This window comes from Schistocerca serialis, chromosome 2, assembly GCF_023864345.2.
Source record: "Schistocerca serialis cubense isolate TAMUIC-IGC-003099 chromosome 2, iqSchSeri2.2, whole genome shotgun sequence".
In the NCBI taxonomy this organism is placed as follows: domain Eukaryota; kingdom Metazoa; phylum Arthropoda; class Insecta; order Orthoptera; family Acrididae; genus Schistocerca; species Schistocerca serialis.
The window spans coordinates 883,277,101-883,349,189 of NC_064639.1; positions in this window are offsets into that span (position 1 = coordinate 883,277,101).

Below are 72,089 nucleotides of genomic sequence, written 5' to 3' on the forward strand. Positions count from 1 at the left end.
ACACTAATGGTCTCCTTTGACCGATACTGTAGATTGACATAGACAAAGGGCAAAAACCTTCAGTAACCTGGTAAAGATTTTTATACCAAATCGTTTCAATTAGCGGAACGCCCAAAAATATTCTCCATTATATGAAACTGTCCTTACACTTGACTTAACACTCGGATATCTCTAAGTCCACGCTCCCACTGGGAAGCGTAAGTCGGAGCAGAATGAAACTTAAGGTTCCGACAAGACCTTTGTAATTTAAAAGTCCCATGAATCTCCCCAGAAGAGTCTGACTCCCGCGAAACACTTCGCCACCGGAGCCGAAGGCTGTGTGCAGTCGGAATCGGTGTTGGATCCGTAGCAGAAGGCTTCAATAGATTGGCTGCGACGGAACTGCCAGGATCGGGACGGGCGTGGCCATAAAAACTCACATTGCAGAGCTATACTTGTATTCGATTAGATGCACGTGACACATCGGATGCAACAAAAGGTTCACGAAGGAAAGACTCCTGTCGCGGTTGAGTGCGTCTCCTGTTTTCGTGTCTGCTGTACGTGAAGGCCATCTGCGGACCGAACTACAAATTGCTAGTCTTGCTGGACTCTGCAGTCGTCGAGTCCCAGGCGCTGTGCGTGCTGCAGCCCGCTTGCCTGAGGTGTGTTGCAGGGTAGCGTCGGCGCCTGACTTCTTCCGCGGAACAGCCGTTTTCTATTGATAACGGAAGTTTTAGTTACGTTTATTCATTGTGTTTGTATCAGTCGGTTGTTATTGGTTTTTGCATCATAAGCGTAATTTTCCCTCAGACTGTCTGTAATATTTTACGGTTACTGTGCATATTTGTGAAGGGTTTCTTTGTTTAGAATTATTTGTGCTACTTACATAAGCAATAAATTGTATATTTTGATAAGAACTGTACACGCTCTCAAAACCCCCAGTCAGTTGCAGTCGCTACGATATGCTGCTGCTAATCCTACCGTAACTAATAGTCACATTTGCTTTGGTACTGGAAATCTGTGTTAAGTTCCTATAGGACCAAACTGCTGAGGTCATAGGTCCCTAGGCTTACACACTACTTAATCTAACTTACGCTAAGGACAACACACACACCCATGTCCGAGGGAGGACTCGAACCTCCGAAGGGGGGCTACGCACGAACCGTGGCAATGTGCCTAAGACCACGCGGCTATGGAATTGGCTTGGGCTGATATAGGGGACAGGTGACCTCGGTATCTGAGTGTTAGTCAAATGGGGAACATATGTGTGCAACACTGTTGTCATCGTGTAAGATGACACTGTGTAGAATACCTGTCACGAATTCCTCTCCTGTGCTGACTGTTCATTCCAATTAACAGATCATGTAATTCTTCTCCACTTTCACTCAGGATCGCAATGTCATCAGCGAATTGTATCATTGATAACTTTTCACCATGAATTTTAATTCCACTTCTGAACCTTTCTTTTATATGCATCATTGCCTCTCCAATGAACAGTTTGCACAATAGAGGCGATAGACTACATCCTTGTCTTACACACTTTTCTTGGTCGTCTACTCTTATTATTCCCGCTTGGCTGTTGTACATATTGTATATGACCCGTCTCTCCCTATAGCTTACCCCTATTTTTCCCAGAATTTCGAACATCTTGCACCATTTTACATTGTCGAACGCTTTTTACAGGTCGACAAATCCTATGAGCGTGTCTTGATTTTTCTTGAGCTTGTGATGCCCTTCCAATCATTCTACCCAAGCACTGCATATGCCAAAAGAAGGGAAGAGCTAAAGACATTAATTACAGTGAACACCACGACAGGCAGCAGAACCGAAGTGATGGCGCTCCTGTTTCGATAAACTAAAGCCTTTGGAAGCTGAATCAGATAGATGTGTTTCACATTAAAATTATTCTTCTCTTTATGAAACTGCTTGTAATTGTTTCCTGCGAATCAGATAAATCAATTTCTGTCTTGACCATTGCAACTGCTACTGTTTAAATTCAGTTACTATTTACCTACGCCCATTTACTGCAGACTGTATTCTAAATTCTAAACGTACACGCCACTGTGTGTGTAATTATTAATGCACGAGGCTCATTACACTACCAAGTCTGATCACAGTTGGAGATCGCTTCGTTGCAGCTACCATAACGATTATTTATGTCTTATATGGTTCATATATGGGTGTAGTACAAAACTAATTACTGACACGAATGAGTTAATACTTTTCAGCTGTTCTCCTTTATTTCGAAGTCCGTTGTCCGAAATTATCGTTGCTATCTCCTTTGCCCCTTGTTATTGTGTTTCAACGTGTAAGTTCAGCTGAGAGTGAAGTGCTATTCACAATGTTTACTGCTGTTTACAATCGCCTCAAACAATTTAAAAGTTCATTTCGAAAGATTCTGTTATTCGCGATGTCGTGAACTATTCTCCGCCGTTAAGAGCAGGCGATCGGACTGGGAGACTACACACTTTTTATCCGGAGAGGAAACAGAGCCCCTCAATGCACGCACTTGCTTAGAGACCAAGGCAAATAGTTCTACTGTCACCCTCGTGAGAAAGGCTTAGTATGCTAATCGAGCAGTCACAGGTTGCGGGTCTGTGATGTATGTACGTCTGGGTACGAACATCCACTAATACGGCCCCGTCGAAGAGATAACAGATAGAAAAGTGATTGGAGGGTAGCGGTTTTGAGGGAGAGAGGAGGAAGTACAACTGCAAGTGCCTCGGAAAAAAAACCTTTTTGCCATAATCTGGGAGGACAGTAGGGCTCCTGACGGATTTGTGCCAGTCGCGACAGGCTATGAGTGGATTGAGGAAATGTTACAAGAGGAGTTGGCGCACCGACGATATCTTCTGCGCCAGCTGGAACGTCACCGTACCTTTAACATGCAAAGTTGTCATCAGAGAGACCAATTTGATTATAGAGTCGTGAGGGCTTTGTTTGTGTTTCGTGTGTTCGGCCTCCCTGTGTTTGCCGGTTAGTAGACTGTATGAGCGCAGTGGCGGTGCCAGCGAATTTGCTGTGCTACAGGAGTTTTCCGACATTTCGTAGTTTGTGTGTTTACAAGGGAAAAGCCTCAGACACGGCCAACCGATTCAGCTCATGGCAGGTCGCTTGTGTACAACCAAACAAAGGACTCTCAACATATTTCGGCTCCACATCCCCCCTCCCCCCCCCCCCCCCCCCGCGCACCGTTTTTGTGAAAATCACCCTAAATGTTATGATGAATAATCGACACAAAACTGGCGCGATCGACAGTTAAATTGTAAATAGAACATTTTTCATCATTAGGTATGGGGTCCGCAGAAATCGAGAAAAGAAACTTTTACAACTGCCGCTTGTATGGTAAACGTTTTTGGATGAGAGCGCTGACAGAGCCGGCACGGTAGCTCAGCTTGTTCGGTCAGAGGGTTAACTACCCTTTGTAATGAAAAAAACTGATTTAATGGATCAACTATGATCTTGAACAACCGTCATTGGACGTACGCCCCGAACAAATAAAACGAACAAAATGTGATAAGAAAAGAAAAACCAGCACAACGGCCAAGGTAACTGGCTGCGAAGCGGAGAACACGGGTTCGAATACCGGTGAAACTGTGCGATTTTCATCTTTTAATTGTAATTTTTCGTACCAGAATTCGTAGGGATAGGGGGATTAATATGCAGCTCAACTCGGAATAATAATAGTGATAAGACAGGCAAACTAATTTCCCAAGCGAATTTAACTTTTAAACCTTGTCAGGTGAAAAAATCTTCGAGTGAGGGTGCTGCCAATTCCTCACGAGGAACCACAGACAGCCATTCGCGCGACGCTTGTTTGCAGCGAGGCACGGGACAGAATACACGTGGGGAGAGTTAACGTTGTCCCAGTTGCATGTTCGTCATATCATAGTTGTGAACGTAGAAGAGTGAGCTGTCCAAATGTTCAAATGTCTGTGAAATCTTATGGGACTTAACTTCTAAGGTCATCAGTCCCTAAGCTTACACACTACTTAACCTAAATTATCCTAAGAACAAACACACACACCCACGCCCGAGGGAGGCCTCGACCGGGACCGGGACCAGCCGGAGGGTGTCCAGCGCGACCATTATGGAAGTCAATCGAAAAGAGTTGTTTTTCCGTCATTAGGCTGCCGCGATTGTCGAGGATACATGTAATGATTTTTCATCGTTAATCCGCCGAATAAAATACGATTTGTGAAAGAATACATTGATCTTCTGGCGTGAGGTCAGTCGTTTGACGGCGCGTTTCGGCGCGGGCCCGCCCGTTGACGGCGCGCCGTAAGGCACGGAAGCTCGCACTGGGGCGTATCGCTTTCAGTCGAGCGTGCCCCGGCTGTCCTCACTCGGGGAAGTGATGCGTCTCTTATAGCCTCTCCTTCCCAAGTGGCTCTTTCCGCCTTCCCGTGGTGCCAGACGTTAAGCTCGGCATTCTGCCTTGCGACAAAAGGGAGAGCTGCGACCCAACCCGATGCGAAAGCGAAGGGTGAGTGGCACAAGAGGAGCTGTGTCAAGGGACCGAACACCAGTCCCTCTCTGTTCGCAGTGCACAGACCATCACGTGTTCTGCATGCCGGAGACCTCGTTCGTCGGCGTGGGATCGAGGCGCGATTCGGCAAGGGTGCTTCGCCGCGCCCCTGGGTAACCGGGGCGTGTTCTGCCAAACCCAGGAGGTGGTGACATCGCCTGGGCTAGGTTAGATGGGTCCAGACCGCTGAACGACTGGGTGACCGACCCACCACCTGAGTAGGAGTGGGTCCTTGGCCGAGAGGTGGAAGCTCGGGCTAGTAAGCAGCGAAGGGCGAGAGGTGCATCCGCCTCTCCGGAGTGCGGGGTGCACTTGCCGAGGAGCGTCGAGTGAAATCGACGATGACGGAGCCACCGATCAGTGCGCTGGCAACTGCGCGCTGAACCCTGCAGTTCGAAGAGTGCCCTTGGCCTTGGGGCGAGGCCGGTGGGCGAGCTGCCTCATGTCCCCCCCCCCCCCCCCCCCATGCCAGAGGAGCCGGTCCGGGGCAAGAGACGGGCTCCCATCTCTTATCAATCGTTACTCATCATGGCGGCAACTGAAACGAGTGATTTTTGTGCGTCCAAACGCGCTTCTATTGCGCCTGATCCCTCTCCCAAGGACGAGCTGGGACAGGCAGAAGGTGAATCCGTAACACAAAGACACGGTAGAATTTCACTGGTCCTAGAGCAGAACGTCAAAAACGACAAAATAAGCCAAGCGGCCTCAACAATCATAAAAAATGAACTCACCGCATGGGCCATCGCCCATGCAAAACTTGAAGGCTGGGTGGAGGAATTAGAAAAAGAAAACAGTAGACTGAGAAACCAACCGATCAAGACCTGGGCGGCGGTGGCTGCGCAAGCGTCAACTAAGCCGCACACAACAAAAGAAACCATAGACAAAGCAGCCAAAAGATCAGACACTGCGGTCTTTCTCAGGACACTGCCTGGGCAAGACACCAGTGTGAAGAAAATCTAGGAGCTGTTCACAAAAACCGTAAACCCAGCTAAAGACAAAATTAAAATAAAGAGAATTAAACCCAGCAAAAATTCAGTAATTGTGGAAGTAGCCTCAGAGGAAGACAAAGATAAAATATTAAACAATCAGAAACTAAACTCACTGGTCAAATGTGAACCACCAAAGAAAAGAAATCCCTTAGCAATCCTTTATGACGTGCCAACTATAATGACTGATGACGAACTGACGAACACAATAAGAGAGCAAAATTTTGATGATGTAAATGAGAAGGAATTTCGAAAGAGCTTCAAATTGAGATTCAAGACGGGGCCTCGGGGGCGTGATGTGGTTGATCACGTTGCTGAGGTCACGGCACCAATGTGGAGTAAAATCACAGCAATGGGCAGACTATATGTAGGATTTCATTCTGTTAACGTCAGAGACTACATCGTGGTACCTCGCTGCCACAATTGTGGTGACCTGGATCACTTCCTAAGGCTTTGTACCAGGGAGTCGGCTTGCACGAAGTGTGGTACAAGTGGACACAACCGCAAAGACTGCAAAGCAGCAGCGGTCTGCATTCCCTGCAAAAACCGCGGGAAAAAGTCATGCGGAGCCTCGGGACGCAATTGCCCAACATACAGAATGTTGGAACAACGATTAATCTCCAAAATCGATTATGGCTGATCACAGCCCACCAAACAGGATGCCAAAGCGTAAATCCCCAAGCAAGAGGAGGCGGGACGCTATGAGGGCAACCAGGTTTAAGAACTTCCTGGTGGCGCTTTCGGGTGCCACTAAGACAGAAATAATAGACAAGGCCATACAAACAGAGCCTTATATGATTGATATAAGCATACAAACAGATTTTCCCGTACTGAACACAGATCCCGCCCCTCAACGCCGGGAAACAAAGCCGACAATCCATCTGAAGCGGTAAAGGCATCCTATGACTGCAATATCCCAGACAAAACTCAAAGAAAACCGACCCATCCAAGATAGTGCTGTCACAAGTACAAGCCTGAAGTCCACAACGCAGAACACTCCAGTGGTCAGATTGCCACCCGTGGACCCGGTAAGGGTGTACCCCAACATCGAGTACACGATGCAACTGGCCAGGCTGGAAGAGCCGATTACACTGGGCACTGCCTTACGGCATGTGGTCCGTGTAGGACACGAAGAGGGTAAAGAGGTAACCTTCTCGGTAATGGAGGCTGTAGACAGAATTCAGCTCAAGTCAGTGAATCTCCCCACTGATTTCGGAGCCCTGCGGGACTTACTGAAAAAAGTTTTTGGGGGACGTGGTGAAAAGTTTGACCTTCAGGACATTTACGAACAGGCCGTACTGGCAAACGGACGAATTGCTTTCCACTGGAATAAGACCTGGCCGGACGACCACATACACAAATACTTTCCATGACGACTGAGATAACAATTGGACAATTAAATACGCATAACAGTCGACTTGTTATGCAGGAGCTCCGCAAAGAGGTGGAGGAGAGGAGACTGGACGTGCTCTGCCTACAGGAGCCGTACTCCCAAGCTGGGAAAATAGCTTTTGCTGCCACAACTTGGCAAATTGTCAGCAGAGGAGAGGACCCTAGAGCAGCAATAGTAGTAACAAACAAACTCTTGAGGGTAACTACACTCTCACAATTTACAACTCGTCACTGCAACGTCGTGGAGCTTCAGTCCCCGATGGGAGTAATTATTCTCATAAATATGTATTTTCAATACGGAGATGAGGTAGAACAACGCCTAGAACATCTGGCAAGAGTTACCGCGGCGTTGCGGGGACGAAAGATAATCATAACAGCTGACATCAATGCAAAATCCCCCCTGTGGTACAGCGGCACCAGAGCCGCAAACGGTGATAAAGTGGAAGATTTTCTTGTGGCTTCGCAGCTCGTGGTGGCCAACAGGCCGGGCAATCCTCCTACCTATACAGCAGGAGGAGGACAAGGCACGAATATAGATGTAACCCTTACATCACACAATGCAGCTAACCTAATAAAGAATTGGATAGTCGTAAGCAATGCCACCACGAGTGACCACAACTTAATAACCTTCACTCTAAGTGAAAGAGAGTGCCGCTGGACCATGGGGTGGGAGGTGCAATTTAACTATAACAAAGCAAATTGGGAACTTTTAGCAAGGGAGTGCGACATTCCTGCCTTACCAGAAGGTGACGCACATCAAGACCTAGACGTAGACGAAAGAGCTGAGGAACTGGTGGGTGCAGTACATAGAGCGGTGAGGGCCGCTGTACCAACCAGGAGGAAGGCCGTGGCGGCCTCGCCGTCACCATGGTCGCCCGAATTAGAGGATTTACGTCAATCTGTCAGAAGGCTAAGGAGAAACTACCAGCGCAGTGTCGTCTGGCTGGAAAGACAAAGATGGCAGTTGTGATACAGGGAGGCCAAGCAGAGATTCCAGAAGGAGTTACGCGAAGTGAGAATGCGTAGCTGGGAAAGCTACGTGCTAAACCAGGTGGCCTTAGATCCGTGGGGTCTCCCTTATAAATTAGTAAGGGAAAAAATCCGCTCTCCCCTGGAGTTATGTCAGGCGAGGGGATGGGATGACGGAGTCTTGGCGGGAAACTGCTGAGGTCCTTCTCCAATCCCTGCTGCCTGACGACAATGCTGATTGAGAAACTGAAATCCAGAAGCAACTGCGTGACGCATATCTAGTGGATTATAACAACAACACGGCAGTCTACCCATTCTCGGAAGAGGAGGTGGCTGCACAAATAAGATCCCTAAAAAGAGGGAAAGCTCCAGGACCAGACGGCATTGTGGCTGAGGTGGTGCAATTTCTGGCACCCCAGTTAGTCGCGCCGCTGACCCACCTATTCAACGAGTGTCTTAGACAAAGAAGGTTTCCCAAGATGTGGAAAACCGCGAACGTGATAATAATTAAAAAAGGACCGGAGAAAGATCCAACCGAAGTTAAATCTTACAGGCCAATCTGCCTATTGGACCTATTCGGGAAGCTCCTGGAGAAACTGCTGGCTGACAGATTGACGGCTCACCGGGTACTGTGGGGGATGAGCAGCAGGCAGTTCGGCTTCAGGCCGGGGCGGTCGGCACCTGATGCCATCGCTCTGGCGGCTGAGGTCTGTGGCTCGACCCCGCATAAGTACGTCGACGGCATCATGGTGGATATCAGTGGCGCCTTTGACAACCTGTGGTGGCCTTCGCTCTTCTCCTGTTTACGGGAGAAAGAGTGTCCAGGGCCGCTTTATGGGTGTCTGAGGAGCAATTGTAAGGACAGGGAGGTTTGGCTATCATCCCCTAGCGGGAGAATTGGAAAAGTAATCACAAAGGGGTGTCCCCAAGGCTCTGTTCTGGGGCCCCTGTTCTGGGATATCCACATGGAACCGTTGCTAGACGAACTGCAACAAAGTGAGGAAATGCTAGAGGTGATAGCCTACGCAGATGACCTCCTCCTGCTGGTCGGCGGTCGTAGCCGAGAGGACATCGAGCCAAAGATCGAAAGGGCCATTTAAAAACTGCACCAATGACGCCTTAACACGAAGATGAAAATATCTCCTTCTAAATCCACATATTTACTGCTAAAAGGTCAGCTCATCAGGAATCCCACTGTCAGAATTGATGGCTCACCAGTTCTTCGGCGACGAGAGGCGCGATACCTGGGAGTCATAATTGACGAGAGATGGAACTTTGGAAAACACATAGAAACCGTAACTCAGAGAGCCCTCCAGTTACTAAATAATCTCATTTCCATTGGACATAAACGATTTCATCTCCCCCCTCATCTCATCAAACTCTATCACAATAGCATCTTGACTTCAGTAGTGGGTTACGGCTCGGGAGCCTGGGCGCACAGGCTCACGCGGGTCGTGCCCGCCATGATAGTGAGAAGAGTCCAAAGAAATATGATTCTAAGATCAGTAGTGGCCTACAGGACATCACCAGGGGGAGCTCTGTTAGTCATAATGGGGCTCTGTCCGTTAGACATTAAAATACGTGAACAAGCGGCATGGTATTGGGCCAAAAAAGGGAATGGGGAAAAAATAACAGATATCATGGGTGTGAGAGTAGAGGATAAGAGGGAAATAAGAAACAGAGGGGAGGAACTGTGGCAGAGGAATTGGGAGGTGGTGGTGGCTCTGAGCACTATGCGACTCAACTGCTGAGGTCATCAGTCGCCTAGAACTTAGAACTAATTAAACCTAACTAACCTAAGGACAGCACACAACACCCAGCCATCACGAGGCAGAGAAAATCCCTGACCCCGCCGGGAATCGAACCCGGGAACCCGGGCGTGGGAAGCGAGAACGCTACCGCACGACCACGAGATGCGGGCAATTGGGAGGAAGATGAAACGGGGAGAAGAACATTTTTTACCTGATGTTAAAGAACGCGGGACCATGAAATATTTTGAACCTACACGAGGACTCATCCACTTTCTCACTGGTCATGGACCCTATCCGATACTTATGTCGGTTTGGGAAAAGGGCAACCTCCGAGTGTGACTGTGGCGCGGCGGAAGGAACTCCTGATCATGTGGTTTTCGAGTGCCCTCTCTTCAACGACGTGGCGACAACACTCAGAGACAGACTTCCAAACAACGAGACATACAATCTCCTAAGACAAGAAGACACTTTCCATACCCTGAATGCTCTGGCAGAAGAGGTATCGCGAAAAGTCTTAATAGAATACTTGAGGGATCAAGAATAGACACCGAACTCTTTAACCAACCGATTAAGACCTGATTCCAATCCCATACCGCCTGTGCGTGGAATGGCCGACTTCCATCAGTTGGAAACCGCCACGTATGGGATTAGGGGGGTGGGATCAATCACACCGATCACGACAAGCACCAACTATGACGTAGGTTAAGCTAGTAGTAGTAGGACTTAGTTTAGAGTACTAACATAGGAAACTGCAGCGATTACTAACCTTGGCCGGCCCAGTGCCAGGGGCATGCTCCCCGGGGTTAGCTCGAGGAGCCTAGCCACTCCAAGTAGGTTTGTATTTACTGGCACACCCGTGACGCTGCAGTTAGTAGTCATTTCTAGGTTAGAAGTAGGTAAAACTAAACTGCCTATTGTTGCTGTAGGAATCTAACACTACTTTAGGAACTTAAATAGTAGCTCACTAACAAAAAATTGTAATCTAAGCTGCAAAAAACTTAATCTTATGTAACAATTAATGATCCACTAATCATGTTAGGAGGTGGGCCAAATATGTAGAATTATTATTGTTATGTCAATAAAGAATTTAAAAAAGAAAAGTAACGTATGGCTTGTACTTAAGAAGTTTGTAATGTTTAGCTTTTCTGTTTATGCCGTAGTAGCTGCTTATTGTTTGTTACATCATATTTAGGATGTACATCCTTCGACTAGCGCTGAAAGCCGGCTGAAGCGGCCGAGCGGTTCTAGGCGCTACAGTCTGGAACCGCGCGATTGCTACGGTCGCAATTTCGAATCCTGCCTCGGGCATGGATGTGTGTGATGTCTTTAGGTTAGTTAGGTTTAAGTAGTTCTAAGTTCTTGGGGCCTGATGACCTCAGAAGTTAAGTCCCATAGTGCTAAGAGCCATTTGAACCATTTAGCGCTCAAATACACTCCTGGAAATTGAAATAAGAACACCGTGAATTCATTGTCCCAGGAAGGGGAAACTTTATTGACACATTCCTGGGGTCAGATACATCACATGATCACACTGACAGAACCACAGGCACATAGACACAGGCAACAGAGCATGCACAATGTCGGCACTAGTACAGTGTATATCCACCTTTCGCAGCAATGCAGGCTGCTTTTCTCCCATGGAGACGATCGTAGAGATGCTGGATGTAGTCCTGTGGAACGGCTTGCCATGCCATTTCCACCTGGCGCCTCAGGTGGACCAGCGTTCGTGCTGGACGTGCAGACCGCGTGAGACGACGCTTCATCCAGTCCCAAACATGCTCAATGGGGGACAGATCCGGAGATCTTGCTGGCCAAGGTAGTTGACTTACACCTTCTAGAGCACGTTGGGTGGCACGGGATACATGCGGACGTGCATTGTCCTGTTGGAACAGCAAGTTCCCTTGCCGGTCTAGGAATGGTAGAACGATGGGTTCGATGACGGTTTGGATGTACCGTGCACTATTCAGTGTCCCCTCGACGATCACCAGTGGTGTACGGCCAGTGTAGGAGATCGCTCCCCACACCATGATGCCGAGTGTTGGCCCTGTGTACCTCAGTCGCATGCAGTCCTGATTGTGGCGCTCACCTGCACGGCGCCAAACACGCATACGACCATCATTGGCACCAAGGCAGAAGCGACTCTCATCGCTGAAGACGACACGTCTCCATTCGTCCCTCCATTCACGCCTGTCGCGACACCACTGGAGGCGGGCTGCACGATGTTGGGGCGTGAGCGGAAGACGGCCTAACGGTGTGCGGGACCGTAGCCCAGCTTCATGGAGAGGGTTGCGAATGGTCCTCGCCGATACCCCAGGAGCAACAGTGTCCCTAATTTGCTGGGAAGTGGCGGTGCGGTCCCCTACGGCACTGCGTAGGATCCTATGGTCTTGGCGTGCATCCGTGCGTCGCTGCGGTCCGGTCCCAAGGTCGACGGGCACGTGCACCTTCCGCCGACCACTGGCGACAACATCGATGTACTGTGGAGACCTCACGCCCCACGTGTTGAGCAATTCGGCGGTACGTCCACCCGGCCTCACGCATACCCACTATACGCCCTCGCTTAAAGTCCGTCAACAGCACATACGGTTCACGTCCACGCTGTCGCGGCATGCTACCAGTGTTAAAGACTGCGATGAAGCTCCGTATGCCACGGCAAACTGGCTGACACTGACGGCGGCGGTACACAAATGCTGCGCAGCTAGCGCCATTCGACGGCCCACACCGCGGTTCCTGGTGTGTCCGCTGTGCCGTGCGTGTGATCATTGCCTGTACAGCCCTCTCGCAGTGTCCGGAGCAAGTATGGTGGGTCTGACACACCGGTGTCAATGTGTTCTTTTTTCCATTTCCAGGAGTGTATATAGTTGGGATCCTGTCCCACACGATGCTGTGGTTTAGTTTGTAAAAGTGTTCAATAACAGATCAGTGCACTACCGGAAGCAGTCAGTTCTGTTTCTCGGCGTTCCAGATTGATAGGAGCCCTATCTTCGAGCAATTTTTGGAGCTGAAGGACGAACTGAATTTTGTTGATACTGAAGAACTATACCGTGTAGGTGAAGCAGAAGGTGGTTCAGTGGAAGATATCACGACTAGTGAATTGCAAAATTATCATAACACTTCCGAAATGTCCACTTCGCAGGCAATCTGTGGTTCATCCGTTCCCGATGTGCATTACGAACCGGATACTAGACGGTTGAACTACGGCGCTATACCCCTTGATGTAAAAATAAAGGCGGTAGCGCTAGCCAGGAATAATCCGAATTGGAACCTACAAACACTGCAAAAAAATGGAGCAACAACAGCCTGAAAAGAAAGAAAGACCTGAAATTGTGGGGAAATGTTATCGTGAAAGAAGGGACAAGATACGAAAAATACCATACAAATACCAGACGATAAATAAGTGGACATACGGCCGATTTGTCGAATCTCGTCGTCGTAACGATAATGTAACAACGAGAAGGAGTGAGCTGCAGATGCAGCGCTTCAGTATACGACTAAGAAGGATTTTGTGTTTGCTGCATCATTACCTTGGGCAAGGAATTTCAAATCGGAATTTAAAATTTGTCAACGTCACGTCACTAAATACTTCTCGCACAAAGAGGTAGACAGTATAGAAGATATACAGAAAGTGGCGGCTCTTTTCAGCAAGCAAACGGCGTCACTTATGACCGGTTTTAATTGTGATTACGTGACCAACACCGATCAAACAGGATGCGAATATCGGGTAAACATTCGACGCACGTTATCGCATAAGTGGGAAACACGAACGCTTTTCGCAATTGGCAGTAAAAAAAACTAACACTTTCGTACATGTCGCAAGATGCCATCACAGCCTCTGGAAAAGTGTTGCCTAAGGTTGTCCTGTGTTTACAAGAAATGAATGTTACATTTGGTCCTCGGGTGATAGAAGAGGTCAGTCGCTTAACCGACTCGTTGAAAAATGTTTACATTACATGCTCCAAATCCGGGAAATTGAGAAACGAGATTTACAGAACATTTCTCGAGAATGTTTTAAAATCGTACGTTTCAGATAACAAGAGCTGTATAATACTGGATTTCTGAGGTGGACAAACTAATACTCTGATGTATGACACCATGTTTATAGATGACGAGGGTCAACCGATGAGCACGGTAAAAGTAATACCGCCTAACTTCACACCTGTACGCCTGCCGTGTGATGTTTATTTCTATCGCCAGGTTAAAACCTTTATTTCGAGGCTTCAGAATTGTAGTGTGCTTTGGAAACCCAGTGGGAATTGCACAACCGCATGGATGCAATAACTATTCACAGCATAATTCATAACCAAATTTCAGCACAGATTTTTCAGGCAATGATATCGCCTGCGTGGTACGCATCAAAATTAATTCGCTAAAAAGACATATTTTTAAATGTAAACCAAGTTTGTTTTTCGGAACGGACAGTGAAGCTGTCGATAGATTGCATTCATTATATGTTCTTGGTGCCGTGAGTATATTTGTTTCGAATGTTCATATGACAAGTACCATCTATCTAGTTGTTTGAGGAAAAGTGAAGATTATTTACCTACCTTTTTTTCATTCCTTGTTGATTCACTTACCTTACTAACCCTCCTATCCCCATCAATTCATATACGCAAAAATACAAACGAGAAAAATAACATCCGCTAGGTTCCTTCGAGGTTCGGGTCCATGATGCTCCGCTTCCGAGACAGTTCCCTTGGCCCTTGCGCCATCGGCACTCTCGGCAAAAAGCATTTACCACTTGGGTACCTAAGCGGCAGTTATGAGAGTTTCTTTACTCGACTTTTGGAAAAGCATGCGTTTGCCGACCGCATACCTTATGTTGAAAAATGCTCTATTTACTACTATCTATCGATCCCGCCAATTTTTAGTCGATTGTTCATCGTAACCTTTGGGAGTGACTTTCTCAAAAACTGGAGGATGTCGAGCCAAAATATCTCAGCGTCCTTCGTTTTAGGTTGTACACAAGCAACCTGCGAAATTTGTGCCTAATCGGTTGACCATATCTGAGGGCTTACCCTTGTTTGTCTACCATAGATTTATATTTGTCCCTAAGGAAATGTGTGCTTCTGGGTGGTTATGCTCCCTCTTGTGGTTACAGTAGTAGTTCCGCCGCAGATTCAAGATGAAGGGACTGTTATATCGCGTTCCTCTACCGTGGTGTGACGTGTTTTTTAAATACCTCCACTTGTCCACATTTATCCTGACGCGCCATTTCTCTGACCGAGGTTCAACAATTCTGTGTGCTGTCCGAAGTCGTGAGTTAATGTTGGATGGTTTGCCATCTTGCGCTAGAACAGCGGTGTTATCTGCGTAGGCGGTAAACATAGTGTTATGGGTAGTCATTACACACTTCGCCCGTTCAGCCCGATATTTTTTCATAACAGGACTGAGACCTGCTGTTATCGGCCAAGTTGTGCTAGAGAGTAGTACCACTTTGCGTAATCTTTCACGTAGTATGGGGATAGGCCACCAAAGACGCCAGACTGTTGATAGCAGATCGCCGTCCGGATATGCCTGGCGTTTTATGACAATGATGTAATGAAACAACACGAGGTATATTTATTCCTGACACTATGGGTTTCGGAAGATACCTTGTACCTTCAAATCTCACAGGGCATGAAGATCCGTGAAATATGCTCGTGTAAACGGCCTGTCACACAGTAGCTAACAAAGGGCCTGTTTTTTCCATCACGTTGTAACAGGCCGTTCACATGAGCATGTTTCACGCAGTCTCGTAGCACCTGACACCCGAAGCATGATGATACCTTTCGAAACATGATGCGTGAGGAATAAATAAACTCACAATCAAGAGCTGAAAATTTTGTTACTGCTCGTTTATGTTTTCGCAACATCACCGTTCCATCTATAGAGGTGGACAAGTGTTTTGTGACGATGAACTGGGTCACGAAGTCAAGAATGATTTATAATTTATTTATCGCCCATTGTAGACCAGTTATCTAGCCGTTGAAGGAGACTAATTTTCTTTTTCTCAGGTTCGTCATTATATGATTTTGTAACAAGCTATTGGAATCTATTCTGGGGGAATTGTACTGGGAATTCTTCACCTGTCACTGGCGGAATTGCTGCGGTGAATGGAAGGTTGCAGACGTTGAGGCCCTTAACCCCTGCCGCGGCCTGAGGGTCGCGGGACAGTTGAAGGTGTTTGCTGAGACCGGCGCCGAGTGGCGAGCAAACACCGCAGCCCTTCCCTTCCCTTCCCGGCCCTGAGCGCTGCCCTTTACTCTGCGACGGGACGAAAAGTCCGCGGCAGGGCGGTCTCCACCGCTATTCTCACCACACGTGATGTCACTTCACGTGTCTCCCAAGAACGTTGGCCGTTCTCTGAAGGATGGGAAATTGTCTCTCTTTAGTCGCTTACTCTCTGAAAGGTTTCACTTGTGCGATCAGAGGTATGCCGATAAGCTTTTGTACGTCTTCGTAGGCTCTTGGCGGACTCTGTTGTAAACAGCTGCCACGCTGGTCACACGTTTCTCTATCCACACCATCTGAAACGGAATTCATTTAAGCTTGTTGGTGCCAATAAACAGTAGGGAAGAGAACAGCAATCTATTAACGAAGCGAGTACTCACTTTGAGCTGCAGTGCTGCCATGGACATCAACCGACTGACGCTCCGCCTCACCCAGCTGTTCTGCTGTCAGTAGTGGCCTGCACTCGACGAGCGCTGCCTTTTTTCATACAACAGTCAAAAAATTGCAGGGGGCAGGAAACAGATGGTGGGGTTTAGCCCTTAAAATTGCTCCGACACTTTCTACGGAGCTCATATTTTTACGTTTCTTTACTGTTAGTTTACATCACAGCTAGGAAACCATAGCAGTTAACAATGAGACCTGAGCAGCAATCCCTTTTTGATACACTCCATGGAATATAGAGTGAGTTTGACTTCAGCAAATTCAGCGAATGTAAAGGATGTAGAGGTGTACGTTTGATGGATAGAAGTACAGGAAGCGATACGAATCATGAAAGGGGGAAAGGCAGTCAGACAGATCGTGAGAGCAGCTAGCTCTGTTGCAGTGGAATCGTTCTATTTGGTCATGAGAACAGGATGTACGCACCTAAAGACTGGAAAGGACAACTATAGTGCCAATTTTTAAGATGGGTTGCAGCAGACTGTCTCAAAATTATAGGGAAGTTCTTCTGACATGTCACGCTGCCGAGGAATTTGAGAAGATTGTGGAAAAGAGAATTCAGAGGATAGTACGGGGTGTTCAAACAGTCTCTCCGCAGTGCCGTAAAATTGTTAGCCGCGCTTGCCGTATGCCGCAGTGAATGTACCGAAATGGAACTCAGTGAAATACAAAAAAATGGTTCAAATGGCTCTGAGCACTATGCGACTCAACTTCTGAGGTCATCAGTCGCCTAGAACTTAGAACTAATTAAACCTAACTAACCTAAGGACATCACACACATCCATGCCCGAGGCAGGATTCGAACCTGCGACCGTAGCGGTCACGCGGTTCCAGACTGAAGCACCTTCAACCGCACGGCCACAACGGCCGGCAGTCAAATACAAGTTATTAATTTATTGAATATTCATTTTTACTTACAAAATTTTCATATGAATGTTGAAAGTGTCCAACCTGTAGTTGAATGCACAATGCAATTCGTCTAATCATGTTTCCAAACACAAGCTGTAACATTTCTCTTGCAACAGAAGCAGTGAAAGTGGATACTGCAGTTTTCAATTCATCGTTGGATTTTGGGCGGTTTTTATAGACAGTTGCGTTCGCTCCACCCCAGAAGAAAAATTCAGGTGGTGTTAGGTCAGGCGATCTATGAGGTCAAAGTCCCTCAGAAATTATGCGATCACCAAAAACATCAGCAAGCAGTGACATGGAAACGCGAGCTGTATGCGCGGTTGCACCATCTTGTTGAAAATAACCGTTCAATATTTCACTTAACGCAAGTTCTCCTATGAATGGGTACAGAATATCACTGCAGTATCGTTGTGCGTTTATTGTTTCGTTGAAAAATTTGCAGTATCGTTGGCAGGCGAACAATCATACGGCATGCGCAGAAGAAAGGCTGAGACAGGAACTATATGGTTGTTGAAGAAAGTCAACAGTAAATATAATTTTTAGGTTTTTCTTCCAACAGACGCAAGGTTAACAGCAAATTGTATTACTTGACTTGTCTTTCTTAGATTGATTGAACATAATCAAAATGAGGCAAATAAAACAAACTGCAGCTAACCTTCAACCAGCTGAAAGAAAACTTCGTACCTTGAGCTTACGTACGCTGCGGGCCCAATAGAGAAGTGATTTTTAGTGAAAGACCGCCCCATACGATACTCTACGAATACGGTAACGATTTAGTGATGCTGTTTCAGGACTTTGAGGAGACTAGTAACTGTGAAAAGAAGCTAGATCTGAGAAACTCTTTAGAAAATGGGAATTGGAAAGCTGCCTGTGAGAAGAAGAATAGAGATGTTTCAAGGACGTGTGATTTGCATGAAAGTAGGAGGAGAGACAACAGACTGGTTCATACCGAAAAATGAGCAGAAGGAGTGCAATGTCTCTTCTACCTTTATTACCGTTCTCTTTCTTTGTTCTCTCTCAAATTTTTTCTGTTTTATCATCAGTCTCGTGACTGCTTTGTTGCGACCCGCCACGAATTCCTCTACTGTGCCAACCTCTTCATCTCAGAGTAGCACTTTCAGCCTACGTCCTCAGTTACTTGCTCAATGCATTCAAATCTCTGTCTTCCTCTACAGTTTTTACCTTCTGCAGCTCCCTCTAGTACCATGGAAGTTATCACCTGATGTCTTAACGCATGTCCTGTCGTCCTGCACCTTCTTATTGTTTGTGCTTTCCATATTTTCCTGTCTTTGCCGTTCTGCGGATAACCTCATCAGTCCTTAATTTTCAACGTTCTTCTGTAGCACCACATCTCAAATGCTTCGATTCTCTTCCGTCCGGTTTTCCCACAGTCTATGTTTCACTACCATACAATCCTGTGCTCCAGACGTATATTCTCCGAAATTTATTCCTCAAATTAAGGCGTAATTTGATGCCTTCACCTGATACCCCTTTTGCCAGTGCTAATCGGCTTGTTGTATCCTCTTTGCTTGGTCCGTCATAGGTTGTTTTGGTTCCAAGGTAACATAATTCGTTAACTTAGTCTGCTTCGTGATCACCAGTGCTGATGTTAAGCTTCTCGCTGTTCTCATTTCTTCGGTTTCTCATAATTTTTTCTTCGGTTTGCTCTCAATCCATATTCTGTACCCATAAGACAATTCATTTCATTCAACAAATCCTGGAAGTCTTCTTCACCCTCAGTAAAAATGTTAATGTCATTAGCAAATCTTGCCATTGATATCCTTTAATCCTACTCTTGAATTTTTCCTTCATTTCCGTCACTGTTTCTTCGATATACAGGGTTAGTCACGTAAGTCACAACATCCCTTTTACTTCGAGAACGGTTACATATATCGAAACGCAGTTTTCGGTAAATGTTATAGCGTTGAGGGGCTCGAATTTATTTTTTTGGTTAATGTCTTTTGAACTGGTATCAACTTTTTTTAAACGGAACCTTTTAGAACTGCATTCGATAGCACTTGAGAAGACTGTTACAGTGCTGAAACGTTTGTTAATATTGACGTTGAAACCTGTCGTAAAAAATTCGAGAGATGTCCTAGAAATTGAGAGTACGGTGGCCGGAATCGGAATTATCGGCTCAAACACCTTCCAGGCAGAGCTCTCGTGCTACGCTGCTTCAGAATGTCAGCACATTTGCCTGTTTACTTGTCTGCACTGCAGGCCCCTCATATCTGCTGAACATTCGTTGCGGTGAGACATGTACACCAATGAGGAGAAGTTGGATACACTATTTTTATATGGTGAATGTAGAAGAAGTAGTCGTGCCGCGGTATAGGGATATATTTGCGGGTCGCCGATGTCCGACGCGCCAGGCAGTTGCACGAATTATTAAGATGCTAGTGCTGACAGGCTGCTTGAACGTCAAAAAGAGGACAAGAAACAAGACTGAAGCTGACACAGAAAACGAGGAAGCTGTTCAGGCTGCGACGCTAATGAATTAGCTTAGTGGTACTACGCATATTGCCGCGTGTAGAATGAACCAGACGAGTGTCATTGGCATCCTGCATCGACAGAATTTCCATCCCTATTATCTGTCACTACAGCGTTCTTTTATGTATGTGACATTATTCTTTTATGTCAGATACATAAAACCTGAAGTCGTACTCCATCGTAACATATTCCACGTGCTGCAGCTTTAGAATATGTTACGATGGAGCGTAATAAGCTCTAATACGCACATATGCGTCGAAAACGTGGGTTATGAAGAAAAGGCGGGCTTTCGACATGCATTTTCAAAGAAGCAGAACAGAACTTACTTGGATGGATACGATAAGGAATGAGAACGGGAGAGAGAGAGCGAAAGAATTCTATGCAAAAGATTGTAAAAAGACAAGATTATGATGGCGTGAGGCAAGCGTCACCACTGAGGAGAAGGGAACACGTGTACCCCACCAGAATACTTTTCAAAAAGCAATTTCAATTTCTTGAATCTTAATTTACAAAAACTAGACTATGAACTAACATATTCAAGCTTAACGCATTACGCATATTAAATGGTCTTGTGCAGTAAGAATTTAGGGTTTCCTGGATTTACTAATGTGCCAGTAAATCAAATGCACTTACGATTTGACTAAAAAGACAATAGTCTAAGTTTTAATCGGTCGAGTTGGCATGACCACGTATGATGAAGCAGCGAGGGAGGTGAGCACGAATCTGCTTGCATTTACTGTTAAGTCTGAAGGAGGGGAGCCCGGGAGGCACACGGCTAACAATCGAACGTGACGCGACCATCACCTTTAGTCCCGTATTGGTATGATAATGAAATTATAGTCAGTCTCTAGAGAAATATGATAAGTAAATGTTCGTTACAAAATGAGTACCAATTTACGCAATTTTATCACTACAATGCAGCAGAAAATCCAGGTCGTAGGAATCTACCAACTGTTCCTTAAACTGATTAGTATCATGACGGTAAAGGGCACTACACACTGCAGTTCGAATAGTTTGGCTCGAGCCCCCACGTGCTATGGCACGAAAATATATGTATTTGTTACACTCAGCTTCATTGAGTGGCCCGTAGTTGTGGCTGGTCTCAATCTTTGGCTACGTTTATCGTCAAAGGGTGCCAGCTCACGCCTGTCGTAAACTCAATATTGAAGCCGAAATAAAATATAAGAAAACAATGCAGGTAGGTATTGTGGTGAAATTTAAACTATTGAGTCACTCACGTTGATTTATAATTTGAACAGGTAGTTTATTTTTCTTCAATATATTCACAAAACACTTAAAATGCGGCCCTTAATAACTGATGCTACAACACTTCTCTATAGAATTCACATGTTGCGATCGCGGCACTCGACAGTCTGTTCACAGTTCAAAAGTACACTCAAGTCTGCTGTCCTAAACCACTATATAGCGCTCGTCTTGATCGCTTTCGATCGTCGCTACATACAGACTTGTCCCCGAACGTGGCTACGAACCCACTACTACCCCTAGATGAGCGGCACGTCCGGCTCTTCGAGTCGCTCAGAAGCAACTCCCCGTCATCAAAGATGGCCGCACTATCCACCCTCGAAACGACTGCATAACTCAAAACAACGACAAAAATTCTAAAACTAAACACAAAAACACACATGATATATTGAAAAATATGGAAAATTTCCGGGAAATAACAATTTAAGGTCCAATTTTCTGTATCTGCCACCGTTTTCCCACAGAAAAAGTTTTTGTGGCGTGATTTTACTTTTGATACTAAACATAAATAAATAAAATAAAATATATACTTCATTACTCATGCACCTCTTTAAACTTCAGAATTCGGCCGCTAGTTTCGTCCCTTTAAATTTATTTATTACCAAAAATACAGTTACTGTCAGTCGACCTCTCATTTAAAAATTGGTACAGACTATGCTAAATCCGATATGATTGCTCGATGCAGCTCTACTAGCCGCATCCGTAGACATTTTGTAAGTAGGCTGTTTAGGTTTTCTTATTGGTAACGCCACGTAGCGCTCTGTATGAAAAATCACTGGCTGTGCTGTGTGCAGTCTGTGGCTAGTTTGCATTGTTGTCTGCCATTGTAGTGTTGGGCAGCTGGATGTGAACAGCGCGTAGCGTTGCGCAGTTGGAGGTGAGCCGCCAGCAGTGGTGGATGTGGGGAGAGAGATGGCGGAGTTTTGAAATTTGTAAGACTGGATGTCATGAACTGCTATATATATTATGACTATTACGGTAAATACATTGTTTGTTCTCTATTAAAATCTTTCATTTGCTATCTATGCCTATCAGTAGTTAGTGCCTTCAGTAGTTTGAATCTTTTATTTAGCTGGCAGTAGTGGCGCTCGCTGTATTGTAGTACTTCGAGGAACGAAGATTTTTGGTGAGGTAAGTGATTTGTGAAAGGTATAGGTTAATGTTAGTCAGGGCCATTCTTTTGTAGGGATTTTTGAAAGTCAGATTGCGTTGCGCTAAAAATATTGTGTGTCAGTTTAAACACAGTCATGTAGAGTTGTTCAAAGGGGACGTTTCATATGTCGACCCTTAGCCGAGGATACCTCACTCGAATCTTATGATTTTTTCTTGTAGTTTGTGTAATTAGTGTAGATTTTGTTTATTGCTAGCGCGTAATGGTAGAGAGAATCTCCTTTGTAGTTGCAGTCTTTCATTGTTGCTGTGGCATGCATGTAGATTTGCACCAAGTATTTCGCAGCCGCGCTTGCAATTAACTAGATATTATTTTCAGTGCTATGTTAATGTGTTCTCTTATTTTTGCTCTTCAAATTGTGTTTTTCTGTGTTGTCGTGTGAAATATTGTGACAATAATGGCGTGTGAAAAACGTAATACTAGGCTCCAAAGTAAACTGAGAAATGACAGTGAAGACGACAGCAGTGTGTTAGTGCCACCATGCAATGAATTAACCAATGTTCAAAGTAGTAATTTGGTAACTGTGCATAGGGAAATGGAGCGGGCTGCAAATAATGGTGTAGGCACTGAAACAATTAGTGAACAGGGAAGCATTATCGATCGATCGGTCGGCAATAGCTCGCCTCAGGAATCCGAAATGACAGGACACAATTTCGCAAATACTGTAGATTCAGGTTTTGGGTCGTCACCGTTTTCTCGAGTAAGTCAAGACACATTTTCTGCTTGTCAAAATGTGAATGTTGCCGGTGCAAATTTACTGCCGAAAAGCACTGAGGAACATGTTTCAGACACCAGTGCACTGATATTACAGTTAATGCAACAAATGGGACAAAGGCTTCAAAAGTTAGACGCAATGGAACAAAATGTTCAAAAGTTAGACACAATGGAACAACACCAGAGACGAACACAGCAACAGTTAGACACAATGGAACAAAATCTTCAAAAGTTAGACACAGTGGAACAAAATCTTAAAAAGTTAGACACAATGGAACAAAATCTTCAAAAGTTAGACACCACGCTTGAACAAACACGTGAAGATTTAACTACTGAGTTACATAACATCGAATCGAAATGTCAAAAAGTCTGTAATGACGTAAAAACACAAATTTGTGAGCATTTCCAACCTATTTTTTGGCGTCATGCAAATGCATTACAGAATCACGAAGCAGCCATAAAAGAACTGCAAACTATTGTTCATGAAAATCACGACACCTTGCAAGCTAAAAGTGACTCAGTTGCATCTACCGATTCGGTTACGCAACTTGCAAAAATTCAAGAAAACTTAAAGGACACAGTAGATACGATTTCAACACAAATGGACACTCTAAAACTTGGTTCAGAAAAACACACTGAGGAAAGAAGTACACTATCGGAGAAAGTAGCCGAACTTTCGGATCAGTTCACTAACTTATCTGCAAAGGTAGATGATGATCTGAATGACACAAGACCTGTAGCCATCACTGACACAGAAGAGTATGAACAAATTAAGAAATTCAAACAAAATCAGAATCAAATTAATACGCAATACAAAAGAGAAATCCGGGAAGTACAAGATCAGTTGGCACAAGTAATACAAAAATTTCATATTTCAGAGGACACTCGCGCTCCAACAAAGGAAGATGAACTTAGAAATACGGAAAAGCCACAAAATAATAACACAGGGCATTTCGGAAATTATGAAAGAAATTGGCAAGGTGCACCAAATTTTGAAATGGAACCGCTGAAACGACGTAACAATAACCGATTTTGACTATAAGCTGTTCATCACAACACGTAAAATCAAAACATTTAAGAATTCTGCCAACGACATTCATCCACAAGCGTGGCTCCATCAATTCTCTCATTGTTTTCCTCCCAACTGGTCACTGGAGCACAGGTTAGAATTTATGTGTGGCTACTTAGAGAATGAACCAGCTGTAAGAATGTGATCGGTCATTCAAGATTGCCACAGTGAAGGAGAGTTTTACCATGCCTTCCTCTCAGCATATTGGTCTCAAGCCACTCAAGACCGAGTAAAACATGGCATCATAATGATGAAACATTTCGATCAATCGGAATTTTCCAGTTTTGTGAAATATTTTGAAGACATGTGGCACAAGTATCAGTACCTGTCAAACCCATACAGCCCCTCAGAGCTCATCCGCATTTGCTTAATCAAATTGACTGAACATTTACGACATATTAATTTGGCAGGACGTTGCAAAGACGACATTGAAGCTTTTCAGGGACTCTTACAAGAATTGGAAATCGACACTGACAATCGCGGGATGCGAAAACAGGAACACAACAATGACAGGTCACATGTGTCACAAGTCCGTGGCGACAGAAATAATAACTGGACATGACAAGGCTATTCTTACAACGCAAATCATGGCCAAACAGACACCACATGTATGACTACCGTTGGCAGAATAAAACAGTTACAGAGAAAGATCGCATTTCCGTAGTAATGAATATGACAGAGATAACCACAGAAACAGACAATATGTGAACCAAAACAATTATTATCAAGGCAGACAGAATAACTTCAGACGCAACAGTTCAGCGCGCAGTTACGATTCCGGGAGAAATTCTCCACCACATGACCGACAAACAAGAAACTATGTAAACTACAGGCAAAACGACAGACCTGAATTCCATCAGAACTGGCGAGCTTCAAACAGGGCAGGGCCTTCTCGTCAAGGTGAATTTGTAGAAGTTAGATCTCCTAATCCCAATAACGACGCGCGCCAACAAAGAGACAGACAATGACTCGCACCGCAGGCAGCCGCGTGCGCCGGCTGGCTCAGAGAAAAATAACATAGACACTAACCTTGAGAAAAATTCCAGTATTCTTTACCGACGTATACCGCATGATAATTGTGTTCAAGTTGAAACTCTGAGTACTATGAAGAGTAAAGGATTGGACCACATTTCACATGTAAAACCGTTTATTGAGAGATAATCTGCTTTTTAACTTTGTCTTTGCCATAAAACTTTTCACTTCACATTTCAAGTATGCTTTGTCAGGCTTAAGAAACTGTTAACATGCAGCAATGTTTGAAGTTAAATATCCAGTCTAGAACCTAGGGAACATTTTTAAACAGAAATTACGAATGCATTGTTATAGAGAACAGACGACACAGTGTTGTATTTGTACATTCTCGCTTGTTAGTTTCACGATTACGTAACGACTATCAGGCTTACATACTTAGGACATATACTGGTACTGCTAATGAGATTTTAATTTAACATTTTGGTGTACTTGAAGATACATTCTGGATTTAAAGTACTTTCTGTGAGATACGAGATGACACAGTGGTTATTTTATGCGACAGCTACACGATTTTATCACGACGCTGCTAATGAGTGACAATTTACAATGTTGCTTTTGCGGTGTATCTGTTTTATATCTGCACAGTTTTTCTGTATTATTCTGGAAAGTAAAACATGTTTTAGTAATAACTTTTGTGGTATAGCTACAATGAGACAGCCTTTTTCGTAGCACAACAATACGTTACAGCACAGTACTTTCTTCATCACGGCAATGAGCATAATAACTAAGATATCTATGCGTAAAGCATTTCACTTTTGTGTATCATGAGGTAAGTACATTGACTTCTGCAGAACTTAGCTTTCGGAGGACGATAACTACGACACTCCCACAGAGATTATCTTACAACAAGACACGCAGTTTAGCGCTACAGTACACGTATTTGAGTGATTAATTTTGTACTTAAAACATTTATTTTTAAAGATATTTGAAGTACAATGATACAAAGGTTTTCCGTGATACATTTCATTCCATTGCTGTAATCTGTAACACCTGAGGGTATGATTACATTAATCCTCAGGGGGGCGGGGGGGGGGGGCGGTACACGCTTACTTTGTGTACCATGTGTGTAGCAAGCACAAGGAGCCCTAGCTAGTATGGTATTTGCTTATACAACTTTACACATTGGTACCATAATATTTCTCTAACACACAAATTACACAGCTATCTGATCATTTAACTGAGAGACAAACATTTTTTTTACTACATCAGTGACAGATGTTTATGTAATTACACAGTTGGATAATTTCACACTTATGAAACTGTGTTTGGTCTTTACTTTGTGAACTGTTCATATTTTTTCAGAACCACTGTGATACTATGAGAGCTTCAAATGATGTATTTGGTATGGGATCATGATTTTTAAAGTACGTTTGGGGTAGATGACACTACTGAAATGAGCAAAGAATTTTTTTACGTTTTGACAATATTGCAGAAAGCTACGACGTTTTTGAGATTTGACTGAGGTATTATGCGTTATTTTTATGACGACAATGTGTATTATGCTGTTGAGGTATGTTTATGATCAATAATCTGATGCTATATGAGGAATTTGATTAGGCTACGTATTTATTACGATGAAATATTGAAGTCGCAAGATTGACGTGTCGACGAATATGTATATGTGTAATAAGGTAAGGAGTAATGAATAGTGGTTAGGGATTCTGACTTGTGAAAAAGGATGTTGGAAACCAAGAATCGTACTTTAAGAGCTATGAAATGTGTGTAAATGCGTGAATGTATCACAATGTTGGCGAAAATTTTTTGGACACTGTTATATTCGTAAGATTTTGTTTCTACACATTTGCACGCAAATTCTCAACCCGTGAAATTTTGTATATAAGACTGCCACTGTAGTACAAACTGGTGTTGCAAATATTTCAGTAAGAAAGTTAAGTGACCACCTTCACGTAACGCGTTATGGGCACCCCGCTGCGCGACAGACGCCTGGAAGAAAGCCATTAGTGTGTGCCTTTCAGAGGCACAGATGGAGAAGAAAAAAAAAAGAGGCCATTATCCTCGCTATTGACATTCCTTTGTAGAAAGCATCGTAAATATGACACCTTCAAACTTGAAAACGTGATTACACTGTAGAGTTCTTAATTTATGATATTTACTGAAATGAAATGATGAGAAACATTTCGTGTCTATTGTCTTGCTAGTTGAAAGATTGTTTACTGCATTATGAAATGCCATATGGCTAGTGAATGACATTTCACGCCTTGCTTTCCCTATTTTGTTTAATATCTAGTTTCTAGCTGCACTGCAGCATTGGTTAAAATAAAATTTTATAGATGTACTAATATCAATATTTTATGCCTACAGATCCAGTAAAAAATAACTTTATGATGTATGTACTCCAAAAAAATGGGAGAGCACAAAAAGACATTTCCACTTCACAGGAATTGCATACATAATTTTTGTCAGTGACTTGGTAACTTATCTGCTAGAGCAAGTTACAGTGATGCATCACTCTAGTGTTAAGATGTGACATAGGTATTAGACATGGCCATCTTTACTGTAATATTTTTTCTGCTTGAGCTTTTTTATGATTTGATATAAGTTATTGCATTTGATGCTGCTGTTTGCTAGGCATAGTGTTATTAAATTTCACTTTGTATTACTCCGTTAATCTAGTTTTACTACTAATTTATTTTTCTTGTTTGCTGTGCATTGCCTTATATTAGTTTAATATTGCATTTGCTTTGCTAATTTATGCTGCTTGCTTTGCCATTTGTATTTTTTATCATTGCTGTTTGTGTTAATTGTTTTGTGCTGCTGCATTGCCTCGTTCCTTAGTTTAGCATCTGAGCTCAGTAGATTTAAGTTAGCTTAAGATGGGGTAGGCCATATAAGAGAACAAGTTGTGATGAATTGGAAGAAATGCATTGAGAAGCTATAAGAAAATGGTTAGGCCAAAAAAGTATTTTGAAAGAGGATATGAACCAAACAAATAGGGTTTAGGGACAACAGGTTTAGGTAGGATTTTCTTGGAAATAAATGATGAGGTAAGATAATGGAAAATAAATAATGAGGTAAGAAATGTGTGAACATATAAGTACAGAAAGCATGCTTGGATAGAACTTTTTGGTGGAAACAAATGTTGAAATAAGAGGAAAGATATATGGAATGAAGTTTTGGGGAGGACTGCAGTACCAAATGTCACACTGAAAACAAACCCTCTCCTGTATTTTTGTGTTATTACACTATGTGAATTTGTGTTTTTCCTGTCTTAATGTGTTTAGCTAATAAGAGTTATGTTGTAGAATTTTTCTGATAATATGTTATTTTCTTTGTAAAGATGTTTAGACATTATTTATTCTGTTCTGTTTTAATGCTCATGTGTGAAGTTGATGCTTCGAAAGTTATTCTGATCTTTTATGTATGTACTCATGTCATAATTCCTGTAACACTGATGTATATGTTATTTCGATACTTTTGTAAAGCCTGTACTACAAATGTTATCTGTATTGTTATGTTCTTTAATGATGTATTTTGTACCTTTGTAATTGTATTCTTATGTTATAAAATTGTAATTGACACCAGTTCATCATATTATTAACTAGTAAGTTCCATTTCACTGCACACGTTTCTGCTGGTCATAGTACATGGACAATATGTGAGAAGTAGCGACTGTTAGTGTTTGCACGTGTGTTAAAAATTCAGCAACAGACTGGATAACAGCATTGCAGGTTCTAAGGACAATTCCAAAAACTTTGTGAGTGCACAAGTGGTGGTTATGGACTTGCTATATTATCTGCAAGACTCTTCAATGGTGATTGTGCAACTGCACAGTCACAACAGATGGCTGCTGGCCATCTCTACAAGGACTACAGTGGGTCTGCACTTCAGATGGCCCACCAATACCACAATCTCTACCAGGACTATAGTGGGTCTGCACCTCTGCTGGCCCATCAATACCGTAATCTCTACCTGGACTACAGTGGGTCTGCTCTGTGATGACCTACCTACCAATATTCTTCAAAACGTCGAATGACCCTGCTGTGGGTTTCCTCTGTTGTGGCCCATTACCTGTCTGCATGTCGAGAGTCAGCACTGTCTTTCCGTTGGAAGGATAACACGCTTCTTCAAGACTGCATGGAAATCCACTACTTCCGTGTGCATTTTCTTTTACTGCTCAGACTTTGAGAAAAACACATCAATTTTACTGTGATGAATGGTCAGGACTGTCTTTACGGACTGTGAGAAAATTTTAGCTTTTGACCAACATTGTATCAATAAGTGTGTGCAGTTGATATCTCTGTTATTGTAATTATGAAAAATTTTATCAAATCATTATTGGCCACTGCCCAAAACAATTTGTAAAATTTTTTGTGGGGAGCATGGGGGCTATGTAAGTAGGCTGTTTAGGTTTTCTTATTGGTAACGCCACGTAGCGCTCTGTATGAAAAATCACTGGCTGTGCTGTGTGCAGTCTGTGGCTAGTTTGCATTGTTGTCTGCCATTGTAGTGTTGGGCAGCTGGATGTGAACAGCGCGTAGCGTTGCGCAGTTGGAGGTGAGCCGCCAGCAGTGATGGATGTGGGGAGAGAGATGGCGGAGTTTTGAAATTTGTAAGACTGGATGTCATGAACTGCTATATATATTATGACTATTAAGGTAAATACATTGTTTGATCTCTATTAAAATCTTTCATTTGCTATCTATGCCTATCAGTAGTTAGTGCCTCCAGTAGTTTGAATCTTTTATTTAGCTGGCAGTAGTGGCGCTCGCTGTACTGTAGTAGTTCGAGGAACGAAGATTTTTGGTGAGGTAAGTGATTTGTGAAAGGTATAGGTTAATGTTAGTCAGGGCCATTCTTTTGTAGGGATTTTTGAAAGTCAGATTGCGTTGAGCTAAAAATATTGTGTGTCTGTTTAAAGACAGTCATGTATAGTTGTTCAAAGGGGACGTTTCAATTTTGTTTGTATTAATCGGCCAAGGCATCGGCGAGATATTAGCTTCTGAACTTTCATAAATTTACAATTTGTAAGACGACAATAACTTTTAAACTATTACATATTTTTGTGACGCGTCTAGATAATTTAGCTTTACATATTTTTCCGTCCATGAGTGCCAACCCGTACCTTCATGTCACTCTTAGTTTCGTTCTTATCAACTTTTGTCTGGCATATAAATTTCTCCAAGCGCGTAAACACGGCCATACGCGCCCCTGCCGAACGTCCGCTCGGGTTTCTTCAAGGCCGCGTAATCGCTAGCCGCTCGCCACGGCCCCGTAGCAACTGCCAGCCACGTGCTCTGCGGCGGGAAACTGCCACTCTAAACTCCCGCCACAGCTCGTACGCTCACAATATACAGCAAGTAACCCATTATGTCCTACAAAAATTATTATTTTTCCTTGATTCTTCCGTACCAAAATATTTAGGACTTCATTCATAATAATAACCATATACTGTCAATTAATTTAAATATTAATATCAGATAACTTTTGACACTTAGTAATCGCAAAACACGTATTAATCTAGACTTAATTAACCACGCTTCTGGGGTTTCAAGTGCCATTGAAATACATGGTGTGAGGCACCAAGAATGCTCGAAAAAGCGGTTTTAGCTAGTAGTTTTTCCAACTTTTTTCAACGAGACCTCCCGTTTAGACACCTTTTATGATCTACGCCCTATCTGTTAAGTCGTTTGAAACCATATAATTTAGTGCTAGTGACAGCTATGGGGTATGGGCACATTTTAAAAAAAATGGAGATATGCAGGATACAGAGACAGGCCCATGAAATGTCAATAGGAGACAAGAGACCTAGATTTAGACCGAGAAACAGGTGCACGGTTAGAGGAGAGGAATAAAGAAATTCTGTATATTATCTTGTTTTATACGAATTAATATCACGTTAAATTTTATAAAAGACTTTCCTTTTTAGTTTGTGTAAAGTGTACAAGGCATCTCCTTTAGAGCGCAAAAAAATATAACAGGACACAGAGAAGGCTTCAATGAACAGTTTGAGGTAGGGAACCAGGGGTCGGAGACACCAGCTTAAGGAAATATGGAAGTAAACTTGTCTACCGCTTTGTCTAGCATTTCTGATTTGCAGCTTATTTACAACTAACATGCGAACAAGTTTACACATACTATGCAGTTTATTTACATGTTCATTCTGTACTTCCCGCAAGGACGAGCCTGATTACTAGGAAGTATTTCTGGTAGCTGGATTTGAATGGGCGGTCCTATTCCATCGCCTGCGAGGTCATCAGAACTGAATTCCCTCAATTATTTCCTATGGGGATATCTGAAGTCATTTGTGAGATTCCAGCCAATACGGAGATGCAGTAGTTGTCAGTATCGTAGCTGCCTGTGATGTGATTCGAAACACACCAGGGACATTTGTCATGGCGCAATGTAAATAAACAAAAACAGTACTGTGATTTTGTTCCTGTTATCTCCTTAAGCTGGCTTCTCCGATCCTGGTTTCCTACCTCTAATTGTTCACTGGCGCACCCTCTATGCCCTGCTAAAGTTTTGCACGCTCTTACGGAAACACCCTGTAATGTACTTCTACGAATATGTTTGTCTTTACATTAAACACAAATTTTATTCTCTTTTTTTCTGTCCACAGCAATACGAATATTTGACAAATAAGAAAAAATTCACAATATCGAGAAAGGAGGTAACATCTTATAACTGCGAACGCAATCATGTGAGCGTCAAAATAACGACGTGGAGTGCGCTGTAAGCCGTTTGATAGCCCCAGAGATACGGAGCTTAGCTGATGGATTAATCGCAGCCAGCGAGGCAGCCACCCGTGACGCGGCGGATCCGCGCCTCGAGTTAAGCCGCGCCGTCGTCTGCGGCGTCGCGACGCGCCGGCTGCTGAGTTATCACACAGGGCGACGCCGGGATTAGCGGCGGCGGCTCGCATTACCGATCTCAATTACGCAGCCAGCCGGCGGTTCCTGCATTAGCGGCGGTTATGGCGCCACCTGAGGAGATGATGAAATTAGACGCGGGGCTGAACATTGGTGTCCATACCAGACGTCATCGGAGGTAGCCGCCTATCAGATTACAACCCCACCCCGTAAAGTCTGTTCCCGGATCCTGCAGCGTATTACGAACATTGTCTCGCTACTTGTGGGAATCGACACGGATTAAAGACTGACAACATCTATATCTACACACATACTCCACAAGCCACCGTACTTTGAGTGGCAGAAAGTACCTTGTACCACTACCACTAATTTCCTTTAATGTCCCTCTCGCATACAGAGTGAGGGAAAAAGACTGAGCAACTCACATATCTCGAAACCTATTTCACATACTCGCATCTTCATTAAGTCTACAGTGGACCACTGTGTCAAATGCTTTGTGGAAATCTAAGAATATGGAACCTGTCCGTTGCTTTTCAGCCATATTTCAAGGTCTATGTGAAAAACTTGTTTCTTAAACCCAGGCTGATTCGTACACATTAGCTTCTCGGTCGCAAGAAAATTTATCTTGTTCGAACTGAAAATTTATTCTACGATTCCGTAGCAAGCTGATGTTGGCGATATTGGTCTGAAATTTTGCGAATCCGTTCTTTTACCCTTCGTTCTATATAAGTCACCTCCGCTTTTTTGCAGTCGCATGGGACTTTGTGCTGCGCGAGAGATTCGCCATCGCCGGCCGGAGTGGCCGAGCGGTTCTACACGCTACAGTCTGGAACCGCGCGACCGCTACGGTCGCAGGTTCGAATCCTGCCTCGGACATGGATCTGTGTGATGTCTTAGGTTAGTTATGTTGCAGTAGTTCTAAGTTCTAGGGGACTGATGACCACAGCAGTTAAGTCCAATAATGCTCAGAGCCATTTGATTCGGCATCCGGACCTGGTGAGTTATTTGTTCATGAATGTTCGACTAAAACAATTTATCTTGGTCAGTCACTTTGTATTTTCTCCTACAACGCGGTTCGAGAGTTTGTACTCTCATTTTCAGGTGGAAAGCTGCGATATCTTGTTACATACATACCAGATGGATGCAGCTAATTGGTTTTTTTTTTGTTTCATTTTGCTACAAATGTGGAAAACAGCGATATTTTGTTATATGTCTACCAGCTGGATGTAGCTAGTTGTCGGTACTAGTTTCATTTTGCTACGAGAAAATTTAACAGGCACTTGTTATCGTCGTATCGGATTAAGATTATAGGTTTCAAATGGTGGTGGAGTTACTTAAAATCTGTTCCAGTGTACAGAGCCCTGCACTTCGTCATGAAAAATTTTTTGACTTGATTTTTCACACAGAAACACGAACCGCTAATATAAACACACCAAAGAGTGAAGCGATGTGAAGATATGGTACTTTGCTTCAGAGATCTTTAGGTCATTCATAGCTAGTGTACACAAACATACATAAAATATAAAATTATTTCTTTCTTTACAACATCTTGTTATAAGTATTACATTACAAAACATTTTAAAATAACAGAAAATAACTATATGTAGACTTGGTATAACGCAGTGTTTCTTTACAGTGCATTGGGATTTTTTATTTATAACTGGTTCAAGGATTAAAGGTAGAAAGAGTTATAATGCATCATGTAGTATACCTGCAAAGATCTTAAAGAAGCTCATTGCCACTGTCTCAGATTTTTCATGTAGTGTGTTGTGCTCATGGTCTTTGTTGCGAACGAAAATTTTCAGCTCTTCATAAAGTTTGTGCCCTTTGTTTGTTATTAGATCGTCCTCTCTGTCATCAAAGGAATGTGTGTAGCTATGGCAGATTTATTGGGTGTGTTGTATCTAAATGCATTATTGTGTTATTTAAATCTAGTTCGAAAGCTTCGTCTGGTCTGACCTACATATTATACAGAGCATTGATTGCATTTTATATTGTCTACACCTGAGATGGTGAATTTATCTTTATTGGTTTTTGCATTGTGTGGTAGTATGTTACTTAATTTATTGTTTGTGGAGAAAGCCACTCATACATTGTATGGTCTCAATACACCAGCAATTTTTTGTGAAACGGTGCCAAAGTAGCAAATGCATACTGCCCTGGTGTCTGTCTGTCTGTTGAGCTTATTTATGTTTCTGTTGCTTTCTAAACTCTCTCAGATATTTTCTTTATAAGCGTCGGTTGAAAACCATTTGCGGCTGCTATCTGTTTGATGAAATCAATTTCATTTTGGAGTGTTTCCTTACTTAATGGCATTTTGTGTGCTCTATTTTATTTTATATCACTGTCATATATTTTCAACGTAGTACTTTTAATGAGATGTTTTAAAGAAAGAAATAGTTTTATAATCACTACGTATATTTCTGATCCACAGTGTACACTAATGATGAATGATCTCTCAGGCAAAATACCATATGCTAACATAGCTACAAACTTTCGTTTCTTTATATTAGCAGTTCGGGTTTCTATATGAAAAATAAAGTACAAAATGTTCATTTATGACGAACTGCAGAGTTCTGTACACTATAACGGACTTAGTACCATTTGAGGATGACAAGTGAGTGTTACACTTTTTGTAGCAAAATGAAACCAAAACAAACAACTAGCTGTATCCAGACATACTCTGTTCATCATAAGAATAAACCCGATGTAAACATTACGACATGTATTCTTCCGCGTTTGCTTGAATCTCATGGGATTTCGTTTCACTTGGAGCGGATGCTAAGCTGTGACCATTACAGTCAAGTACGATCTTAAGGATACACTTGATGCTTTGTTACGCGCACATAGACTGAGCGACAATGCGGGACTACAGCTTTATCGGCGCACTGAAGTTGGGACAGCACTGCCCAGCCAGCTGGTCCAACTAATCTATAATGACTTCAGCAGTTGCAGTTCAGAGATAAAAACAGACGAGCAAAGACATAATATAGCTTCGAAGGTCATTTAATTTTTAATGACAATGAAATAATATTCGGCAAAACTCCAGGACTATCGCGCGCTTCTTAGGTGAGCAGACGGAAATCGTAAAATCTCCTCGTTCTCACCTGATATAGTATTCTAATTACAAATAAAAGTGATTAAAATTTCTAATTTAAACACAGGGTAATTTTTCTGAGTGAGCTGTGTGTGATGCAAAATCCTACTGCAGGGATTTCTCCGTACTGTTATATACTGAAGCCACTGAAGGTGTTAGTTTGCAGTCAGTCTTCTGGTAATCTCTTTGCTTCTCCCTTATCCGAATCGGAGGAATACATTTCGGTTCTGGAAGTGTCACCTGCTACGTTGATAACCTGCCTATCAATAATAGAATCCACGCAGCCAACCAGGCGCCGCATTTACTCCTCTTCTTTTATGACCAGGTGTTCTAAATTCCGCCAGCGTTCGGCAGTGACATGTGGAAAAGCTGCTTACGTGTAGCAGCACAACAGTCTTGTTACTTCTCGGCCCAAATACCGTAACTTGGCTCCAGATGAATTATGTTTGGTTCATATTGTAATGGTACAGTGGAAAATGTAAAACAAAAGCAGCATTTGTATGGTGCGCTCTATGCTGCGAAAACGATTATTTTGCATGTTTCTACGACACTTCCATCTGTGGTATAAAACGATGGACATAGTCCGAGCAGAGTATTTGGTTTTTCATTTTTGCCTTAAAAATTAAAGCAACTTTTATTAACAGTCTTTCATAAGATACCGACAGTTAAGAATTTAATTTGAAATGAAAACAGGAATTTCGCGTGCTATATGTAATTACAAACAAGAAGACGTGCATTATCCACAAAATAATGATGAATTTCCCAATTACGAAATGTATGTATTTCAAATTGAACGAGAAAGAACAAAGACTCAAGCGAGATTTAAACCAGCGAACCATGGCCTGTAACAGTTTTCACTCTATTACGCTAGCGATTCCGCTACACATCGCAGTTTCTCTTTGTGTCTCAACTGAATCTAAAACAGAGCCGACAACCTCTGCTTATTTATGAAAAGCTTTTAAGAACAACCTATTTCTCGACACTTTTTAACCGTGTTGCATGAGCATGTTTCACTACGGAACACGAAGCAGCCTCAGCCATTTTCATAGTGAGCATCAGCAGCGCGAAAATCACAGAGCGTAACAATGCAGAGACTGTGACTGTACACGATTTTTGAAATAAAAACTACATTGCTAATGCGTTGATCGCTGTTTACACATTTTTGTATCTGAAAGTTTCATTTAAGGCAACTTAGTAATAATATAGCTAATACGTAAGTAGGACCTACTTCCAAGAACGTAACAACTCAAGTGTACGTGTGCTACGAATTCTGTCCAATCACCACGTTTGTGTTTGCTTACATCAGGTTTATTCTTATGATGAACGGAGTATAGTACACATGTAATAAGAATTCGCTGTTTTCCACCTGAAGATGAGAGTATAAACTCTCTAAACGCGTCGTAGAAGAAAGTAAAAAGCGGCGTTCAGATAAATTGCTTTATTTGAACTTTTATTATGAAACCAGTCGCATTTTCCTTAAAAACAGTCCAACTTGGACGACATAAGCCTTATTTGTTTTGCCAGGGGTGCTTATTCTGTGTCATCCAAACGGGAGGCTGTTTGATGGTCAAACTACGGTATTTTTCCAGAATGAAATTTTCGCTCTGCAGTTGAGTGTGCACTGATATGAAACTTCCTGCTAAATTAAATCCGTGTGCCGAACCGAGACTGCAACTGGAGACATTTGCATTTCGCGGGAAAGTGCTCTACCAACTGTGCTACCCAAGCACGACTCACGCCCCGTCTTCAACAGCTTTACTTCCTCCAGTACATCGAATAGCATAGGAGTACATCAGCTTTCTGTTTCAACTCATGTAACACAGTAAGTTCTCTTTTGACCAGTTCCTGTCCGGAAATCAAGTTCACACGATAATCGAAATTTATGCATCTCAAAAAGTACATAAAATAAAAGAAGCCAAGTTTTATCCATCTTAATGGTCAAAGTAAACATCACATAACTACAATACCGAAAACGACAACGTCGCATTTACTATATCACAAGTGTGTGTGACTCGTTTCAAGGTTGCGCAGTGTGGATCCCACTCTCTCTCATACTTTGTTACGAATGATTTCAACCTTTATTAATTCTAATACACTCAGCATTCACCCTCTCATTCACTCAGACAATAGAATAAATGAAAACAGTTTGTTCCAACAGGTAAAATAAAAGTGACTGTCTGAAACTGAGAGCTACGCAGATTTTTGGTTTCTAGACAGACAACTATTCACTTCGTTATTTAATGACGAAGTAGTTGATGTTTTTCATTGAATTTCCATGAAACATTTGCATGGCAGGTAGTTATTTATCACGGAGACTCGGCAATGTCATATTTCAGGTGATTTTGAGAATCTTAACAATTACTACTTAGGGGAAGAAAATCTTCTCAGCCGAGACCGCTACAAAAACGTCATGCTTACCATGGTGCCACAAGGCTAACTCTTGTCAGCCCCGTGTTAATTTCAAATGCCCAGAAATCCTTCATCAGCAGTACACTTCAGTATACATTTACTAAGGTGTTTCAGCTTTATTCTCTGCAATTAATAAGTTTTGGGAGTTATTTAAATCATTACTTCGTGCCAAATGTTAACAAGACCTTTTTTTACGTACATGTTGCTTATCGCTGAGTAGGTTGTCTGCATTAAAGCATTGCCGGCGTTTCCTTACTACCTCGGCGCCAGCCTGCCATTTGAATACCATTGTATGATCTTGTTAAAAAGGGGTTTATATTTTATTCTTTGTTGTTATATTGAACCCTCAGGTACCCTTGAATTGGTGAGAAACTCATGTGTCTTTCTGAATTGTTTGGTGTCTCTAAACAGAGAGAGCTGTACGGCGCCTTTTCACTGGCTGTATATGGTTTGAGATATCTTGTTTATGTCTTAGAAGTGGTCAGTGCTTGGAAGGGCTGGGCAAGAGGAACAAAAACACAATTTATTAATATCCAGCGTGTTACAACCAATTAATAAACAATAAAAGAAACAATACAACGAGCAAAGCAGGTGGCTTGGTGAGTTACAATCGACCACGAGTGCTTCTAGGCAACCAATAACAGCCTGCTACATACCCACATATAATATCAGCAAAGCATGGCTGCTTCTGAGACTAGGGTCGACTGGTTAATAAACATTTGTAATGAAAAATAGTATTTAGTGGGTATCTTGGACTAACTTTCTTTTGTTTTTCATTTGGAAAAGTGTACTTGTTTGGTGTGTTGCAGGTGTATTCCATGGAGACTGCTGTAGCGCTGGGAGTTGGCTTTCTTAAAAAAGGAGCAGTTGCAATATGAACGCAGTATACGCAGACAGCCAGAAGAGGAAAGCTTGGTGGGCCGGCCGCGGTGGCCGAGAGGTTCTAGGCGCTTCAGTCCGAAACCGCGCGACTCCTACGGTCGCAGGTTCGAATCCTGGATGTGTGTGACGTCCTTAGGTTAGTTAGGTTTAAGTAGTTCTAAGTTCTAGGGGACTGATGACCTCAGCACTTAAGTCGCATAGTGCTCAGAGCCATTTTCTTGACCTGAGATGTTAAGTCCCATTGTACTCAGAGCCATTTGAACCACTTTTTAGAAGCTTGTTGGAGCTGTGCACACAGCTACGCGGAACGGCTGCACACCCACGCGTCCGTTGCAGGCTAAAGCGGTCCAAGTTGGCAACTTGACTACAACTCTTAATAAATGAGCGGCTTCTCATGCAATTGTTGAACAAAACGTCCCCTACTTAGAATTCAGCATTCCCTCAAGGGAAGCAGCTATACAGAGTGTTAAACACTGGTTCCACTGCATTAAGAATTTGACCCTTGTTATTAGTCATCGCTGCTAGAAGTTACCTGTTACTGATTTAGAGGGTAAGGCCATGCGGTAACCAATGAGACTGCGTGTGTTAGAATGGAGTGGAAACTCTGACAAGCTCGAGGAAGAATCCCCTTATTATTGAAAAGTGCGGCTGACGCTCCTAGTGTTGGGCGTGTGAATCTTGGTGATGGTTGTATGGTATGTCATTTTCCCAAGTTACCAAATCCTCTTTTAACTTTGTTCTTGGGTGTTGTATACGTCACCGTCGATATTATGCAACAGTTGATATGTTTCTTGTGGTGCTGAGTAGCTTTGAAAAAGCAGACTGAAGTTGTAATATTATTGGATTTCAGATACTTTGCATGTGAGATATTTGTCATTAAACAAAAGACAGCCAACGAGCTGCAGGTCGTAAAGATGCTAAGCATCACAGCGCGAGAGTAAAGAGATGAAATTTTTTTTTAATGTGCGCCTATACCAAGACGCTCGTCCAGTGTTTAAACACTGTAAATAAACACTATGACCCGCTGGGGGCAGATATTTAAAATCACTGCCGAGCGATTGATAGCAAGAAGCTGCGAAACAGAAGAAAGAACAATCTATCTTTCGTTAAGAAATGCTCTAGAGACTTCATTATCCCTTGTACTTTTGATCGCCGACATGTTAAGACGTACTACATAGTATTGCTACAAGTTGTATTTTTATTTTGTGTGAAAACTATGTGACACGATGAACAAACATTTCGGTAGCTCGGGTGTGGATACAATGTACATACGCACACGCAAGGACATTTAGTTTTAAGAAGGAACGGATTGACAAAACAGCGATTATTGGACTGCGCCATTTACAAAAGAAATATCAGGTGTAAGTCATGCATTTATTGTGTATTTGTCAATGTGTAGAAGTTTAAAGGCAATTTGTTCAAAATATATTAGTATTTTACGATGCAGTAATTTTCTTCTTATTCTTTTCTTTCACTAACCAAAAACGATGTTCAAATTGTATTTGAGCTTTATTACAGGTTCGCTCTTTATCGCGGTGTCTCGATTGTATTTGCGAGACCACTAATGTGTTCAGCTTCCGATTTGTTAACCTTTCTCTTATGAAATTCCACTAATTTGCTTTCATTTCCATTTTTATATTCAAATACGTCCCTTAGGTATTTTCATCGAAGATTCTGATTGCGTGAAGCTAGTCCGGGTCAAAAGGTCAATTATTCGCGTAATCAATCCGTACGTCTCCTGAACACAATCGAGAACCGACGCATCGGTGATCAATTAATAATCCCTCTCTCTTTTCAAGTCGTACTAAAAAACGGCCACACAGGATAGCCGTAAGTACGCAATTTAGCGTTAGGTTGGATTTTGTCAGTAAATATTACCAGCCAACAGCTACAGCATCACTATTATTAATAAGTAAGTTCCTAACGCGAGAAAGTCTTTAAGGTTTCTTGGGATGTAACTTTTCACCTCTTGTATCCATTGCGTTGGAGATCCTTGGCTGAAATGATTAGTCTTGTTTTGACTGAACATGGCTCCCTACACAAATTGTGCAGGAGGATTTTTATTGGAAACATTGTCGGATAGGGCTAAGAGTGATCTGATATCTGATCAGTCAATATGTTGCGTGTTTAATGGCGAGAGGGGACTTTGATTATGTACGTGAAATATAGATGGCAGCCATAGATATCGACATTCAGCTGCCAGAATGTGAAGCTGTTGACAGCATTTTGGGAGTCATGGAGCCATCGGGCCGCTGAGGGGCTGTGTTCGTTGAGAGGTTTGTTTAAGTACGGTGATTTGGGCCATCTAGTTATTGGTGTTGAATGTACGAGTTAGGCTGATCTCAGGTGGGGTCAGACGGAGGGGTCCGGCAAGTTAAATGTGGGCTTTTTTAAAGCTTTGTTATTCATGCAGCGCAGAGGACCCTACTCTAAGCATAAGTTTGTCAGTAGGCCTACCTGTCTAACGTCTCGAAAGCAAACTTTGTAAGAGGTCCGAGCAGATGTAATTCAGATGTAATGTTATGTAAGAGGTCCGAGCAGATGTAATTTCGAAGTATTGCTCGTGCGCTGCCTGCGATATGCAAGGTATAAGAGCATCGCTGACCAGAGAGCAGCGTTGACTGTACGAACTGTGTAGCAGTAGCAGTAAGTTGTTGCCAGTGTGTGTGTCTGCTCTGGTCTGGTCTGGTGTATCATGTTGGCTGGGCCGGTCGCTGTGCAGCGATGCCGGAGCCTGAGTACATTAAATGGGAACCAGTTTTGTTCTGAGGTTACACTAAGATTAGAATCATTAACCAAATAATATTTAAATTATATATATATATATATATATATATATATATATATATTTGTGGGGAGGTTACACTTGGCGACACCCGGCCATGATCGTATTTCTTTGTGAATCTCTGAGAAGTAGTCATATATCTGCTCTTATTTACTTAAATGTAGTTTGCATCTGGCGCAACGCATTTACTAATTTGTCACTTTTTCTTTCACAGATCACCGGCAATTTATTGCTCTTTGTTTCAATTGTGTTTGTTCCATTTTTGCTTCGTCTTTGTTTCATTTTTGTGCTTAATTTTGATTTGTGAAAAATGCCGCGAAAAACTGTTAACAGTACATCGCGATGTGCAATGAATGAAATAGCCGACTCGAATAGCTTGACCGATAATATTTGCGACACTCAGTGTAATAATGATAATCCTTCATTTACAGACAATCAGTACGTGCCGACCACTAATATTGATTTTGATCCTAATGATGAGCAAACAAATCCAATTATGTCCAGAGTAAATATATCAATTGATGACGCGGCACGTTCCGTTACAATGAACGCTGCTCAGTTTGTCACACCCGGTTTGCAAAATTTTAATTGTGAGCAAATAATTGTTTCTAACGAAGGTGAACAATGCACTCAAAGTACATCAGATTTGTTTGATTCCGATGTAGTGGCCAACAGTGCACATCCGATTGGCAAACCTTTTTGTGAATCACAGAATGACCAAATGGTTATACAAAACGTGACACATACAGGTACACCATCACACGGCACAGAAAATACAGCAGCTAATTTTGGGATGGATCAAGTTATGGCATTATTACTACACCTCAATGAAAACTACGACAACCAGAACAAACAACTCAACGAAAATATCAAAGAACAACTTAACGGATCGAACAAACAACTTAATGACAAACAAGACAACAATTTTAAACAGCTTAGTGAACAGATTACAGCCGTTGCCGTGCAATGTCATGATACTAAAGAACAATTACGTGAGGAAATTAAGGCTTGTGCTAGGAATAGTAGTGAAGAAATTAGATCTGTGGCACAATAATTAAATAATACACATGCAGCCACAACTAAATTACATAGAGATGAAATTAGTGCAGTCGCTAAACAATGCTCTGAAAACGCAACACAGTTACGCGACGAGTTTAAATTAATGTCAGCAGAACTTTCACGCACGCTGGATGCGAAAGTAGACGCGAAATTTGACCAACAGAACAGCCAAATTGACGAACGTTTTAATCAACACCTACAAAACAGTGAAACGAGTTACCGTAAATTTATACAGGAACAGAATAAAGTAAAGCGACAAGTCATAGAAACAATTACTGCACAGAGACAGGAAGATAAGCGTAAATTGTTTAAGAAAGCAAAAACATACGTAGACAACAATATTGCTACAGTATCAAACGAAATTAATGCTATCAAACAGTTGAACACCGAATTACATGATGAAATCTCTGATCTTAAAACAAAAACAGACACACACACAGGAGACTTTCAGACAGTGACCGACAGACTTGAACAATTAGAACTAATACAGGATCCCGATGCCATCAAAGCAGACGTTAAGAAATTAAACAAAACCACACGTAAAATACAAGAACAAATTAATGCTTGCGATACTAAAAACGATGATCAGGTAAAAATACTGACTGAAAAATATGATGAATTGGCCAGTCGAATTGATGTTATCGAAAGTAATAATGACGCCAAATCAGAAGATGCGTCGCCAGTTTCGTTTAATCAAACACCCGAATTCCAAAATTTGCAGCGGACGATCAGTGAGATAGGTTCCTCCAATAATGCATTACGTAGAAAATTGCCATCTTTACAGCACGAAGTGACGGAGATGAAAAATATTTCAGCCTCTAACATGGCACAGCATACGCCACTTTGCGAACATTTGTCAGACTTACACACCCAGTATAATTTAGGTAATTTACAAAGAGTACGTGAGTTATTCCGAACAGTCACAGACAAATAGATTCTCATACAATCCTGAACCTGTTCAGACATACAGCGACGATAATTTTGATTACAAGCACTTTCTATCAGTGAGAAAATTTAAAGTATTTAAAATGACAGAACACAGATTCACCCATTGGATTGGATACAACAACTTGCTTTTGAATTTTCACCGTCATTGCCTGTAACGCAGAAACTAAAATTTATTTGCAGTGCATAAGAGACCTCAGGGGATTCATCACGCTTCGATGAATATGTGCCGTAGCGTGCACAGGGTCCCGAGCTGTAGTAGTGCTATTTCATCTTTAGTTTTCTGCACTGCTGCCTTCTCTTTTACTATCCTTTATATCTATCAAAACAGCTCTTCAACCATCGATCTATCTAGAATTAAGAATGTGTAAAGAAAATCTGATATGATGAGTTTTACCGAAAGTGATAGTTTTCATTAGACGCTCCAGAGATGACAACCACGAGAATTTTAATAATAGACAAAATTTTAATCATCAGTATGTGTAAAATTATCAGCAACAGGAACCACATTTTGGTAACAATAGACGTTTTTCACAGCAACAGAATCAAAGCCAGCCGGTTAGCATACCTAACCAACAATGTAATGTACAAGGTCAACCAACCTTTAATGTTTCGCCGCCTATGCGTATAGCGTCGGCTCCAGCAAATAGTAACCCACAGCAACAAGGAAATCAGTACGTACAGAAAACACACCATTTTAACTCATATCGCATTGCACCGTATAGAAATGACTATCACGACAGACGTAAAAGTAATGAGCACAATTTTCAGCGTGCGTTTAATAACAGTCGGTCTTATCAGCAGCAAAATCATCCGCAACAACATATTATCATGAATGAACCACACAGTAGATATCATCCCGAACGTAATACGTCAGGAAGAAATAACAGAACAGTTCAAATACTCGAATTGCCACAGCACCCTCCCGCGAATAACAGCACGTCAGAAAGAATTTGACTAGATACAGTACAGGTTGCATCTTCCAGCAACGCAAGCAATACTTTTGACACGCAGAATCTTGTTCACGAAAATGTTATTACTTTTGACGACATCCGAGACACTCTTTTGCAGGAAAGACCAGTTATTCAAAAAAACCATTTCACACCCTGTCATTGAGGTAAAGATTGGATCATCCAAATTTTCAGCAGTAATCGATTCTGGATCACCTATGTCAGTCATAAATGAGGAAACTTTAAACGAATGTAACAAAGAGAATACCTATCCTATATTACCATTAGGCAAAACTAAAGTAAAAGGAGCAGTATCTGGTAAAGGAGTAGATGTAAAATTACAGACACATTTATCATTTTGTATTGCAGTTCATACATTTCACTCAAATTTTTGGATTGTTCCCTTATTGACAACAAAAGTTATTTTAGGTACGAATTTTCTGGTACAACACGACGCAATTATTGACTTTCAAAATTCCTATTTGATGTTAAAGGATGAAAATGTACAACTGGCATTAGAATTTCAGCACTCCTTATCTGCAGAAGAACAAACAATTAATCGTACAGAGGTCATTTCCGCATAACGTAACATAGACTGTCATTCCACATTGTTCACAGATACGTACGTACACAACTATAATACTCCAGACGAAGCCGACTATGACGTTACACAAATGATTTCTGATAAAGTTAAACAGAGCAGTGCAAATACAGACGACGAACGCACACAACTACACAAAATTCTTTTACAGCAAGCTCCAGTTTTTGACAACGTCCCTGGTACTATGTCCGTTTTTATGTATGAATTTCAAGTTAAACAGCACGACACATTTAATGAAACGGATCGCCCACAGACACTAGAAGAACTTCTACAGAAATTTCATGGTACTGCTATTTATTCCACATTTGATTTGAAATCGGGATTTTGGCAAATTCAGCTCCATCCGAACTGCAGAAAGTGCACGGCTTTTCTCTGTTTTGGTGACTGTTATCAATTTTGTAAATTACCGTTCGGTTTAACTATTTCTTCAGCAGCATTTATTCGCGGTTTGAATAGTATACTTCCGACAGAATTAAAAGACAGAATCACAACGTATGTAGACGACTTTCTTATTGCAGAAGCTAACTGTTCTGAACACAATCTGATTCTTGAATAACTGTTACGAACTTTTCGTGCACAAGGACTCACAGTTAATCTTAGCAAATTGCACTTTGGCAAAACTTCTATAAAATTTCTTGGACATGTAATTTCAGCAGAAGGCATTGCGCCTGACGCGGAAAAAATTCAAGCTTTACGTGACATTACTGTTCCTACCACGAAGAAATAACTACGCAGCTTTTTGGGTTTAATTAACTTTTTTCGTAAATTTATTCATTACTCTGCTTTAGACATCCCTAGATTATGTCAACTGACGGGTAAAAACAGTATTTGGTCTTGGGATAGCCAAGCACATTCTGAATTTGTGAATCTGAAAGAAGCTTTGTTGAACGCACCACTTTTATTTATCACATCCAGATCTTACTAGAAATTTTTCCATTGCTACCGACAATTCTAACACCGCTTTAGGTGTACACATTTTTCAGGAAATTGAAGAAGATGGTACTACAGTAATTAAAAACATCGCCTTTGCGAGTCGCATTCTGTCATCTGCTGAACGCAATTATTCTGTTACAGAACTTGAAACATTATGTGTTGTATGGGCATTTACGAGATTTCGGCGTTTTCTTTATGGAAGACACACTACCGTTTTCACAGATCATAGAGCTATACAGTTTTTACTTTCATCAAAATTTGCACACGACAGGTTAAGCAGATGGAAACTTCATTTACAGGAATTTAATTTTACAATTGTTCACATTCTTGGTACACAAAATATATAAGCAGACGCACTATCCCGTTCTCTCAGCAACAATCAGCATGACATCGCAACCAACTTCTGCAAAGCAAATTTCAGCGTCATTTATGTTCAACAAGTTGCATTTGAAAATTTCATTTCGTCGTCATTACGAGACATAGCACAAGATCAGAGTAAAGACAACGTATGGAAAGAAATTAAACACCTTTGGCAAGATAGGAATAATGTTACCATTAGAAACCATTGCACTGTACGCAATAATATTCTGTTTCGCCGCTCTCACCCTGACAGCAACAACTGGCTACTATGCATTCCTGACGAGCTTGTTAACAAATTAATTTGGTATACTCATTTAAGTTACGCACATTATGGAGCCAGAAAATGTTTTCTAATACTGAGACAGAACTGTTATTTTACCAACATGGAGAAACGTATTCGACGAGTTTTAGCGTCATGTAAAATTTGCCAGAAAGCTAAGTCAGACACGACTTAACATATTCCTCCGTTACATCCCATTGTACCTGTTAAATTGAGACACATGGTCGCTGTAGACTTTTGCTCCGATTCCCAGAACTAATAGAGGTTTTTGCTACATCTTTGTCGCTGTTGAACTCACTTCAAAATTTGTTACCTTCGCTCTGTTACGCAAGGCTACTGCTAAATCTGTTTCGAAAGCATTTGTAATACATTTTTTTATTTCATGTAGGGCATGTATTGAAAGTAATTTCCGACAATGGACCACAATTTCGATCTGCTATATGGACACGTATGTTACGAACAAGAAACATTTCTCCGATCTATATATCCAAGTATCATGCTTCTTCGAACCCTTGTGAACGATTAATGAAAGAAATTGGTAAACTGTGTAGAATATACTGCCATAAAAGACATATTGATTGGGACACACAAATACTCTCATTCCAGGATGTAATTAATTCCACACCAAATGAATCTACTATGCTATCTCCGACTGTTATTCTGAAAAATGTTGAACCACCTAACAAAATTAAAGAATTAGTATCCATTCCTACATCTCGTCGACTACGACACCCTGAAATAATTGACATTGTGCTGAACAACATCAAACGTGCCGCAGAGCGCCGGAGAAGACAGCAAAAACAGGTTTTTACACGCCGTGACTTTCACATTGGACAAAAGATATTAGTACGTACACACTATTTATCTAACAGAGGAAAGAATAGATGCAGTAAATTTGAGCTTCCATATGCAGGTCCATACAGAATTCGCAGCATTCGTCACCCCAATGTAGTACACGTCGAAACTCTGAGAACCAGAAATAGTAAAGGCAATCACCATGTCTCCAATATTAAACCCTTTATTGAATGAACATACTTTATGATTTATCACAATGTAATGCCTTTTCCTGATTTTTATATGACCAATGATGCAATTATTTATATGAACACTAACTGATGATTATGATATTTTTTTCTTGGCAAGTGCCCGGCAAGGTAAGGTTAGCAGGTCGCTTTTCTTGTCGTTACACATAAGACTGTGCATATTTTCCAGATAAACTTACATATTTTATGAACAATTATGCAATTCTATCTAGAGACATATTAATTTTATCGAATTCTTTCTCCATTAAAGTCTTCAACTCTCGCCTCTATCAACTACGCAACATACAAGCTGAACACAAAGAAAGTCATTTCTTGTCGTTATACATCAGACCGTGCACATTTTCCATTTTTTATGTATGTATGATTGTTTTCCTGTTTGTTTGTATGCACTATGAAATCTTTGAGATATAACAAACACCAGTTGACTTTGACATTTTTGCCTTATGATATCTCAACATCGTGACTATTTTACATATTTTTTGCTACTATATTATGATACTCTGTTTACATTTTTGCACCTGCACGCTGTCTATGTTTTTGACATATTGCGTTTTCCGTCACGCTATGCTGTATGCTTAATTATATCACTAGAAACCAGTTTTTATTTAATGGGTATATGATTTAAATGCGAGACATTAATCATTGTTCATCATTTTCAGAAAGCAATAACGTGTAATAAATGAAACAAACCACAGTGGATTACTATGAAATGGGAATTTCACCGTCGGAATGAACGAAAGAAGATGCAATACCTCGTCACGAAGAGTAAATGGATCAGAACTAACAAACATTAACATGAATATACTATACACATCGTATGATAGCAGTCTTAACTAATTATTTTTCTTTCAGAATGCGAGGCGATTGATGCAGGCTGTCAGACAGAACTACACATCTTAATTTTAGTGATGAAATATGCTAGAAATAAGGAACTCTATACTATGTAAATGGTAATGTGAATAATGAAGTGTCTTTTTGCAGATGATAATGAATGACGATGAATAGTGATGAAGAATATGGTACTATGAGTAATGAAGTTTTTCTTTGCAGGTGATGATAATAATGAAGTTATGGTGATACGAATAATGAAGTTTTTGTTTACAGGTGATGATAGTGATGAATTTTATATGGCCACTAAACGCATCACTTTTAAGTTTTTCTTTGCAGATGAGGATAATGATGAAGTTTATATATTTACTGTTAGTTAAGAAATGCTATGTAGTTACTTAAGTATTTGTTGCAGTTCGTTTTGACAGTATGTCTTATGTCGCATGGTATAATGACTGAAGGTTTTGGAAAGGACAGTTAGAGTACATATATATTGAGTACACATTTCATTACCTGTTAATTCGAAGTTCATTACTTTTCAGCATAATATGCGTTTCTTCTTTCAGCTTAATAATCTATTTTGTATTTTTTATAGGAGAAGCTATTCACGAAATTAATATGCTATAAGCAGTTAATCATTAAACCTGTTCTAGTACTTGCATTTTTTTTACCCATTTGTGTGTGTCATTCATGAATGTCATCACATATACTCTACTTGTTTCATAACCTTGCTACAGCTGACTCATGACGAATGACGTTACATATCCTCATTTGCAGCAATAAGTCAAAAGCAAATATTTTCATGCCCCAGCATTTAATTATCGATCCCAATGCAATGCATTGCTAGCACAAAAAAAAATAGACCTTGAATAATAGTTACAGTGTGTTACATTTTAAATATGTCCTATGTCACTTGAATGCTGAGTTCTGAGTAGTACTGAATGATCTTTTCTAATCACAGACCTTGAGTAATAGTTACAGTGTGTTACATTTTCAATATGCCCTACGTCACTTGAATGATGAGTTCTGAGTAATGTTTTCTAACCACAGACCTTGAGTAATAGTTACAGTGTGTTAGATTTTCAATATGTCCTATGTCACTTGAATGATGAGTTCTGAGTAATACGGAATGATGTTTTGTAGTAATGCATAAATACTATGCCAATAATTTCCGTAAATAATATTTTTGTTATATTCTATAAATGCTATGCCAATAACTAACTCTCATTTTGAATGATAACTTCTGAATAATACTGAATAAGCTTTTATAAAAATATAAGAATACTTTGTAACTGGCCAATGAGTGCCAATAATTATTTTAAATATGTCGTATGTCACTTGAATTAGGAAAAATGTTTTGTACTATTCAATACTTGGTATATGTTTAGTAACTGGCCAATGAATGCCACTGTTTCTCATTTTTATTTTGTATTATGTCACCTACATGCTATTATATATGAATACCAGTAGCTTGATGCTACACTCATTAGCTTCTGTTTTGAAGGATGAGTTCTGATGGTTTGCAACTGGCCAAAGAGTGCCAATGGTTACTATAACTAGATGAATTATGTAAATTGTATGCCATTAATTAACTCTTGCTTTGTATGATCACTTTTAAATAATGTATAAAAATGGTTTGTAACTGGCCAATGAGTGCCAATATTTACTGTCTTCAGATGACTTATGAATAATATTCTGTAATACTCCATACATAGTACAGAAATATTTAGTATCTAGGCAATGAGTGCCACCAGTTACTCACATCAGTTGATAGACTAGTGTAATTCTCAATGATGACTAGCATAAGACTTAATGCCCTTCATCTTCTGACCTAATTACCAGAAATTACTGCAATATACGTTTGTCATGTCTATCCTTATGATCATGGAGCACTATATTTGGTTTCTGCACTAATTCTACGTTGGTGAAAGAGTGTGGTGTTGACACATCATGGTGTCCACTACCTTGAACAATGGAGATGTTATTATGGTTCCACTGTTTGGTGTACCTAATGTACTACCAAAATGATAACATTGAATATTCATACGACATTTCAGTGTCTTGGCTACAATGATTAATACTTCAGGGAAGAGAACTTCAGATTGTCTCACTTGGTGTTGTGCTTCTGTAGAAAGGTATGGACTTTCAGTGCAGCTACGTGCAACCTACTGTGCTACAACCATGATGCAATCCTTCCCTTTCCTATCCTAGTTCTTGTAAAATGGTAAAAAAATACTACAGTGTGTATGCACTTTATGTCATTTGTTAATATGATTTGTCCTCATTGCGTATACATTTTGTGATTTCTTGATATGTTCTGTACTCAGTGCATCTGCACTCTATTTCATTTCATGTTCTGTACTTATATATATGGATGTATATACTCTGTGACTGTAAACTTAGTTAATTAAGAAAAATTTGTTGCTCATGGCAAGTCCAATTGACTCACCATCGCTGCCAAATTTTTGGCCCCCCCAGTGGAGGTCCGAGCAGATGTAATTCAGATGTAATGTTATGTAAGAGGTCCGAGCAGATGTAATTTCGATGTATTGCTCATGCGCTGCCTGCGATATGCAAGGTATAAGAGCATCGCTGACCAGAGAGCAGCGTTGACTGTACGAACTGTGTAGCAGTAGCAGTAAGTTGTTGCCAGTGTGTGTGTCTGCTCTGGTCTGGTCTGGTGTATCATGTTGGCTGGGCCAGCCGCGGTGCAGCGATGCCAGAGCCTGAGTTTTATTGTATAAGGTAAAAAAAAAGCAGCCTCGCGCATATCTAGTAATATTATGTAAACTCCCATGATGATTTAAAAAATGAATTCAAACTTAAATTCAAAACGGGGCCAAGAGACAAAGACGTTGTACATCATGTAGCGGAAGTCTCTGGCCAGATGTGGAAGAGACTAACCTCAATGGGTAGGATCTACATTGGCTTTCACGCCATCAATGTGCGGGACTTTTTGGTGATACCTCGCTGCCATAATTGCGGCGATCTTGATCATGTGCATAAATACTATGAAAGGAAGTCGGCTTCCTCCAGGTGCGGAGAAGAAAATCACATTAGAAAAAACTGTACGAGAAGAGGCAAAAAGACTTGTAATGCCTCTGGTCGCAACTGCCCAACGTACAGGATGCTGGAGCAGAGGCTAATATCAAGAACTGACTATGGCTGAGTTAACTACGGCACCCAGGATGCCTAAATGAAAATCCCCATGCAAGAGGAGAAGGGACGCGGCAAGAGCAGCCCAGTTCAAACAGTTCCTTGCAACACTTGCAGAAGGAAGAGATGGCAGGAAGAGAATGAAGGATGCGTGTGTCCAAACGGACCCATAAGAACAAGCGGCAGCTCCCTCTCCCTACTGCTGGGGATCGCGAACGCCAGGAAATCAGGCAACTCGAAACAGGCGTCCTGTAGCGGTGAGCCGACCGGCATTCGTTCAAGGGAGTCCTGTACTGGAATTGCCGGTGCAGGTCAATACAATTACAAGCTCAAATACACATACAACAAATAACACTAATGCTAGTACTGACTCGAGACAACCAACAGCTGTGAGAACAGCGGTTGATCCGATCAGAATATACCCTAATCTCGAACATTCTTTACCATTATCCCGCCTGGAGGAGCCGGCTGTCCTAACCACTGCACTGCGACATCTAGTGCGAGTAGGACATAGGTACGGGCGTAAGGTCACCTTCTCGGTCATGGAGGCTGTTGACAGGGTACAACTAAAGACCATGAATCTCCCCACCGACTTTGGCGCCCTGCGTGACCTAGTAAAGAAGGTGTTTGAGAGAAGAAACGAAACCTTCAACTTAGATGAAATATATAATCAGTCTGTCCTATCCAATGGGAGAATAGCCTACGACTGGACGAAAACCTTCCCAGAATGATATGTACACACATATTTCCCATAATTACAGAAATACAGATAGGGCAGCTAAACGCACATAATAGTAGGCTGGTCATGCAGGAGCTTCGAAGAGTGGTGGAGGAAAGGAGCCTTGATGTGCTCTGTTTGCAGGAGCCATACTCTCTTGCGGGGAATGTAGCCTTTGCTGCCATAAGCTGGCAAGTGGTAAGCTTCGGAGATGACCCGAAAGCCACCATCATAATAACAGACAAGACACTGCGGGTAACGGTGCTCTCACATCTTTCGGACGATCACTACAATGTCATCGAACTTCAGTCACCAATTGGCGTCATATAGGCTACTTAATAAATATGTACTTTCAATACGGTACAGACATTGACGTGTACCTTGACCAACTCATACAGGTGGCAACGGTGCTGAGGGGTACAAAGGCAGTTGTGGTGGCGGACGTGAACGCCAAATCCCCCCTATGGCACAGTGGCACTCGAGATGAAAGAGGAGGCAAGCTGGAAGAGACTATCATGTCTCTACAACTCCTCATTGCCAACAGACCAGGAAACCCCCCCACCTACACAGGAGGGGGAGGAGATGGAACTAACATCGACATCGCGATGATGACCGCCAACATCGCTGCCAATATACAAAACTGGATTGTTACTGATGGAGACACAACCAGAGATCACAACTTGATCACATTTACAATTTCAGATCGGGAGTGCCACTGGGACACAGGGTGGGAAGTACAACTAAACTATAACAAGACCAACTGGGAGCGCCTTGCAAGAGAGTTTGACCCTCCGACATGGCCAGATGATGATGAAGATATCAACAAACACGCCGAAGATCTGGTGGGCGCTCTTACCAGGGCAGTCAAGGCTGCTGTACCAACCAGGAGGAGAGCCGTTGCGGCTTCTCCATCACCATGGTCTGCGGAACTGGGGCGGATGCGTCAGTCTCTCAGGAGGGCGAGGAGGTATTACCAGCGAAGTGCCGTCTGGGAAGAAAAACAAAGATGGCTACGAACATACAGGGAAGCTAAAGAGCAGTTTCAGAAGGAACTGCGAACAGTCAGGTTGGAAAGCTGGAAGAAATACGCGCACAGCCAATTGGCTATGGATCCCTGGGGCACTCCTTACAAAATAGTAAGAGAAAAAATCAGGTCGCCAATGGTGCTCTCCACTATCAGGGACGGGAACCGGATGACTGGGTCTTGGCAGGAAACTGCTGAGGTCCTCCTCCACTCCCTCCTCCCTGATGATAAAGAGGAAGAGGACACAGAAGAACAACGCCTAATTAGGCAGGCTATGCAGGCAGACTACGAGAATAACACCATGGTGTACCCTTTCTCAGAAGAGGAAGTGGCAGCCCACATAAAATTACTAAAGAAAGGAAAGGCCCCAGGACCAGACGGCATCATCGCGGAGGTGGTGCAATACCTCGCTCCTCAACTGGTGACACCTTTAGCAAGAATTTACAACGAGGCCCTGCGCCTCAGAACATTCCCCAAAATATGGAAACAGGCCAATGTTGTAATTATCAAAAAAGGGCAGGACAAAGACCCTAAAGAAGCAAATTCCTATAGACCTATCTGTCTGTTGGACCTGTTAGGCAAATTGCTGGAGAGGTTACTAGCTGATAGACTGACAGCACACCGAATGCTGTGCGGGATGAGCGACAGACAATTCGGTTTTCGGCAGGGGCGATCTGCGTGTGACGCAATTGCCCTCGCATCCGAGGTCTGTGGGTCGTCTCCGCACAAGTACATAGTTGGCATCATGGTGGACATCAGTGGCGCATTTGATAACCTGTGGTGGCCTTCGCTCTTCTCCTGCTTACGGGAGAAGGAGTGTCCAGGGCCGCTATACGGCTGTCTTAGGAGCTATTGTATGGAAAGAGAGGTCTGGCTATCGTCCCCTAGCGAGCGAATTGGCAAGAAAATCACGAAGGGGTGTCCACAGGGCTCTGTCCTGGGGCCACTATTTTCGGATATAAATATGGAGCCTCTCCTGGAGAGCTTGGAAAACAGTGTGGATGTGCTAGAGGCGATAGCTTACGCTGACGACCTCCTTCTGCTGGTTGGCGGCCGAAGTCGCGAAGACCTCGAACCCAAAATTAATAGGACACTAGCAATTCTTACACAGTGGTGCCAAAACACGAGAATGACTATTGCGCCTAGCAAGTCAACATACCTATTACTGAAAGGCCAATTGGCCAGGAATCCAACGGTAAGAATCGAGGGCTCACCGGTGATTCGGCGTCGAGAGGCCCGGTACCTAGGAGTAACACTTTGAAAGGTGGAACTTTGCCAAACACATCGAAACAGTTACACAAAGAGCACTAGAAGGCCTAAACAATTTGATCATGATAGGACACAGCAGATTTCATCTTCCACCAGAACTCATAAAGTTGTACCATAACACCATTCTTGTTTCCATCGTGGGTTACGGATCCGGAGTGTGGGCATGCAGGCTCACGAGGGTCGTGCCCGCTATTTCTGTGAGGAGGGTGCAACGTAACATGCTTCTGCGCTCCATCGGAGCGTACAGAACATCTCCAGGAGGGGCACTACTAACACTCATGGGGGTGTGTCCCCTGGACATCAAAATCCGGGAACAGGCAGCCTGGTATTGGGTGAAAAGGGGAGATGTAGAAAAGACCGAGAGCATCTTGGGAGTGCGGGTGGGGGACAAGTTTGCAATTAAGAGGAGAGGAGAAGAGCTATGGCAAGAACTCTGGGACGCAGAGACAACAGGCCGAAGGACTTACCAGCTGCTCCCAAACATCAAAGAACGCCTCCAACTCTCGCATTTCCAACCAAGTAAGGGACTGTTGTACTTCCTCACAGGGCATGGACCGTATCCGGCATATCTCCGCCGATTCGGGAAAAGGGCTACCTCCTCGTGTGACTGCGGAGCCGAATGGGGCACTCCGGATCACGTGATCTATGAGTGCCCTGTCTTCGATGACGTAGCCGGTGACCTAAGAAACCGGCTGCCTCACAACAACACGTACCAGTTAATTAGAGACCCTACTACATTCAACACATTAAACCGCCTTGCCAGCGAGGTATGAGCAAAAGTCCTGCAAGAATACCTCAGGGGAAATACATGAACTACCAGACATGACATAATTGAAGGCGACCCATCCCATTCCGCCGGGACGTGGATTGGCCAATCGCCGTGACGGTAGGAATCCGCCACGCTCTGGAACAAGGGGGAGGGAGCGCCAACACCCGTAATTGACAACTGCGCACCGATTGTGACTTAGCAATAATTTAACCATTAAATAGATAGCAGACAGAAGATCCGTAAGAGAACCTGCAGCGATCTTCTTTAAGGCCAGCCCAGTGCCAGGGGCATGCTCACTGGGGTTAGCTCAGTGGGCACGGCCACACAGTAGGTTTATATTTAACAACTGGCACGCCTGTAACGATGCAGGAAGTAGCCCCTAGATTAGTTAGCTAAGTGTAGAATTAGATCTTACCCAATAAGAAGCTAACTGCTCATTTCCTGTAGCAAGTAAGTTCACTAACACTAGAAATAGAAGTTAAAAATGCTGCTACTATCAATAAAATGTAATGTAGATCTAAGACCCATTAATGTATTAGGTGGTGGGTTACAATGTAAGAAATAATTTGAATAAAGAATTTTTTTTAAAAAAAACTCCCATGTATATCTTTTAAAAATGTCCTAATAATAACAAGCATTTATTTCAGTTTAAAGAATTTAATTTTTTTTTTCAATGCATGATCATTCCGATTGTTGCAAAAGAAAAATCATTTGCTTCTTTTCATAAATAACAAATGTATAGGCCAGCATTACACAGAGATGTGCCGGAAAAGAGCTATTGTAAGAGCAGATAGTTGCCGACTTTATCGAGGTGAGAATTTTTGTTTTTTATTCAAAATGATCTTACAGTGCCATGACGCAGCACTGCTGTCGTCCAAATTTTACCAGGTTACCGAATTTATTTTTTATTACGATGTTTAGGAATTTTTCTGTTTCGAGCTTATATTAAATGAGAAAAGAATTTTGTGGGTATTAAATGGGAACCAGTTTTGTTCTGAGGTTACACTAAGATTAGAATCATTAACCAAATAATATTTAAATTATATACATTTTTTATGGGGAGACTACAACTTTTATGTCTGGTTTAATCCCATATTTGCTGACACGTAAGGTAAATGACACAGTTCATTCTTGTAGAGACTGTACAGAATGTAATAAGTTTCAACTATTGGAAACTACTGATAAATTGGGCAATGGCAGCCCTTTGACTTTCGTTGAGTGAATAAAATTTGAGCACATCCGAGCATGGCTCTATTAAATACCGACCATATTCCTGTCTTTACGACCGATTACGTTATAGCTGACAGGAGACTAGAATGCATTACGGACCGCCGTTAACCTTCATATTTTACAACCTCCCCTATTGTCTCTGAACAGCGCCGGGCATTCGGTCGGTATGCTGAAGGGTGGAGTCATATTACCCGCCATTACCTGGTGCCCATCGCCGCCGCGTTACAGACGCGCACAGTGAATATTTGTGTGGCAGTTATCCCGTACTGTAGAATGAAACGGCTCCCGTAACACTGTTATAGTCCACCGCGAACAAAAGACGCAGTAATGAAAAGCTTGGTACATTTTCTAGCGTTTCCGTCGTCCGTAATACGGACTATAGTCCGAAAGCACAAAGTGCGTGCTTCATATAATTTCATGCCAATATACTGACAGATCAGTGAATTACGAGCTTTTTCCGTGTAGGTGCATTTTCCATTACTGATCTAGTAGATCCGTCTCGTAGCAAAGTATCAGTAGTATTACTGCTTCGCTTCTACGTCGGTGCATACATCTACGGCTACATCTATACATCACTAACCATCATATGATGTGCTGTACTGTAACTTCTGTACTGTACTGTTGTAACTTCCTCCTTCTGTAACTTCCTCCTTGTAACTGTAACTTCCTCCTTGTTTGTTCCACTCGCAAATGTTGCTTGAGAATAACTGTCGCTGGAAAACTTCCGTACGAGCCCTAACTTCTTCAGTTGTCTACAACACAAAACGTGCTGCCTTTGTTTGAACTTTCTCGATGTAATCTATTAACCCTATCTGATAATAATCCCACACCGCGCAGCAGTACCCCAAAAGATTACGGACAAGCGTAGTGTAGGCAGTCTCTTCAGTAGATCTGATTCCATCTTCTAAGTGTTCTGTCAATAGAGCACAGTCTTAGGTTCGGCTTCTCCACAATATTTTGTATTTTTTCTTTCCAATTTAAGTTACGTTACGTCAGTTTGAGGGTCCAGAGTTCGCTCCACCAAGTGTGGTGCAATTTTCGAACTTTGGACGTTCGCATGGTACATTATATTCCATTTATTTACGTTTAGGGACAACTGTCAAACCTTTCACGAATCCTTGATCCGCTGCAGATTTTCCTACATTTGACTAGTATTCTGACAATACAACGACATCGTTTGCGGGACGTTGGGATTAATCGAATGTGTTTCGGTCATAAAATTTGTTATACATCTGGCTGCATCATAATGTAAATAAACCTATAAACCATGCCAAATTTAGGTGAATCTCCAAGTCCGGCAATCTTACACAGAAGCTCGGAATTTAGGGCGCGCTTCAGTTTGAGATGCTTTCAATAGTTTCCACAACGACACTGTCTCCATACCTGGCAGAAAATCCAAAGAGAGTCTGCTCGTATGTAAAGTATGCCAGCGGCTAGGCACAATCAGTGTCTTCTCTGCGTGGTACTAGCAATGTCAGCGCTACTAAAGTAGGGTTACTGAACCGTGTAGCCTCGTTTTCCGAGCTGTTATATCTTCCCTCGTATCGCATTTTACTGTATGGAACTGAGGACCTAGGAAAGACGGAGAGGCTTCGTCCCCGCCGTACCCTTCAGTGGTTCACAACCCCACAACAGGATACAGCAGTCCACTCACCCCACCACCGCCCCACACCGAACCCAGGGTTACTGTGCGATTCGGCCCCCAATTAACCCCCCTCCCCCCCCCCCCCCCCCACACACACACCAGACGAGTGTGCGTAGTAAAGTAATTATGGTGTACCCGTACGTGGAGATGATGTTTGCGCAGCAATCACCGACATAGTGTAACTGAGGCGGAATAAGGGGAACCAGCCCGAATAGCTCGATGCAGACGGGAAACCACTTTAAAAACCATCCACAGACTGGCCGGCACACCGGACCTCGACACTAATCCGCCGAGCGGTCTCGTGCCGGGGACCGGCACGTCTTCCCGCCCGGAAAGCAGTGCTTTAGACCGCACGGCTAACCGGACGGGCTTATATCTTCCCTTACCAACGCAATCCGTTTTCCTGTCACGCCACCGGGTGGCACTTCGATCTTCTTGTACTTGGCTCTTTGATTAGACGGGGTTGCAGGTAGGTTGTTGACGGACGGCGGGGCAGTGAGAGAGGGAGGAACGTGCGACGAACGGCGAGCGAGCCATTGTGGGGCCTAATCGGCGGTCGCTCGTCGAAGCGGGCTGCTACTTGAACAGGGCTGTGTTGGTGTGGAGTGTTGGGTTCTACGCTGTTGTGCCCGATTATCCGGATTTGGGAGTGACCGTCTGCTGATGTGCGCGTCTCGACCACGCTGATTATCTGTGGTAACCGCCCGTCCGACCTCTTTTTTGGGTAAGGTACTTCTGTTTATGGGTTTTGGCCGATGTGCTCCAGTGCTGGACTTGCTCCCGTTAGGCTGGTTTGCCCGCTGTTCTCCATCACTCCGTACTCGAGTTACTAAACTCAGCCCCCCTCGCCCTTCTCTGTTTGAACTCCCCTTGCGGATGATATATTTGAGCTTAATTAAACTGTTTTCGCTTTTATTGAAATGTGTTCAGCATTTCTGTGATCTTGTCACTATTGCTTGGGTGTGAAATTAATTTCGTTGTAATATGTCGTATAGCATCACATATAATAGTGATTACTCAAGTCGAATATCGGACCTGACCTTTAAGGTGGCAAGTCCTTGCTTGCCCAACGAGTGCGTGTACTGTAGATCGGGCATGATCGTGATGAGCAAACGCCAGCGGACCGGTGAATATTGACTCGTTTCCGTACTCATGTTGGAAGGTCTTGGTGATGTCCAGCTCTTCTCTTGAAAGAAGGAATTTATTGTTGATTGTTGTATATTTTATTACTACTGTGATCTCTTACTTTGCTATTGACACTCAAGTATTTCTTGCTACCTTTAAGTTTACTTAAGTGAATTTGTTTTTTGGGGCTTTAGTTAACGGTTGACTGTTCAATCAAATTAATGTTTTGATTGGTTATTACTGCTAAACGATTAACCAGTTAATCACCTTTTTTAATTATGTAGTTATTGTAACACTTACATTTTGGTCGGGTTTGTGGTAGGATTTGCATTTTGTATCGGGCCTTGAGAATTTACTTATTTGATGCTCAGTCTTGCTTGAATTATACTTGTGTTTGTTTGCCCTCGGCTTCCCGAGTTGTTCGCAGCGTTGGAGCCGTCGGCCGTGGCGTGTTACCCACAACCCGCCGGCTTTCCGGGCGTGGCTGGTCCACGTCGGCTGTGCACGGTGTGCGGCCTGGTGCTCCGCCACCTGCCTTGCGGTAGCCACTGAGGCTGCGCGGCTTCCTCCCTTACCACGGCACCTCCATAAGTTAGGTTCTTAATCTCATGGCATTCGGTGGTAAGCTACCTTAAGCCATCCTAGCAAAGCCTTGCCTTCGCCAGACCGGACATGTTATTGCTGCCTTCACGTTTGCTTGATGTGAAGATCTTTCAGTCGTTAATTGTGGACTGCAATAAATTTTAAAATCGTTGTTACCTTACGGCTCCAAAATTGTTGGTGGCCAAAGACACTCCAAATCTTTTATCGTAATCCTGGAGATGTAAATTTTACAATATTGTCAAATGCTGATTTTGTAACATTTCGAATGTTGATACATTCCTATTTGACAAGTTGCTAATGTCAGAGAGCTCCTCCGTTTTATCAAATCCTGAACCTGTAAATAGTTTTAAAAAATAGGTCTTATCAAATGGTTCAAATGGCTCTGGGCACTATGGGACTTCACATCTGTGGTCATCAGTCCCCTAGAACTTAGAACTACTTAAACCTAACTAACCTAATGACAGCACACACATCCATACGCGAGGCAGGATTCGAACCTGCGACCGCAGCGGTCAAGCGGCTCCAGACTGAAGCGCCTAGAACCACACGGCCACACCGGCCGGCCTAGGTCTTATCCTTCAGTTTCTAAATCGCTAGCGCGAAAAGCGCCCTTAACTTGTTTTAATATAAATCCTGAACTAGTAAAATTTTTCAAAATAAGGGCCCCATTCTTTTTTTTGGAATTAACTGTCTAATGAGTGGTTCACAGGCTGTTAGGATGGTAATGCTCTTTCTGTAATTTTAGAGGAGTCACATTTGCCTGCTTGTAATTTTTCGGGTACCTAAAGGGCTCTCGAGCTGTATTTGTGTGAATGTTGAACTTATTATATTAAAGAGGCGTTACAAGTTCTGAAAATGAAAAACAAATATCTATTGTAAGTTTGGTCTTTCTGGTTTGTCGTCCTGAAATCAATCTCAAACAGTTGTCATTGATTTATATCTTACTGACGATTGAAGTGTATCTTCTTATATAATGAATTACCAACTACTGTGAAACAACAAATAGCTTTGTTCAGAGTCTGCCTGCACCTTCCTACTGCCCGTTAGGTTACTGTCATGTCCTGCGGCGTCCACTGATATCTTATTTACTAAACACAGCCTTCCGAAATTCCTTCACCAAGGAAGAAGAAGTAAATTAAAATCTCGTTTCGCAGGACGGAGTGGATCAGGTTGTGGTTGTGGAAAGGGACCGGAATCAGTTACTGTTAGTTGCACAAAAGAAACAAACTTTATTTTCCTAAAGACACTTAATCACACATGCCCTTAAAAGGATTCAATACAATATGGCTGAAGGCCCGAACACAAGTTCCTAAAATTGCTTTACGGAATACACACTGCTGAAGGCCTTAGTTACAAAATTTTACATAAAAACTCGGCTGAAGGCCACATACTGAACATAGAGCAACTCACGGCTTTAGGCCTGGATAACAAGGATGAGCAACAGAGAAAAATTCCCCTTTTTTTCTTTTAATAAAATTTAGCTCAAACAAGAATCTTCAGAGTTTTAACTTAAGACGGCTGAAGGCCTTACTTTAAAAGTAAAACAAACTAAATTAATAGGCGGCTGAAGCCTCGCACCGTATTTTAGACAAAAACCACAATCTAAAAACAACAGAACAATGGTGCTCAGAAGTGTTCCAAGGGTCTGCCTGAGGAGGTAACTCTAACGTAAGGTTAGGTGAGATAGGCAGCCTGGAATAAGATTAAGTAATCAGATGGCAACCCGACCCAAGGACGGCTGAAAGACCGACTAACAACCTAATCAATTCCCATCCGCCGACCAACGGCACGACAACGGAAAATATCAACCGAGGACGAAGATACCAGCAGCACTACGTCTTCCAAATTGGCGTCTAAACAATAACTACTCAAAAATATAAACAAACACCAAAGGCTGTCAAACATACCCCCCGAGCCGGACAGCATCAACACGGCGAGAAAACACACACTCGCAGCTCTGTCCCAACCGACCGACTGCCTACTCCCGTACGCAGACAGCATTCGTAAGTGCTCAGTCGAAATCACAGAAGCTACACACAGTTCTACGTAAACACTTGCACCAAGAACTCCGACAATGCTAAAACCAATCACTGTGGAACAAGGACAAATCACAAGTCGACACACAGAGAGATTCCATAAGCGGTCGGCGACCAAATACACGTCGTACGATGAGACGACCAACCAACGGTCGCCCCTGCTCAAGTCTCCCTTCCGTCGGACAGTGCATATGTGTAGCAAGCGGTCGGCGAGTACTGGCTGACCGGACCTCACTAGCGCTGCGTCCCGACTGAACTACCGACACACGACGAACCGGAAATACTAGCGGTCGCTCCAGAGATAATACGACAGTGCTCTTATCGAGACGCGTTGTTGCTACCATTCACGGGCAGGCAAGCCACCAACTTAGTGGTGCCAGTAATTCGAATAAGAAACGAGGCGACAGTTCCGTAAAGACAAGCTGTCAAGCAAGAAACGGTATGAACACGAGCCGCGCATGGCTCATAAATATTCCAGAATTCGAATGGAGAACAGCTGCTAACATGAGTAACTTACAAATAGATATTCTAGGAGTAGTGAATCAACTTAAATAACTTAATGAAAGCAAGTTTTTCGTTTCAAACCGTATACTAGTTAGATTCCTTTCAGAGTATTAACAGCCGCTCGCTCGACAAAAGATCGTACGCAAAGACTGGAAAGTTGCACAGCTCACAGCAATATTCAAGAAAAGTAATTCACTCAATTACAGCCACATATCAATAACGTCGATATGATGGTGGACTCTGGAGTATATATTGTGTTCGAACATTCTGAATTATCTAGAAGAAAACCGTCTATTGACATACAGTCAACACGGATTTAGAAAACATCGTTCTTTTGGAACACAACTAGCTCTTTACCCACCCTAATTGTCGAGTGATATTTACAGATGATTTCAAATTTATTCCGTATTTCTAGATTTCCAGAAGCATATTGACACTGCACCTCAAAAGTGCCTCGTAGTGAAATTGCGTGCTATGGAATATCGTCTCAGTTATGTGACTGGATTCCTGATTTCCTGTCAGAGAGGTCACAGTTCTTGTAACTGACGAAAAGTCATCGAGTAAAATAAAAATGATGTCTTGCGTTCCCCAAGGTAGTATTATAGGCGCTCTGATGTTCCTTATCTACATAAATGATTTAGGAGACTACCTGAGCTGTCGTCATAGGTTGTTTGCGGTTGGTTCTGTTGTTTATAGGAAAGACATCAGTAGAACAAAACTAAATGCAAAACGGTTTAGAATAGATATCTGTACGGTGCAAAAAATGGCATTTGACCCTAAATAACGAACTGCATGACGTCATCCACATGGGTTCTAAAAGGAATCCGTTAAATATCGGTTACAGCGAGGTGGCGCAGTGGTTAGACACTGGACTCGCATTCGGGAGGACGACGGTCAATCCCGCGTCCGGCCATCCTGATTTAGGTTTTCCGTGATTTCCCTCAATCACTCCAGGCAAATGCCGGGATGGTTCCTCTGAAAGGGCACGGCCGACTTCCTTCCCCATCCTTCCCTAATTCGATGAGCCGGATGACCACGCTGTCTGGTCTCCTTCCCTAAACAACCAACCAAATATCGGTTACACGATAAATCAGTCAAATCTAAAGACTGTAAATTGAACTAAATACGTAGAATTCAAGTAAATACTTAGAAGATGCAACAGATCTGCTAAAGAGACTGCCAACACTACGCTTTTCCGTCCTCTTTTGTGTTGTGACTTGGCAAGACAGCTAAGCCACCATGAGACAGCCGAAAGGCACGCGCTCAAGCTCACGCAGGCTGGCGTGAGGTCTGGAACAGTTAAAGGAGTTGAGTCTAGTAAAAAAAGTACGTAGCTTCTGGAATACCCAACTTTAATCCATAATTGGTGAACATCGGTCTGACGGCACACAAGATAAATAGCAAATGATAATGGCGCCTTGCCAGGTCGCAGCAAATGACGCAGCTGAAGGCTATGCTAACTATCGTCTCGGCAAATGAGAACGTAACCTGTCAGTGAACCATCGCTAGCAAAGTCGGCTGTACAACTGGGGCGAGTGCTAGGAAGTGTCTCTAGACCTGCCGTGTGGCGGCGCTCGGTCTGCAATCACTGATAGTGGCGACACGCGGCTCCGACATATACTAACGGACCGCGGCCGATTTAAAGGCTACCACCTAGCAAGTGTGGTGTCTGGCGGTGACACCACATTTTGCATTACTGCTGTGCGGTATGGGATTCTTACCAGATAGGATTAAAGGAGTACATCGGGAAACTTCAAAGAAAACCAGCACGTTTTGTATTATCGAAAAATAGGGGAGAGAATGTCACTGACAGGATACGAGATTTGGGGTGCACATCAGTAAAAGAAAGGCGGTTTTCGCTGCTGCGGAATCTTCTCACGAAAATTCAATCATTAACTTTCTCCTTCTAACGCGAAAACGTTTTTGACGACAACCTGCACAGGATGAAACGATCGTCATAATAAAATAATGGAAATGAGAGCTCGCACGGGAAGATATAGGTGTTCGTTTTTTCTGCCCTCTTTGCGAGATTAGAATAATAGAGAATCATTGTGTAGGTGGTTTGATTAACTCTCCGCCAGGCACTTAAGTGTGATTTGCAGAGTATCCATATAAATGTAGACTTAATAATATGACAGCTGCTTGAGACCGATGCCCAAACGATTCTTAGGATGACGTCGACAGAATTTATGTTTACTATGGTGAAAGATAGTTTGTCTTAAGGTTCAAGGGAAGATATGTGTAAGGTCAGGAAACACTTACCATAAAGTTAAAATGGAGTATTAATGATGTTTGATGTTACCAGCAGCTCAAGGCAGTAATATGACATTTTTTAAACATATACTAACTGTGGAGAATCACCTCTTGCAAATAAATTTATGATGAGTTTCTTTTGCAGCTTCGTCGATTAAAAATCTTGCCGTTATGTCATATGCAACGAGGATGTAAGGTGACCTGAGGAGAAGCCCATAAGACAACAACGATTTATTGCCAGTGTTTTTGAAAGGTAAGTGTAAGGAAACTCTACGAGAGACGTGTGCAGAACGTTTTTGTAACCCATTGTCGAGCACTGATCGGTTGTGTCGGACTCCCAATGCGTCGGATTCAGGTGTTAAGATCGAAGTAATAGACGGACGGGCTGCAACATTTCGTTTGGTCACAACAATAGTATTACAGATATGCTCCCTCGACAGATATGGCTTAGGTGTGTGGCAGATGCTCCTCCCGGTCTAGGGGTAGCGTCTTTGTTTGGTAATCAAAATGAACCCCGCCACGGTTTGACTGAGAATAAAAATCGTCATCATTGGCGGCCGACGACTCCCGGCATAAGAAGTCACCCATCATTCTGCCAACGGCCTTGTCAGAGAGTGCGCACGGCCAGACAGTAGTTCAGGGCACTCTCTTGCTCTTGCGCTGGTAAACTGCCCCTAAAAGGCGGAAGTATCAGCAATGATCAACGGCATGAAGATGCAGCAGCCAATAGAAACCACTGCATTAAAGACACTTAACGTATATCCTCAGGACATGTGGCCTGTAATTGAAAAAGTGTCATAGTGATATCTCCATTGGCAAAATATGCGAATAATCTCCCATTCGGATATCCGGGAGGCGAAAGCCAAGGAGGAAGTGATCACGAAAAAAAAATTGTCTAACCAACGAAACGATAACGTTCCATATGAGTCGGGGCGTGGAATGTCAGAAGTTTGAACGAGGTAGAAAAGCTAGAAAATTCGAAAATGGAAATTCAAAGGCTCAATCTAGATATAGTGGCGGCAGTGAAGTGAAATGGAAAGACGACAAGCATTTCTGGTCAGCTGACTATAGGGTAATATCAAGCGCAGCATGTTATAACGCAGTAGTCTTCGTTATGCACAGGAAGGTAAGGCACAGAATGAGTTACAGTGAACAGTTCAGTGCTGGGGTTGTTCATCTACATCTACATCGATACTCTGCAAATCACATTTATGTGCCGGGCAGAGGATTCATCAAACCACCTTCATAATTATCTATTTTTCCAGTCTCGCATAGCGGGCGGGAAGAACGAACACCTATATCTTTCCGTAGGAGCTGATTTCCCGTATTTTATCGTGGTGATGGTTTCTCCCCATGTAGGTCGTTGTCAACAAAATATTTTCGCATTCCGAGGAGAAAGTTGGTGATTAGAATTTCGTGAGAAGATTCCGTCACAACGCAATACGCCTTTCTTTTAATGAAGTCCAGCCCAAATCCTGTATCATTTCAGAGACCCGCTCTCCCATGTTTCGCGATAATACAAAACGTGCTGTCCTTCTTTGAACTTGTTCGATGTACTCCGTCAGTCCTGTCTGGTAAGCATCCCACACAGCGCAGCAGTATTCTAAAAGAGGACGGACAAGCGTAGTGTAGGCAGTCTCATAAGTAGGTCTGTTACATTTTCTAATTGTCCTGCCAACAAAACGCAGTCTTTGGCTAGCCTTCCCCACAACATTTTCTGTGTGTTCCTTCCAATTTAAGTTGTTCGTAATTGTAATTCCTAGGTATTTGGTTGAATTTACGGCTTCTACATTTGACTGATTTATCGTATAACCGAAATTTAACGGATTCCTTTTAGCATTCATGTGGATGACCTCACACTTTTCGTTATTTAGGGTCAACTACCAATTTTCGCACCACTCAGATATCTTTTCTAAATCGTTTTGCAGTTTGTTTTGATGTTCTGATGACTTTATTAGTAGATAAACGGCAGCGTCGTCTGCAAACAACCGAAGACGGCTGCTCAGATTGTCTCCCAAATCGTTTATATAGATAAGCAACAGCAAAGGGCCTGTAACACTACCTTGGGGAACGCCAGAAATCACTTCTGTTTTACTCGATGACTTTCCGTCAATTACTACGAACTGTGACCCCTCTGACAGGCAGTCACAAATCCAGTCACATAACTAAGACGATATTCCATAAGCACGCAATTTCAGTATAAGCCGCTTGTATGGTACAGTGTCAAAAGCCCTCTGGAAATCCTGAAATACGGAATCGATCTGAAATCCCTTGTCAATGCCATTCAACACTTCATGTTAATAAAGAGCTAGTTGTTTTTCACAAGAACTATGTCTTCTAAGCCCATGTTGACTGTGTGTCAATAGACCGTTTCCTTTGAGGTAATTAATAATGTTCGAACACTATATACGTTGGAAAATCCTGCAGCATATCGACGATAATGATATGGGCCTGTCATTTAGTGGATTACTTCTGCCACCTTTCTTCAATATTGGTGTGACCTGTGCAACTTTCCAATCTCTGGGTACGGATCTTTCGTACAGCGAACGGTTGTATATGATTTTAAGTACGGAGCTAATGCAGCAGCATACTCTGATAGGAACCTAACTGACATACAGTTTGAACCAGAAGACTTGCTTTTATTAAGTGATTTAAGTTGCTTCACTATTCCGAGGATATTTACTTCTACATTTCGAATGTTGGCAGCTGTTCTTGATTCGAATTCTGGAATATTTACTTCGTGGTCTTTTGTGAAGGCATTTCGGAAGGCTGTGTTTAGTAACTCTGCTTTGGCAGCACTGTCTTCGATAGTATCTCCATTAATATCACGCACCCGGTGGAGGTTCGAGTCCTCCCTCGGGCATGGATGTGTCTGTTTGTCCTTAGGATAATTTAGATTAAGTAGTGTGTAAGATTAGGGACTGATGACCTTAGCAGTTAAGTCCCATAAGATTTGACACACATTTGAAGATTTTTTTGCTATCGCGCAGAGAAGGCATTGATTGTTTCTTTCCACTAACGTATTGCACACACGACTAGAATATCTTTGCATTTTCTGCCAGGTTTCGATACAAAGATTCTCATCAGAATTGTCAGCAAACAAACACCGACAACAATAGTTCACTGTATACATGCCGACGTCGCCAGCCGAAGATGAACGGACAGAGAAAGTATGTGACGTTATGGAACGGGTAATTCAGTACGTAAGGAAAGATGAAAATCTAATAGTCATAGGGCATCCATATGCGGTTGTACGGGGAAAGAGTAGAAGGAAGGGCCACGGAAGAATATGGCCTTGCTACCAGGAATGAGAGAGGAGAAAGACTGAGTTCTGCATTGCGTTTCAGCTAGTAATAGCGAATACTCTGTTCAATAATCGCAAGAGGTGGGGGTGAGTTCTGCATTGCGTTTCAGCTAGTATTAGCGAATACTCTGTTCAATAATCGCAAGAGGTGGGGGTATACTTGGAAAAGGCCAAGAGATACGATAACATTTCACTTAGATTACGTCATGGTCAGGCAGAGATTCTGAAATCAGAAGGCGTACCCAGGAGCAGATGTACACTCAGATCACAATTTAGTAGTGATGAAGAGTAGACAGAAGATTAAGAGTTTATTCAGGAAGAATCAGCATGAAAAGAAACTGGATACAGAAGTACTAAAGAATAACGAGGCACGCTTGAAGTTCTCTGAGGTTATAGATACTGCAATAAGGAGCAGGTCAGTAGACATTTCACTTGAAGAAGGATGCAGATCCCTGAAAACAGCAATCACAGAACCTGGAAAGAGAAACATTGGTACGAAGAAGGTAACTGCAAACAAATCATGGGTAACAGATGAGATACTGTAGTTGATGAAAGAAGGAAGTACAAAAACGCCCAGGAAATTCGGGAATATATAAATTCAAGACGCTGAGGAATGAAATAAATAGAAAGTGCAGGGAAGCTAAGGCTAAATGACTCCATGAAAAATATGAAATCGAAAAAGAAATATTTGTCGGGAGGACTGACTCAGCATATAAAAAGAGTCAAAGCAGTCTTCGGTGAAATTAAAAGTAAGGGTGGTAACCTAAAGAATACAACGGGAATTCAACTATTAAATCTAGAGCAAGGAGTAGATAGGTGGAGAGAGTATATATAAGGCCTCTATGAAGAGAAGGACTTGCCTCATGTCGTGATAGAAGAGGAAACTGGAGTTGACAGGGAAGAGATAGGGGATACAGTATTAGAATCAGAATTGATAAGGGCTTTGGACGACTTACGATCAGATATAGCAGAAGGGATAGATAACATTCCATCAGAATCTCTAAAATCATTGGAGGAAGCGGCAACAAAACGAAGATTCACGTTGGTGAGTAGAATGTATGAGTCTGGCGACATACCATCTGACTTTCGAAAATATATCATCCACGCAACTCCGAAAACTGCAAGGCCTGGTAGGAGCCAGAATTACCACACAGTCAGCTTAACAGCTCATGCATCCAAGTTGCAGACAAGAATAATATACAGAAGAATGTAAAAGAGGACTGAGGATGTGTTAGATAACTATCAGTTTGGCTTCTGGAAAGGTAAAGCCACCAGAGAGCTATTTCTGAGTTTGCGGTTGAGTATGGAAGCAAGACTGAAGAAAAATCAAGGTTCGTTCATAGGATCTGTTGATCTGGAGAAAACGTGAGACAGTGTGAAATGGTACAGGAAGTTTGAAATTCTGAGACAAGCAGGGGAACGTTACAGGGAACGACAGTCAATACACAATATGTGCAAGAACCAAGAGGGAACAATAAGACTGAGGGACCAAGAAAGAAGTGCTTGGATTAAAAAGGGTGTACAACACTACTGATCAATGCACACATCGAAGAACAATGATGGAAGTAAGGTACAAGAATGGACTTAAAATTCAACGTGAAAGGATATTTATGATACGATTCGCTGATGACATTGCTATCCTGAGTGAAAGTGAACAAGAATTACATGATCTGCTGAATGAAATGAAGAGTCTAATGATTACAGAATATGGATTGAGAGTAAATCGAAGATACACGAAAGTAATGAGAAGTAGCAGAAATGAGAACTGTGAGAAATATAATGGTGCTAACAGTGACGAAACATTTTAATTTAAGAAATTCTGCTAGCTAGGCAGCAAAATATGGCATGTAGCGGGGGAAGGGGGGGGGGGCAAAATAATGAAAACTAATTAATAATTGCTGCTTGAATAACTAAAGAAAAATTATTTGAAAGAAATAATTGAAAGAAATTGGAAGGTACACATATCCTGGGTGAACTTTAACTGGAACTAATATCAACAGCCCTTCAGTATCAACACATTTAAGATCAATATTCATCATTTAAAATTATGTGCTTCTCCTCATTACTTCCACTGTACATAGAGTTGATTATGACAGTGCTGCTACCGGATCGCCCTTCCGCTACTCGCGCAAATTCCCCTTGTCTGAAACTTCCTGGCAGGTCAAAATTGTGTGCCGGACTGAGACTCGAACTCGGGACTTTTGCCTTTCGCGGGTAAGTGCTCTAACACTTGCCCGTGAAAGGCAGAGGTCCCGAGTTCGAGTCTCGGTCCGGAACACGGTTTTAATCTGCTAGGAAGTTTCATATCAGCGCGCACTCCGCTGCAGAGTGAAAATCTCACTTTGGAATCCTTTTGTCTGTTTCGAACCTTCTGATGCAGGATTTCGGCACGATCAGAATGATGATCAGACGGGTTTAATTGGCGTAAATGTATGTATGAATAAACTTCCCCGCTAATAATTTTTATAACACTTTTTAATATACGCTTGGAATACACATTTTTAATTAATACCGGTACGACAGAGCTAGTCTTATGTTTGCCCGCTAGCACTTGTTGAAACAAACAGGTGAATATATAGAAATTATTCAACTGATAGCGTATCTCATCTTTTTTTTGTATAAAAACATTATCTCTGGCACAAAGCTATTCGTTAACTCACGATTGGCTTTGCAATTATAAAAAGAAAATCACGAAGAAAATTATAATAATATAGTCCATTACAGAGGACATCAAAAGCAGATTACCACTGGAAAAATGAGCATTCCTGGCCAACAGAAGTCTACTAGTGTCAAACATAGACCCTAATTTGTGATAGAAATTCTTAAGTATGCACGTTTGGAGCTGAGCATTGTTTGGTAGTGAAAATACACTGTGGGAAAACCGGAAGAGTAGAGAATTGAAGCGTTTGAATTGTGGTGCTATAGAAGAATAGGGAAAAAGTTGGTGAACTGATAAGGTAGGGAATGAGGTTCTGCGCAGAATCTGAGAGGAAAGGAATATGTGGAAAACACTGACTGATAGGACATCTGTCAAAACATCATGGAATGACTTCTATGTTACTAGAGGGTTCTGTAAGACTATAGAGGAAGACAGTGATTTATATACATTCAGCAAATAATTGAGTACGTACGTTCCAGGTGCTTCTCTGAGATAAAGAGTTTGGCAGTTGGCATAAGAGAGGAATTCGTGTTGGTCCTCATCGAATAAGTCAGAAACGAAAGACGTTTTTGCGAAACGCTATCGAGAAAATTTAGATGACTTCCGTTTGAACAGTTAGCAGAACGAACTGTTCCTCTGGTATAAGAATAAGACAGAAATTAAGGATGTACAGAGGGATTCAGACAATAATCTGTCACTCACTATGTTTGCGAATGGAACAGGAAAGAAAATGACTAAAATGGTGGAAACTCTTTTCCACCACGCGCTGTACACCACCTTTTTATGAATGTGTGTGCAGAAACGTTTTTAGTTTTATTTTATTTACTAAATGAGATGTTATCGAACATAAGACGAAATGCATTTTCGAAAAATAAATGTCCCCGGTACTACTGCGGTCTATTGCGTTTAGAGATGACTGTGTGTTGTGTGATGTCCTTAGGTTAGTTAGGTTTAAGTAGTTCTAAGTTCTAGGGGACTGATGACCATAGATGTTAAGTCCCATAGTGCTCAGAGCCATTTTTATTGCGTTTAGACGTGCATGAAACAGATAATCGAGTAAATTCTTTGAACTCTTGCACTGAACGTGCATTGGCCCATACAGCGATCAGAACTATCGCACACTAGAGGCCTGAATCCTGGCGCAGTGGATCTGCTCAACACTGCTGTTCCCAACGCAGCTCAACCTACGTCCTGGTTGCTACTGAAGCTGTCCCTCGTATTTACTGTAAACGATGCTTATAAGTTTTGTAAAAGGAATCTGGTGGGCAGTTGATCTAGACCCAAGGTTTACAGATCTCAGTGAGACACCATTACGACCAAGTAAAAAGAATAAACAGTTATTGCCGGCCAGTGTGGCCGAGCGGTTCTAGGCGCTACTGTCTGGAACCGCGTGACTGTAACGCTACGGTCGCAGATTTGAATCCTGACTCGGGCATGGATGTGTGTGATGTCCTTAGGTTCGTTAGGTTTAAGTAGTTCTAAGGTCTAGGGGACTGATGACCTCAGATGTTAAGTCACATAGTGCTCAGAGCCATTTGAACCATTTTTGAGCCAAACAATTATTACTGACGAAATCTTATGTTTCACATAGTAGTTCTTTTTGCAGCACTCTTGAGCAACCTCTGTACGTGTTGGGACGTCCTCTTGCAGGCTTGAATCAGGGTTGGCATACCATGGATGGGATCATGAAGTTAACCCTAGTCCAAGCTATCCCCTTCTTTAGTGGGATTCTGTGTAAGTCACACAGAGTATGTGGTCCTTGTCGATGTCCAGAAACAGCCAGTTCCAATCGATCCCACAAATGTTCGATTGACATCATGTCCAGACACTCCACTTCGGTGCTTGTAGCATGCTGAAGGAACAGCGCGATGAGCGCGCGAGTTAGCATCCA